The 68,589-nt window shown below is 45.3% G+C and overlaps 7 protein-coding genes, 2 long non-coding RNA genes, 1 other non-coding gene and 2 pseudogenes across 17 annotated transcripts in view; 7 read left to right on the forward strand and 5 right to left on the reverse strand.

Moving 5' to 3' along the window:
- The first annotated feature begins 990 nt into the window (after positions 1–990).
- On the forward strand, positions 991–2,871 carry LOC117865971 (xyloglucan endotransglucosylase protein 6). Of its 2 annotated transcripts, none has more exons than XM_034750254.2 (2): positions 991–1,412; positions 1,926–2,871. In XM_034750254.2, the coding sequence occupies exons 1-2, from the start codon at positions 1,103–1,105 to the stop codon at positions 2,612–2,614; spliced, it is 999 nt and encodes a 332-aa protein (XP_034606145.1). In that variant the 5' UTR covers positions 991–1,102; the 3' UTR covers positions 2,615–2,871. The 2 variants fall into 2 exon arrangements, with proteins under 2 accessions (XP_034606145.1, XP_034606146.1); XM_034750255.2 differs by having other exon boundaries at positions 993–1,408.
- A 2,652-nt stretch (positions 2,872–5,523) lies between these two features.
- On the forward strand, positions 5,524–7,495 carry LOC117863599 (receptor-like serine/threonine-protein kinase SD1-8). The gene is made up of 3 exons (XM_072295359.1): positions 5,524–5,605; positions 5,653–6,123; positions 7,335–7,495. Exons 1-3 carry the CDS (start codon positions 5,524–5,526, stop codon positions 7,493–7,495), a joined length of 714 nt encoding a protein of 237 aa, XP_072151460.1.
- Positions 7,496–8,915: 1,420 nt separating this feature from the next.
- On the forward strand, positions 8,916–9,141 carry LOC117866027 (small nucleolar RNA U3). Its single transcript, XR_004642727.1, has one exon. It is a non-coding gene; the product is annotated as a small nucleolar RNA U3 (small nucleolar RNA).
- An 8,961-nt stretch (positions 9,142–18,102) lies between these two features.
- On the forward strand, positions 18,103–20,963 carry LOC117863596 (uncharacterized). Its single transcript, XM_034747398.2, has 7 exons — positions 18,103–18,656; positions 18,782–19,286; positions 19,396–19,512; positions 19,695–19,760; positions 19,934–19,999; positions 20,156–20,212; positions 20,336–20,963. The coding sequence occupies exons 1-7, from the start codon at positions 18,298–18,300 to the stop codon at positions 20,483–20,485; spliced, it is 1,320 nt and encodes a 439-aa protein (XP_034603289.1). The 5' UTR covers positions 18,103–18,297; the 3' UTR covers positions 20,486–20,963.
- A 2,113-nt stretch (positions 20,964–23,076) lies between these two features.
- Positions 23,077–27,727, reverse strand: LOC117864860 (G-type lectin S-receptor-like serine/threonine-protein kinase At1g11330; annotated as a pseudogene).
- A 3,303-nt stretch (positions 27,728–31,030) lies between these two features.
- LOC117863601 (uncharacterized) lies at positions 31,031–41,087 on the forward strand. 3 transcript variants are annotated; one of them, XR_004642264.2, is made up of 5 exons: positions 31,031–31,355; positions 36,075–36,283; positions 36,402–36,645; positions 36,740–37,391; positions 40,513–41,087. It is a non-coding gene; the product is annotated as an uncharacterized lncRNA (long non-coding RNA). The 3 variants fall into 3 exon arrangements; XR_004642260.2 differs by having other exon boundaries at positions 31,032–31,355; positions 40,571–41,087; XR_004642261.2 differs by having other exon boundaries at positions 31,032–31,355; positions 36,750–37,391; positions 40,571–41,087.
- Positions 31,752–35,716, reverse strand: LOC117863593 (G-type lectin S-receptor-like serine/threonine-protein kinase B120). The gene is made up of 8 exons (XM_034747392.2): positions 35,537–35,716; positions 34,160–35,442; positions 33,417–33,515; positions 33,153–33,334; positions 32,864–33,074; positions 32,519–32,756; positions 32,273–32,423; positions 31,752–32,190 (listed from the first exon to the last, which is right to left on the reverse strand). The coding sequence occupies exons 1-8, from the start codon at positions 35,569–35,571 to the stop codon at positions 31,888–31,890; spliced, it is 2,502 nt and encodes an 833-aa protein (XP_034603283.1). The 5' UTR covers positions 35,572–35,716; the 3' UTR covers positions 31,752–31,887.
- On the reverse strand, positions 37,705–43,402 carry LOC117863592 (receptor-like serine/threonine-protein kinase SD1-7). Of its 3 annotated transcripts, none has more exons than XM_034747391.2 (7): positions 41,891–43,402; positions 39,466–39,564; positions 39,196–39,377; positions 38,896–39,106; positions 38,550–38,787; positions 38,299–38,449; positions 37,705–38,210 (listed from the first exon to the last, which is right to left on the reverse strand). In XM_034747391.2, the coding sequence occupies exons 1-7, from the start codon at positions 43,254–43,256 to the stop codon at positions 37,911–37,913; spliced, it is 2,547 nt and encodes an 848-aa protein (XP_034603282.1). In that variant the 5' UTR covers positions 43,257–43,402; the 3' UTR covers positions 37,705–37,910. The 3 variants fall into 3 exon arrangements, with proteins under 3 accessions (XP_034603282.1, XP_034603279.1, XP_034603281.1); XM_034747388.2 differs by having other exon boundaries at positions 39,196–39,383; XM_034747390.2 differs by having other exon boundaries at positions 39,196–39,380; positions 41,891–43,401.
- Positions 43,403–43,505: 103 nt separating this feature from the next.
- On the forward strand, positions 43,506–46,287 carry LOC117863602 (uncharacterized). The gene is made up of 3 exons (XR_004642265.2): positions 43,506–44,376; positions 45,829–45,857; positions 45,963–46,287. It is a non-coding gene; the product is annotated as an uncharacterized lncRNA (long non-coding RNA).
- LOC117863600 (G-type lectin S-receptor-like serine/threonine-protein kinase B120) lies at positions 44,472–48,782 on the reverse strand (annotated as a pseudogene).
- Positions 48,783–49,414: 632 nt separating this feature from the next.
- On the reverse strand, positions 49,415–57,246 carry LOC117863594 (cysteine-rich receptor-like protein kinase 8). Of its 3 annotated transcripts, none has more exons than XM_034747395.2 (9): positions 57,051–57,242; positions 56,329–56,899; positions 55,037–55,518; positions 51,157–51,255; positions 50,885–51,066; positions 50,596–50,806; positions 50,233–50,470; positions 49,984–50,134; positions 49,415–49,891 (listed from the first exon to the last, which is right to left on the reverse strand). In XM_034747395.2, exons 1-9 carry the CDS (start codon positions 57,127–57,129, stop codon positions 49,589–49,591), a joined length of 2,316 nt encoding a protein of 771 aa, XP_034603286.1. In that variant the 5' UTR covers positions 57,130–57,242; the 3' UTR covers positions 49,415–49,588. The 3 variants fall into 3 exon arrangements, 1 of the variants encoding a protein (XP_034603286.1); XR_004642259.2 differs by having other exon boundaries at positions 49,870–49,891; positions 49,984–50,102; positions 57,051–57,245; XR_004642258.2 differs by having other exon boundaries at positions 49,877–49,891; positions 49,984–50,090; positions 57,051–57,246.
- A 10,582-nt stretch (positions 57,247–67,828) lies between these two features.
- The window catches only part of LOC117864862 (G-type lectin S-receptor-like serine/threonine-protein kinase At4g27290), a 3,263-nt gene continuing 2,502 nt past the window's right edge, over positions 67,829–68,589 (forward strand). Inside the window, exon 1 of the mRNA XM_034748939.2 lies at positions 67,829–68,589. This exon is cut by the window's right edge and continues 613 nt beyond it. Within this exon, the coding sequence (XP_034604830.2) occupies positions 67,861–68,589 (729 nt within the window). The 5' untranslated portion in view covers positions 67,829–67,860.

Genomic DNA, 68,589 nt, shown 5'->3' on the forward strand with positions numbered 1-68,589 from the left:
CAGCCGTGTATTCACACCTCTCGTACAAGCGTACGTGGAGCGACTGCTACGAAGGCAGTACATGCTCCCGTCTAGCCATGAGAGCACTTGAGCCTGCAGCTGCTCCCTGTCTTCTGGGTACCCTGCCAGCTGCAGGCGTGCGGTAGACGAAAGCGGGGTATTTCCATCTTTAATTCTTGTTATTACTACCCTGCAAACCCTGTTCGTACGAGTGCCCGCTCGCTCTAGCACGGTAAAAACCTGCTGCTGTACTCTCTTTTTACCCTCATTCACTTCTCACTTTGGGGGTGTTTGGGAACACCCTATTAAACTTTAACACCTGTCACATCGGATGTTTGGATGCTAATTAGGAGTACTAAATATAAGCTAATTACAAAACTAATTGTACAGATGGAGTATAATTCGCGAGACGAATCTATTAAGCCTAATTAGTCCATGATTTGACAATGTGGTGCTACAGTAACCATTTGCTAATGATGGATTAATTAGGCTTAATAGATTCGTCTCGCGAATTAGTATAGGGGTTCTGCAGTTAGTTTTATAATTAGCTCATGTTTAGTCCTCCTAATTAGTATCCGAACATCCGATGTGACACTGTTAAAGTATAACACCTTGTATCCAAACAGCCCCTTTCTCTTTACCGTGTCACGTACCCCTCACGACCACGACGGAGCGATCCGAGTGCCAGCTGTTTCCAGCCAGGACCGCATCACTCATGCGAGCAGCGAGCGAGTAGTACCCGTAGCTTGCTGCAGCGGATGACCAGCAGCAGCAGCGGTTGCGTCCGGCCGGGTAGCTGCACCGAGAAAAGTGGGCCGAGCCGCAAAAGTTGCCACGCCGATGGGCCCTACCTGCTGCCGCACGCGGGCCCCCTATTTCGCAACGGCTACCTTGGTGGCCTCCGACGTGGCGTTCCTAGTCACGGGCGACTCTTCCACCGTAAGCCAACGCCTCCCCACTCCTCCGCTTGCCTATATAACGGCCGCCGAGGCCATGGCAATGGCTCATCTCGATCGCACAGCGGCAGCCTCCCTCGCTGCTGCAGAGCAGAACACACCCCGGTAACAGAGCAAGCGCGTGGGAAGAGTGTGCCTTCGGGGCAATGGCTTTGCGGAACGGAGGTCGTGGAGGCTGGGGCGCGGCGGCGTCGCTGGCCGTGGTGGTGGCGGCCGTTGCGGCAGTGCTGGGCGCCGGGGCTGCGGTTGCGGCGGCGGCCAAGTTCGACGACGTGGTGCAGCCGAGCTGGGCGAACGACCACATGGTGTACGACGGGGACCTCCTCAAGCTCCGGCTCGACGCCAACTCCGGCGGCGGGTTCGTGTCGAAGAACAAGTTCCTCTACGGCAAGGCCAGCGCCGACCTCAAGCTGGTGCCGGGGGACTCCGCCGGCGTCGTCACCGCTTTCTATGTGAGTGAGTGCAGGCCTTGCTTTCGCTTTGTTGCCCTGTACTAATGTCTGCTAGTGCTACTGAGCTTCAATGCTGCTGTTTTCCGTTGGGCATTAGTACTGCATTTGGCAACCCAGGCATTCATCTATGGCCTCTGCATTTCTTGCTGTTCTTAGCTGCATTTACGCATTTCTAAAAGACCAAATGCCTGCATTTGGAAAATGTCTCTCTGCCAAAATATTGAATAATAAAGTTATCGAAAGCCAATGCTGCGACATGCTTGCCATGTCTGTCAGGGGGATGCTGCCAAGAACTCATTTACAAAGACAACGGCACGTGACCAAGTGCAGAGAGAGCATCTAGTGTGATGCAGTGGCTTTTCTAAAGCAAAGATGATGCCACTTTTACAAATCTATCTCCCCATGAAGTAGATTTACTCTGTTACTGTGTTAGGCTGTTAGCACTCCTATGCACTTAGTATTAGCTTGTGAAACCTCTAGGTTTGTGAAGCTGAAATTGCGCTATTTGCTTTGGCAGTTGTCTTCGGGCGGGGACAAGCACAACGAGTTCGACTTCGAATTCCTGGGGAACACGAGCGGCGAGCCGTACCTGGTGCAGACGAACCTGTACATCGACGGCGTGGGCAACCGCGAGCAGCGCATCGACCTGTGGTTCGACCCCACCGCCGACTTCCACACCTACGCCGTGCTCTGGAACCCCAGCCAGGTGGTGTTCATGGTCGACGACACCCCCATCCGCGTCTACGAGAACACGTCCTCCCGCCACGTCCACGGCCACCACCGCCACGCCGCCAACACCAGCACCACCGACTCATCGCCGCCGCCGTTCCCGGGGCCGCAGCCGATGGCGGTGTACAGCTCGATCTGGAACGCGGACGACTGGGCGACGCAGGGCGGGCGCGTGAAGACGGACTGGTCGCACGCGCCGTTCGAGGCCACGTTCCGGGAGGTGCGCGTGGACGGCTGCGTGTGGGCGGCCAACGCCACCGACTGGGACGCCGGCGAGGTGTCCCGCTGCACCGGGTCGTCGTGGGGCAAGGAGGGCCGGTACTGGTGGAAGGAGAAGGAGATGTCGGAGCTGAGCGTGCACCAGAGCCACCAGCTCGTGTGGGCGCGCGCGCACCACCTCGTCTACGACTACTGCGTCGACACCGACCGCTTCCCCGTCCAGCCACCCGAGTGCGCCGGACGCTGATCGGAAGCTGATCTGATGGATCATATCATCTTCTTCGCTGGGATGTCGATCGATTATCATCGATGGGGTCATGGAACTGCTGGTTTCCTTTCACCTCTCTGGCTTCTTGCGCTTGGGAATGCAGCAATGGCTGTCTGTACTCTGTAGTGAGGCTTTGCATTGGCTGCCGTGTGTGGTGATTCTCCGGGTGGGTTGCGTCAGTGGAGGTGTCTTTTGTAAAAACATGTTGATGATGGGAATGAACGATGCTGCGGCGCTCTGTTCCAAAGATTTGTTCTCTTCTCTCTCGTGCCATCTCTTCAGCCCTTTGTGAACATTTACCCGCCTAAGTAACCATCTCGATTGCGCGACGAATAGAGTTGAAGTCGATGTGGTCCGTAGCAAGCTCATGTTTCACCACGATGAAAAGTCAGTCACGGCCGTCTCGATCGAGGCTCGTGCAGTACTTGAATCCACTTTTACTGCTGCTTTTGAATCGGGTGAGGTGGGAACCCTTTAATCATGAGTAAGTTCAGACTTCAGAGCTACACATACGTTCAGGACACAGTGCTCGTGGTCCACTGAATACTGATCGCGTCGAGCGCACGCTGCCTGCGAGCAGCGAGCCCCTCTGTGCAACTGCACCAGAGCAGCGGCAACAATGGCTTCAGAAATCTGGTATCCGCGTTGCCATTTCTCCGATCTTTCGGTTACAACTACAATACAACTTCCGGCGCTCTTGATTCTGCGCCGAGAAAACCAGTCGAATTCAATTCTCCCATGCCCAGATTGCGCGAAGCTCAATGTCGCCGTGCTCCCAAGACTCAAGGTCAGCACTAGACACTTTTCACAGTTTTCACTACCAGCGTTGTGGCCCTTCGCTTCGCTTCAACCACGCATTCGATGCGATCATGCAGGGTGTAACTAGAGAGTAGTAACTGTTGGCTAACTGCACACTCTGGTGGTCCATTGACCGATCGATCGATCGATCCATGGGCCAGTAGAGTCCAAGCGCACGCTGCTTGCGATGCGAGCAGCCAAAAGATCAACAAGGAAGCGACAATGGCAGCGAGCGAGCGAGGTCACAAGTCAAATAGGACGTGTCAGGTCAGGCCCCGGCTGGGTAGGGTACATCACGAGCCAGAGCGCCGGACCAGCCTTTTGCTTTTCTGCAATCCTGGATCGAGGCTCGTCTTGTCCTCCTTCCGCCAACTTGCATGCCATGCATGATGCAGAGGCTGTAGAGACTAGAGAGCACAGAGCACTAGAGTGCAGCATGTTCCTTTGCAGCGGTGGCCAGCTTCGACTTTGCACATCAACGATCCGGCGATAGAACGTTGCAGTTCATAATGGGACTGCGGAAGGATGTGGATTCACTGGATTGGCACGGTGCAAAAGAAAAAAAAAAGGTGACGCACGAGTCATGTGTTAGCACTGGTACAAAACGAAAACAAAAGTGGAAAATTGCACAACTTGAAGCGTTGCTGCTTATCAGCGAAATTACGAGCAGAAATGACCTGTTCTTTTTTTTTCTTTTTCTTTTTTGCTTCCCAACCTTTTCAGCAACCTAGCTAGTGTTCTGCAACGCTTCCAAATTAGACGCTGCTGGTAAAAAAAAAAGTTATCTGATTGTGCCTCTGCATGATTAAGAACATTCCTTAGTCTTTTTTAGATAAAGGATAGAAATCCGGTTTCTATATCCACGAGTGGATATATACGACCAAAAGGAGTGCTTAGACTCTAAAACATGATTAGAGTACTTAGATTTCAAATCTCAAACTGAGAACACAAGATAGAAAAAAGCTAGAAAGATTAAACTTCAAACTTCTTCTGCATACTTCCTTCACTCAAATCCTCACGAGCTTCTTGCACGGGGACAGGAGCACCCCCACCATGGCTAAACTTGAAGGAATGGATCCCATAGCAGCGACTCCAACAAGGATGTGACGTTGAGTCGTCACCGTCACTCATCCAGATAGCCGGAATAGGTTTTCACCTGGAAAATCCGAGAGAGGTGGGAGTCGCTTTGGCAACGCTTCTATGGAAGTAAACGCCGTCCGCAGACGTTGCCACTGCCGCAGGTTGAAGAACCCAGCACAGCTTTCGCCGACGACCTCCGTACCCCTACCTTCACGCCGTTGTAAGGCAGCCGCCCCATGTAGCCCCAAACCAGCAGCCGCCACGCGACCTTCACATCCATTAGTCTGACAGGCTCTTTTTTCTTTCTTATTTTTCTTTTTTTTTCTTCCCAACCTTTTCAGCAACCGTGTTCTGCAACGCTTCCAAATTAGACGCTGCTGGTAAAAAAAAAGAGTTATCTGATTGTGCCTCTGCATGATTAAGAACATTCGTTCTGTTTCCAGGGAACTTGTCAATGTCTGTGCTCACCTGTTTACGTGCTTCCCCTCGGTTTTGTTCCCCTTTCAACTTTAAGCAGTCCAACACCAGATTTCTCAGTGACAATGTATGATGATCGTTCTCGACTGAATTTCGGTAAGCTTTGTTCAGACTTCCGAGCAAGTGCCTTGGCTTGAAATTTACTCTGCCTCCATCTGTACCATTTCAAACCAAAAAAACAGTCATGTCTCCAATCTTTGTGGATAGTCGTGTAAGAATAAGGGATAATTCCATATGATTAAGATATTCTGATTGGGTCTCCGCATAATATAGAAACTGTTAATGTTCATTCTTGTTTGAGTGAGCATGTCAATGCCTGTACTCACGTGGCTCTCAATCGGTTTCTGCCTCTTTCATCAATTCAATGAAGCAGTCAAAGTCCAGACTTCTCAATGACAACGAAATGCTCTTCCTCGACCAGATTTCAATACGCGCTTACGTTTTATACGTTGTCTCGGCGGCGAGACCTACTTATCTTGCCCTGCCATCTCTCTCTGCAGTCCAGTCTATGGTTCCATGCAGCGTTTTTCCGCTCACGTCGGAGATGCAATCCTACTCCGACAAGTTCGCCTTCCAGGTGACGGTCAGTCCCAGCGAGGTCAGCTACAGCTACAGCATCAAGGCAGGCGGGCCCTTGACTCGACTCGTCCTGATGGACACGCCCTTGATCCAGCGCTTCATCTGGGATCCGAGACGCCATTGGTGGACGCCAAGTGCGGGCCATCTGGCCTGTGCAACCAGAGCGCCGCGGCCACGTCACCCTCGTTCTGCAGCTGTGTTCATCAAGGATTCAGCGCCGCCGTGTCGCCGCCGGACTGGAACATGGACGACACGTCGCGCGGGTGCCGGCGGAACGTGCCATTGGACTGCGGCGGCAGCAGGAGCTCGAGCACCGACTGGTTCGCCGCTCTGCCGGGAGTGAAGCTGCCCGACACGCTCAACTCGTCGCTGGACATGGGCATCACGCTGGATCAGTGCAGGGCGAGGTGCCTTGCCAACTGCTCCTGCGTGGCGTATGCCGCTGCGGATATCCAAGGAAGCGGTGACGGCAGCGGATGCCTCATGTGGCCAGAAAACCTCATTGATCTACAGTACCTAGGTGGATGGCAGACCCTGTACATAAGGCTGGCAAAGTCTGAATCAGGTATGCATGCAGAAGCAGCACAAATCTTTTATGATGTTGTTAGGCTATTGCTCTACATTTCTACTATTTTTTCATGAGAAAGAAATTACTGTTTTACGGTATGTTTACTCTACATTACAACTCTAGTATTAGTATGATGTTCTACTTTACTGGTGTGCGGAATTACTGATTTACGGTATGTTTACTCTACATTACAACTCCAGCACTCAAAAAGTAGGGACCGAGGAAAGAAAAACCGCACTCAGCAGGATCCCTACTCAGGTCCTCACTGTAGGAGGTTCAAGCCCCTTCTCCTACGGGTCTCCAGGGAGGCCCCTGCTCGGCGGTTTGTTCATTGGACCGTGCGCGCCTCCCCGTTCTCCTCTTCCTACACGGGCCCGAGCCCCGCACCAACCTGCCGCCTCCGACGCACCACGCCCGGTCAGCAAATCGAGCAGCACGCGGCGCAAATCGAGCAGAATGTGGTGCAATTCGAGGAAAGAGAGACAGACGAACCATGGACATGGGAGACCGCCGCTCGAATCGACGCCGCACTGAGGCCCGGCCACCTCCCCCGGCCCCGCCGCCCGAAGCCCCGCCGGCGTCCAAGCTCGGGCGGATCTGGCGATGCCGCCCGTAGGTCGATTCCCGCCTCATTTGAAGCACCCTAACGCTCTGTTTTGCAATCAAAACGTTCTGTTGGGAGTATGATTATCTATCTGTTTGCCTGCTACAATTGTTGCACCTTCTGGTCGAAAATGCATAAAACTCCCACCGAATTCTAATTGCTAACGACAGAACAGTGAACACAAGCAGACATTTGAAGGAACAATTAACCATTTCAAACGTGCGGTAATTACTACCTGCATGCAGGGCAAGTTACCCCGAGGACACCCGCTCCTCCAAGGAATAGCCGGGAGAACGATTGCCGTGAAGAGGCTTAGACGGAATAGTGATATTCCGGAGATAATCGTCAGCTATTTCACTAGAGAAATGCAACTGATTTCCGGACTGAAGCAGCACCAAAATGTCGTCCGGCTTCTTGCCTACTGCAACGAAGACAACGAGCAAATTCTGGCGTACGAGTACATGCACAGGAGGAGCTTGGATGCCTACATCTTCGGTACCCAACTACTGGCCAAATGCAGACAGTATCCCTTTATGAAAATAGTGCCATCTATCTCCTTGCCTGAAGCTCTGAATAATGCTCCTTGTATTCTTGAAACTGACAGGGAAACGTAAAGAACGCTCTCTGCTGGAATGGCGAAAGAGGCTGCAAATAATTCTTGGGATTGCGGAGGGCGTCAAACACCTGCACGAGGGAGAGGGATCGGCCGGCAACGTGATCCACAGGGATCTGAAGCCGGCCAATGTGCTGCTGGACGGTGGATGAAATGCCAAGGTGGCGGACTTCGGGACGGCAAAACTGCTCCTTGCCGGAGCAACAGGAACTCGGGCAAGGATCGGCACGCCGTAAGAAAATTGCTGTTTCTCTCCAATCAGGTTACTCTTCAGTATCCACTCCATCTTTTTTAATGGAAACTCACTCTGCTCATGATGAATTTTATCGTGCCAAATGGATATATGGCTCCAGAGTACGGGGGTGTTTGGATGTTTAGGACCTCCTAAAATGTATGTCACATCGAATATTCGGAGGCTAATTAGGAGGACTAAATATGAGCTAATTATGAAACTAATTACACAGATGGAGGCTAATTCACGAGACGAATCTATTAAGCCTAATTAATCCATCATTAGCACATGTTTACTGTAACATCACATTATCAAAACATGGACTAATTAGGCTTAAAAGATTCGTCTCGCAAATTAGCCTCCATATGTGCAATTGATTTTATAATTAATCTATATTTAATACTCCTAATTAGTATCTAAAGAACTAAAGAAACAAACACCCCCACGTCCAAAGTGACGGTGGCGAGACAACGTTGAAATGCGATGTCTACAGCTTCGGGGTCACATTGACGGAGACACTGAGTGGACGAAGGAACTCTGACAGACCGACGAGACTCGTCTCAGAAGTAAGTTAATATCACTGTTAGGGCAAGTGCGTCGGTATTATCTCGTATTGATACGTAATCTTAAAATGACTTAATGACAAACAACATGTACTCCTATCTGAGAAATTCAGTTACTAATAGACTGTCAACATTTCTTGCAGGCCTGGAGGTTGTGGGCCGACCGCAGCGTCACGGCCCTCCTTGATCCCGCGGTTACACCGGCACCTGCCAGGGCCGACTGCAACATTTCTACGCAGATGCATACAGGTCGGTCTCATTTGCGTCCAGCAGCAGCCGGACGACAGGCCAGCCATGTCCTCTACCGTCGAGATGCTAAGCAGCTCCAGCTCGGAGCTTGTCGAGCCCACGGCGCCGGTGGTCAGCTATAGAACTTTGGCTACGCTCCTGGAGGAGGCCGATATCTGCAGGTCGACAATGTTTGAAACAATCAACTTTACATGAGACTGAGAGGGACACACTAGCATTGTATTGCTGCTTATAACTAGGATGAAAGACTGAGCACCAGACATGAATGCACTGTCGCAAGGAAAACTCTGAACGACTGGAAATCAGGAAGATGTAAAAATCATGTAATGCCAGCCTCGAGCTGCTGATCAGCTGAAGAATTTCGTCGTGCACAACGGCCCATGAAGCCCACATAGGTAGGATAGCATACAGCAAAAACGGGCCGACGAGTAGTACCCAATATGCTGGCCACTGACAGAGATTAGGACCACCTCGTCTGCCATCACGCGCGTAAGCTAGCTTAAAAGTTCAACTCCGACGCATTACATCACGACCTTACTTGAACAGGATCTGTTCTATAGGATCGTACCGCTGCATCCTTGACTTATAAGGAGGTAAGCTCTTAAGCTTGGTTGATGACTCAATGACCTGTGTGCCAGAGCGTGATTAACGGCCAGGATTAGAGCTGTGATGCTCCATCTGCTCCTGTAGAGGATCGTTCCTGGTCAGGCCTTGCCCTACCCCGGGGTTGGCCCTCAGGTTGTCTTGACAGGCTCCTTTAATTTTTTGCTTATTTTACGTCTTGCAAATCTCTGTCGTTCTCATACGTCTTGCACATCAGTCATCTGTGGCAGAAAGCACTGCATTTCTGTAACACATACGTTATCCGCCAATCTATAGTTTTTTTACAGCAGCCATATGCAGCAGGTACAGATACGTTGCCATTCTGAAAAGCTTTGTATGCAGGAATCATGCGTATTGCGTACAGAAAGCACAAGCCTAATGTCTAATTCAGTTATTCAGAGCTAGTGCCAACGTATAATTGTCCTGAAAATTCTGCAATCCAACACCTAACTGAACATTGCCACACCACTTATCCAATCCATCCGGTTAGCCGCAGATTCCTGAAAGTCCTGAAGTGCCTTTTGCGATGAAATGAGTGTGCATGGCCATGGGCGGTGTGGCGGTGGGTGTTGCAGCGGGGACAAGGGCTCATGGAGCTGATGGAGCCATATGTCTCGCTGCAAAGCCTTTCGGTGGTAGCCCCCGGCTCCCGATCGATCGGGCCCTTTTCGTGATCTACTAATCCCCCCAAAAGCCGCCGTGCACATGGCGAGGAGGATGGCTCCCAGCCCCGGGCCAACTCGCCGTGTCTCCTGCCGGAGGATTCCTCTGACACCGGCGCCATGGCTCCAGATCCTTTCTTTGCTGCAGGTTGCAGTTGCAACACACGGTCTCCTCTGGAACAAGACTTGTGGTTGTAGGAAGATCTGATCTGATGAGCAGCCCTTTGACTATCTGAGGTGAATGATTGCAATTTAATAAGAGCATCCGGTCCAGACTTCAGAATCAGACCTAGTAACATGGTCATTCCCTGGAGACTTGGACTTGCCATGCATGATGCATGCATGGCCCGGCCCCGCCTGGTTGGTAGATGCATGTGCACCGCAGGCCACAAGTTCCTTGTCGCTGGAAAATGGCGGCAACACGGTTCAGGTCCAGGAGCAATTGGCGGCTTAGGACCTACACCTTCTCTCTTCTGACTTCACTTCTTTCACGATTTCTGTAGACTAGTACCAAAGCTCAGGCAGGAGTAATTGTTCTTCCCTGATGGCAATAACATCGTGCAAATATGAAGGGATGAGAATGACTATATTGTAATTATGCTCTTCTACGGTGCATAATACTACTACTTAATAGTATATAGTATAGAGAATGTCTAACTGTACAGTAATTATTATACTGTAAAAAGTGAGATTTCAAATGGAATGATCCTGTGGACTTTATACTAGTGTCAAAAAAAAATAATAGTAATGCTATTTATATTCTTTTACCATGACATCTTGTACTACCCATACCCGCTCTCGTGCCACGACTCGTCGTCCGAACTCGGAAGGGACAAGCAGGCCGATTGCTCTTTCTAAAGTTGTCACAGGCCGAATTAATCCTGATGCCTCTCATACTCATACATGTGGTTAGGTTCAAAGCGGGGGTGTGGTGCGTAGACAGAGAAGAAAGATCAGGCTTGGGTTCAGATCTATCTGTACCATACGAAAATCATCGATCAGTGTAGAAGAGGAGGATGCATGGAGCATTAGCATTTCTTTTTCTATTTTTGCCACCTCACTTCTTCAGTTCTCCCTGGATTGATCTTGCTGTTTTCTTCTGCTTCTTGTTGCCTTCGTTTCGTTCAGCTTTATAGTGAACCAGATGAGAGGCTTGACGAGTGACGACTGACGACGCTCATCACTTGCTCGGGCAGAATGCTTGATGGCGCGTCGTCCTGCTACACCTACCGAGCAACCACCGGTTCATTGTGTATTTACTGTGCTGTTACTTGCTATAGTACCACAATGAACTGAGTCATTGAAGCCAGTATAGCAGGAGGAGGCACTGTTGTTTGGCATTCCTCTGGACAGCCTGGTTGGTAGTCGGTAGATGCATGTGCATCTCAGGACCCAAGTTCCTTGTCTCTGGGAAATGGCGGCAACACGGTTCACGTTCAGGAGCAATTGACGGATCAGCTGGGACGTACGCACACCTTCTCTCTTCTGACTTTGCCTCCTTCCACGATCTCTGAACACTGCGCCAATCTTGGACGGAGCTGCACGGACGGACGCAGAGCGATGCGTTGTGTTGCCATCCTTTGTCAATGTGTACCTGAATCTCGATCGTGGAGTCAACCAGCGCTCATGATCCAACTGCATGCATGGCACGCACGCACGGGCTCGAACCGAACATGATCTCATCACCTGGGATCATCATTCCATGGATGATTCGTGTCGAAATCAAGATCCAACTACCGCCCTATGAATGAGATGCACGAATTTACCTAGCTAGCTAGCTAGCTCTATTCGTTGTGTATGAATGAACTCGATCGCATGATGGAAAGAAAGACGGCAGCTGTGACAGTCGAAAATGAGTCTCGAGTGTGTCTTCTTCTGTTCATATGCTGTTGCTGTTGCTAGTGCCTAATAATGAGGTAAGCACCACCATGGTCAGGCCAGTTGCATCATATACATTTGGTGATTTGGGGCGCTGGCAATACGCATCTTGTTGTAGGGACGTTCGACTGACATCATGCGGCGGCCATCACGCCGGTGACCGGAAGGCTCGCCGGAGTTGCTGCCATCATAGCCGGTGTCGGGGACAATTTCATTCAGCCCGACAGAACCTAGGACGATGATGCACAAAGGAAGCCTCGGATGATTCTCCTGAATGACTAATAAAATGAGACGATCCTGAACAAATAGCTGTATCGTTCAACCTTCATGTTACGATGATGCGGCTTACGCGTAACGCTCGCGTCAGCGAGGGAGAGAGAGAGAGAACGCACACAGGGAATTTGTGATGTAATCTACAGGTGACTCGGCAGCAGGAAATTCGAGGCAAAGCAGCAGCATAGTATATCCCATCCAAGGAAGCCAAAAAGGAAAAAGAAAAGGAAAACAAAATGCTACTAAAAAGGCGGGGGTCAAAAAGGGCTTGACCCGTGCACCCAGGCTGTGAATGCGATAGACACTGGCCCATCCGACCCGGCCCATCTTACCTAACACAACCACGACGCGCCGGGCCCGGTGGTCAGCCACCGGGCGAGCGAGGGGAGAATCTGTGGGCCTCTGGGCTGGCGTCAGAGCCCACCCGAACTGTTGGCATGTGCTAGCTGCCTAGCTTGGGGGTCGTCCATACCATGAACGAGTGACTACCATGTCGATCGACCGGGGAGTTTTCCGACGGTTCACACTCGCAACATCATTAAAGCGAAGCAGCAGGAGTAAACATACAGGCGCAGAGAATGAAGGAAAGGAAAAAGGCAACCTCGATTATTCAGAACCAGAAGATCGTTCTTGCTGGATTTTCGGTTGCATGAGCAGTATCTGGATTCTGGTACCGGCGTACTGGCATGCATGAATGTCCTTTCATTTGTTGGCATGGTACGTGCGGTGTATCGCAGACTGACTGGACTTATGGGTTGACTAGTAGGAGTATAAAAGCAGGCAGCTGTAGCATCAGGCGAGAGCGTATTCTACTTACGGCGGCTCATGTGAGCTAGCAAAGTGTGTTTCCAAGTGCTGGTGTTAATCTTGTAGCTAAGCAGAGCTGGAGATCGACGGCACACATGCGAGTAGATTCTCAAACTCCTTTTTGTGTGGCTGTCGGTTGACCTTTGGGTTGGACAGATCTCCCGGATCACTCCGGAGTCCTCCTAACCTAGCAAGCTACATGCATGTTAGGCAGGCGCACACACTCACACTCGCTGCAGTGCCATGATTTGTTTATTTTTTTGTACATGTATGCGCTGACAACACGAGTCGGGCGCTTGCAACCACCGCTAGGGTCCAGGCAGGCCGAGCTAGCCGGCCGGCACCTGTCGGGGAGAAACTCTGAAACAAAAAAAAGGTCAGCGCACGCTTTGATCCATTGCGACCCCGGAACAGCCAGGGAAACTGTTTAAAAAAAGGAGCCCGGCGTGCCGTGTCAACGCGGCGGAGCCTAATCGCCCGTCGTCGCGTAGCTAGCTAGGGCCTGATTCCGGCCAGCACGTCAAACACGTCCGCCCTCCCGTGCTTAGCTTTTTCCCCTGGCGCGATCGTTGTCGTCCTAACCCGACGCGACGCGACGCGACGCGACGCGATGCGATGCGATCGGGGTCAGCGGCGACCCCGTCTCGTCGGCGCGTTTGGTTTGCTTCGCTCGTTTCGGTTCGGCGCGTGCACGTGTTACACAGCACGGGACGAACTCTCTCGCGTGGGGCCGTCGTGTTGCCGCTGGTGTGGCTGCTTGCTGTGTGGCCTCAAGTGCCGCGCGCACTCGCGCCCCGGCCGTGGGCGTGCCGCCGTGTACGTGCGTCCCCCCCCGCGCACGCACGCCTGCGCCGCCGTGTCCTTCTTGTTCCGCGCGCGCACCACCAACCGGACCGGGATTATTCTCCGTCACGGCGGGGTGCCCTCGGCGGCACGGCAGGGAGCGCGCGCGGACAGGTTGCCGTCCACGGCGACGACTCCACCACCCACCACTGCACGCACCAAGTTCTAATCTTTTTTCTCGGCTACCCCCTGAGCACCTCGATCAGGAGCCGGCCTGTGTGTGTGTTAGTGGCTGGGCCAAGACGTGGACAAAAATTACCGCAGCTCAAGATAACTTTCTTTGCTCCGTAGAGTGGATTATTTTGATTGCACGCGACTAACAACGCCTCAGTGTAATAACCCTGATGATTACCTGATGGGGTCGATCGAGCGGGCTAATCCACCATCTATCCCACTGCGGCGCAACCAGCCAATCCCGTGACGAAAGGTCGTCGTCCCCAGGTGGCCAGGTTCTGCGAACAATTGCTATACTGCAACTAGCAGCAGCTCACGAATCCATGTCCGATCGATTCTGGCATGTATTCCGCTGCGTGCTGGCAGGGAATGAGTAAGAGTTTGACCTCCCCAGCCCCAGCCCAATGATTCCCTCGCTCGCCCCCGATCGGGATGGTCAAAGCTTTGTCGAGACGTGGCAGCGACGTCAAATTAGGACACGGGGGGGAGGGAGAGCATGCTGTGCAGGACTGTCCCTGTCCCGGCTTTTGACTCGGCCTCCGACTACGGCGCGGCCTACTGGATGCAGTGAGGAGAGTGATGCGGTGTGTGGTGTGGAAGGCCTGGCCGGGGACGCCGGGAGTGGGCGGCTAGCTTTTTCCGGGCACGCGTGCGACCCACCGGGCCCCGCGCTTTTGACGCATACGGACTCTCTCCCGCCTCCGCCACTCGCCTTCGCCGCCGTGCTCGCGACCGACCTCATAAGCATGACGTCAACGAGCCTTCGTCCCTTCCCTCGCCGGCCGGGTCGCCTGCTAGCCGTAGGCCGGCCGCCGTCTTTCTTCGATTCAGAGCAGAGTAGACTTTGCCAGCCAGCTAGCGGAATGTACGCCGAAAGACGATGAGACATGCATGCATCAACTAGCAGCTTCTACCTGCCAGTACAGTAGCACGTACGTATTTGTTACTCGCGTACTGCCAGTCACCGAACCTTCTGTACAAAATTTGCGTCAAAATTATCCGTCAAATCTTCTGCGCGTACGTGGACGGCCATGACCATGGCGTGTAGATTGCTAGGCACAGTAGACAGGAGGCAGGCGTATCTTGCTGGCTGGAGTATGCGAGGGCGAAAGAACACGAGAGGAATACCGAATACGTACAGATATACTACAGTGGTTGGTTGGTCTGGGACTCTGGAACGAAGGAATATAGGTTCACGCACAAAATTCCAAAAAGAAACGGGCAGATCATCGAATCATAACAGCCATGGCAAATCCTGCACGAGGGGTGCCTAACGCGATTTGAGCCCTGAGGGGGGTACGTTCTCCCATCACATCAGCTTTACCAAACGATACCGATATCTGTCGTCTGTAACTATAGTTTTTCACTTTTCAGAAGAAAAACTATAGTTTTTTTTCCTCAAAGTTCATCCAAAAGAAATATTTTTGCCATACATGCATGTGTAGTCCATTTTTGTTTTCGCATCTGTACCATTGGGATTGGGATTAAAAAATTGTCAATAATAATCAGGTGGGTAATTTTTAACGCCGAAAGCCTCTGACTTTTTTGAATTAGCATTATCTACCGACTCCCGTACATGTATACGCATGCATGCTCCCAGCTGCCTTATTAGTAATCTTACAACAAACCAAACTGCAAACAACACCCTTTAAAAAGAAAGAAGAAAACAGCTAGCATATCATCATTCGGAGACACTCAAATACAGAATGATTCAGCTAGCTACAACCAAACTAATATAACATCATGCTACAATGACAGGTGTGCTATAAAATATGCTAAAAATCTGCGGAGTCCAGGGGCTGGTACGTAATTTCGCGTCACGACGATAGCGATGTTAGGTTTATCTTCTAGTGGTCGGAAATGCTCATAACAGTAAAAGTAAATTAAAGGTGATGGGCGAAGATAAAAAAAACAATTATAGCTGAGAAAGTAATCCCCTAGAATTATATAGAATTCGATCGGAGGAGAATATGGCACACACGAACAAGACTTCTGGGTACAGGAAATTAGGTGCATCAGTACTACTACATGCTCCAGTTCAGTAACCCTTTTTTTGGTTAGGTGAAATTAATCATCAAACATTCCCTCTAATCGGTGTGATTTATTTGCTTACGTTGCTATCGCAAGACCTCCTTTCCGAAGTCAATGCCTGCTTTGAGATTGCTTAGAATTTATTCTCTAGTATTTTAACAATTTGCTTGTTTTTAATTTGTAAACAAAAAGCAACTGCATGCATTTTCACACGGACTCGACACGACATCTAGTATGTCCTGATTCTTATGTGTGAAAAACATGGGGAGCATAATTCAATTATTGAAGACCTATCTGGTTATATCAACTCCAATATAAATGGAAGAATCCCAAAAATCGGTGCCGCTGACCGGAGCATGCACAAGAATGGAGACAAAAAAAAATATGGAGAATGAGAATTTAAATTTTGTATAGCTAGATTTGACATGTTCATAGCAATGACATGGAATATTTTGTCTAATCTTCTTTGTTCAGCAAATGGCAATAATATACGCATTGCATAGTTATGACACGTAGCGTTTCAACAGAAAAGGAAAAAAAAAACAAACAAGCCATGTGCTCCGATCCCTATCGAGGCATATCACCAATTTGCTCACTATGTCTCACTTTGAACCACGTACATTGTAGTGATATTCCCTCTACAAGCACATATACTAAATATTTTGGACAGCAGCATGATCTTCAAAATATCTTTTGATGCCATTGTATAAAAACAATAATAATCTTTAATTTTAAAGGCAAATCTACCTATCTTATTTTTTTATGAGAGCTTGATACGTATATTTTGATAATAAATTCAATAAAAATTTTAAAGTGCTTGAAAATAGCATCGTGTAAATATTTTCTTTTAGAGTGAATCGCACAAGACAACATGCTGAAACCATGCTACCACTTTGTACCTGCACAGTGCACCAAGTTTTGGTCCAAGAATTCTCACTTTGCACCAGGTTTAAGCATTATTACACTGCACTGTGCTCCAAATTGTTTCTCAAAAGCATCACTAGAAATTGCCGTAATATATGATAGATGGAAAGAGAGATCACACCAACAAAAGATAAAGAAGGGGAAAATCAATCCAACAACATGACCACTGCACGAGCTATAGTACGACTCAGCACCAAGTTTAATTTAGTCACACATTCTCACTTTGCACCACATTTTATCCTTGAGTCCTAGATCCACATGTAGGCCATATGGATAGTCTTGAGTGTTGCACTGGGTTGACACAAGTGTACCTGAGAAAAAAAAGGGTTGACACAAGTGTAGCTGACGTGGTGGGGAGGGATGGGGTTCTGGTCATAGGTATGCTAAAATGGCGGCAATGAAGGTATTGTAAGTGAAAAAAAAATGTTGAGAAGCTATAACGCATCGAACAGAATATTCGACTAGGAGCAGCATAGTGCATCTTAGAGCTATGAGATCGGAGTTTATATTTCATCATGTAATCTTATTTATGTAAACGGTTCACTCATCTCTCTCCTTATATGATATGGCAGTGCTCCTACCCCTTTACGTTTCAAAAAAAAAGAATATTCGATTAAAATTGTGAAACGAGATAATCACACATCGCTCTGCGTTTCACATTTTGTAATTGAAAATTTGGCTCTCGCTGTCATCGTATTTTTTTTATTACGACGATCCACATTCCGAACATGGATTTTCCACTTGGCCTTGTGGGCACAAGATCGACCTTTTGCATTATAAGGGATATGTAGAAAGAATCGTGGGTTGGCGAGAGAATTAACAGTTGGATGAATGTCATGCAAATAAGATGAATAGTCAAGTCATATGGCCATACATGGATGCGGTGCAGCCTTTCCCTCCACATTCCCCAAAATACCAAGTTCATTTGTCATACTAAATCGCCTATGTGGTTGACATATATACGATCCCAAAGGGTCATTACCTCATCCAGTGCTAAGAGTTGGTGCAAAGTGTTAATTCTTCGCTAAAACCTACTGCAAGGCGCAATCAGTGCTTGAACCTGAGATGTGACAATATGGTTTCAAAACATTTTCTTCAACTTTCGGTAAAAAAAAACATTTTCTTCAACTCAACGTTTCATGGATGTCAAAAACCTTAAACCAAAAGGTGTTCATCTTTTTTTTCTAGATGAACCCTAACCCTAAGAAGCTCTACAAGGCAAACGAAGTAACACTACCTGCTAAACCAAAGCTAAGAATTATTTTTTCGATGCGTGTAGAGAATGAAGCATTGCTATGGGCGCGGTAGCAGTACTACTACTACTACTACACTTAGCTTAGGGTCGTTGAACTGCCGATGGATCATGATCAGTTGCACCAGAATTGCCTGACGCAATTCCGGAAGACCGCCTAACGACTGCGCCGGTTAAGCTCAGCAGCAGCTGCTCCGGTCAGAAAGCCAGCCGAAATTCTCCCTCCCTCCTTTGCAAACGGTTTATATATACACAACCCACACATCCCCATCCTTTCCACTACTCATCAGCTTGCTCAGCTCAGCTCAGCTTGCTTTCCCCTCCCTGCAGCTTGCCCAACCCAACAAGCTAAGCAAGCACTCACCACACACACACTCTCTCTATAGCTGGCTCGCTGCCCCTCCTACGGGCGCGCCAATACCATCCAAGAGACGGAGCAGGTCATCGATCCATCGACGACGACATGGGGGATCACGCCGAGATGTTGCATGCCGCTCCGGCCGTCGTGTACACCGGCGGCGGCGCCGGCGCCGCCCCTCATGGCGGCTGGTGGACCGCGGCATCGGTGCCCACGGCGACGTGCTCGACGGAGCTGGCCGGGTTTGGCACGTGGTCGTCCGCCCTGCAGGCTGCTACTAGCTACGATATGGCGGTCGAGGGGGCCAAGGCCAAGAGCGCCACCACGGCCTCGTCGGAGTCGCCGGGGAACAACAGCTCGGTGACCTTCCAAGAACCGACCGGCGTCGCCGATCCGGTCGGCATCAGCGCCGCCGTGCACCAGCAGCCTCTTGCTGGTTACGCCGATTGGACACATCCCTACATGTAAGTTTAATTTGCTGATTGATTGATTCTCTTCTAGACTCGATTAGCCACCATCTTGCTACACATCATATGATGATGTTCAAGCTACCGCTATCACATGGCGCTGAGATCTATATGCACAACAGGAGCAGTGGCGCTACTCTGCATGGGTTCCTGCAAGATGGTCACCAGGACATGAGCTCAAGAACCGAGCAGAGCCCCATGGACGCATCAACCTTGATGAACCCTTCATCGAATAACCTAGCCCTGCAAGTGCAAGGTCACCAACAAGAGCACCAGCTGCTGTCCAGCTTCGGATCCGACCTGCTCTTGTCGCCGACCACACCCTACGGGTTGCAATCTTCTCTGCTAAGAAGCCTCTTGGAGCCGGCAGCGAAGCCGGCTTTGCCGGGGTTCCAGCAGTATGATCAGTACGGCCAGCAGATTTGCCAGCAGGCGTCACCGGCAGCTGCGAGGTTCGCGCCGGGAGCTATCAGGGAGCCACTCCAGTTCACCAACGACGCGCCCTTCTGGAACTCGTCTGCTGCCGGGTTCGGCGTGCCGGCGGCGGCGGCGGTGCCTGACCAAGCTAGCGTACGTTCTGCTGTCAAGCCATCGCCGGCGCCGCGTGCAGCAACCCTTACATTAAAGGTCGGTACATCTAAAAGATGCAATTTTTTTTTATTTGAAGACAACGGCAACATTAGCTAGCGAGCTAGTTAACCTAGACGTAACAATTAACCTTTGTGATTATGTGCAGACTGTGTTGGAAGGAGTAGGAGAGTCTAGCTCAATCATCAGCAAGAAGAAGGCGAGCGGCGAGCCGGCGTTCAAGAAACCGAGGCTGGAGACGCCGTCGCCATTGCCAACCTTCAAGGTACGTCGAAAAACCTAGCTGCTCCATTTTACCCACGTACGCTAGGTCGCTAGCTGAACTCAACCTGGTTTCTTAAACTTCACCGCGCATTATTTGATGTTGTTTATATATGATGCCACAATTGCTTGAACACCCAGATGGATCTTTATTTGATAAAGCTGCATGTGTGCAATACATTTCAGGTTAGGAAGGAGAAGCTAGGGGACAGGATCACTGCACTCCAACAACTAGTCGCCCCTTTTGGAAAGGTGAGGGAGGCTCTTCATGACTAATGCTGACTATATTACAAACAAAGCTAGTGCTTGGAACTATGTTTCAACATCTCTTCCCTGCAAAAGAGCTGCTCCTTTCTCTGCTCCTTTCGAGATCTAGTTAACGCAAACACACACGAACTCAATCTTATTTCTCGATGCGCGTGCAGACGGATACTGCATCGGTGCTCCATGAGACCATCGAGTACATCAAGTTCCTCCACGACCAAGTTGGTGTAAGTGCGCGCGTCCAGCACCATGATTCCCCACCTTTTAATCATAGCACATCTGAAGCACCAGCTCGCATGTTTTCTCCACAAGAATCATCAGAACACAGGACACTGGCCGATCAGAGCTGCATTTGACATTGTGTTTGCTTCTTGTTTCTGCAGGTCCTTAGTGCTCCATACTTGAAGAACGGCCATCATCATCAATTGCCCCACTTGAAGGTACAGTCACTGTGCATATATGCTGCAGGCTTGCTCCTCCTTTTCATTGTGATAGATCATGGTACTTGCTGAACAATCTGTTCAAGTGTGCTGATCGCTTTGCATGCGTGCGTGTCGTTTCAGAGCTCAAGTCCCGAGAAGTCCAAGGACAGTCATGGCGAGATATCACTCAAGGGCAGGGGGCTGTGCCTGGTCCCTATATCCAGCACGTTCGCGGTGGCCAGCGAGGTGCCCGTCGACTTCTGGACTCCGTTTGGCGCCAACTTTAGGTAGAAGAAGCTCTGATCAGAAGTGTCGTTGAACGAATAGCCAGCAATCGCAAGATCGACCGGCCTGAAGATCGATGTTTCTTAATCTCGTCTACTAGTATATGATCATAATTCATAGCAATAGTACTAAGCAGCAGCAGCAGCTATGGCAGTGACAAAAGCACACTGAGCTAGCAGCTAGCTAGATGAACCTTTGGAATGAGTGCTTGAAGACTTGGATTCATTCTCCAGGTTCATCCATCAGAGAAGAATAATGGATCAGCTAATATATTTGAGAGGACACAAGTCTCTACGTACTGATCGTCATCAGCTTCTAATTATGATTGGTTGTTAGGTTTCATCATTGGGTAGTTGCGGAAGGATTTGTTAAAGATGTGTAATGGTTCTAGCTTAAACTAGTGATGATGACGATGGATCAAAGTGTGTAGCAGGTTTCTATTGATTGTACTACCAAATAAAAGTGGCATCTCTTTGATTGATCAGCCATCGCTTTTGGCTAGCTTCTCTTTTGAATCTAAACCACATGTTTTGATATTCTAAGTAGCGCCTTCAAGAATTTGTGCAGATGTGTCGTCTTTAGGTTAGATAAACATTGCCAGAATCTTTCAGCTTAAATTATTCCATGTCTGTAGTGGATATCAGCGCATGCATAGCTTTTGCATAGGCACATTCTGTTGCGGCATTTTATATTATCTGCAGTACTGGCGGTGGCCCCCCTGCCTAAGCTAATTCTCCACTAAATAAACAGTAAAAACGGCATTGTAGACTAATGTTTAATCCACATTTCCATAGACTGCCCCCCTGCTTTGTCAGTCAAGCTCCGCCAGTGATTATCTGGACACGTACTAAAGCATTTTAATTGTGAAAAGACTCTTATAATGCATCCAATGCCTTCTTGGGATTGCTACGTCAGAACTGTACTAAGGTGCTATCGATAAGCAAATTTTAAGAGAAATTTTAAAACGATACCAACGCATATAAGGGTTATTCCTTTGGGTAATTTGAACTCCGAAAAACTCCTCTAATACGTCAAATACTCGAATCATTGGATGAAAAATACTACATATATACTTGTAGTTGTAGTCTCCACAAAAGCAAGTCGATCCATGCTAGAGTTTCATACAAACTAGTGTTGCTATACTGATCATAGGATAAACCTAGCAAATATTTTGTGATAATTAAGAACTCACTATTGTTTCAGGATTCCTGTAAGTACCGGACTGCTCACTGCAGCCTTGCCCCTACTTCCCTTCTGTTACTGTGGCTGACTAGACTATATGTGGCTAGAGCTTTATTGGCAACATCAAATCTATGTGTGTGGATGAGTGTTAAAATGGAGTAGCGTTGTATCTTTAACTGAACTGTTCTTTTCTTGGAAGAAAATGAACCGAGTTTTCACTTGTCAGAGTTTAGCTCTGTTTTCACTTGCATGAAGCCTGAAAGGTACTAACATGCGGTTTGACGCTTTAAGCTAGTGAAATGGTAAACCCATAATGCAAGCATGCAAGGACAGTTCAACTCCACCTAGTCTTGAAGGAGACAAGTAAATTCAGTGCCTTTTTCTTAGTTCTAAGACGGCGTGATCAACATCAACACCTATAGAAGATATGTCTATTGAAAAGGAAAATTCTTTTGAGACCATCTTTTGAAAAATAATTTCTGATGAGATGGTGCACTAACAAATGGATTAGAAAGTTGCGAGCAATACACTTAACATCTCAGTCTAATCTTCGGATTGAGCCATTGAGGTTGACTAGCATGTCTGTTCTGTATGCACTCAGGCAGGGACCGGGAGTATTTCAAGTTCTGCCGTATCGTCTTGATGTAACATTCTTGAAATAATAAAGCTTCCCGTTTCCAAAAAAACACTTAACATCTCAGTGTTTGCATAGCAGACGAGCAGAGCATTAAAAAACACGTCTAAAATAAGCTCCGAACCTGCAAAGGAACCAGTGATTTTAGCAGCTAGCTACAAGGTGTTCATAGTATCACAGAACCAAAGTTTGGACTGCTATTTTTAAAATGGAAATATATTTTTCTGAATGAAAAAAAGCAGATACTTCAAATATAAAGACTGAAGACTTGAATGTGGTTTCTGAAACTTCAGTGGAAGTGTCTTTGCCTGAGTTGGGCTGGCAATTTTGAAAAGTAATCTCTCAAGATAAGAGGGATGAATTCTGCTGTAACAGGTTAAGGTCAATTGAAATAACCTTTTGACTTCTTGAAAACGAGAAGATTATGAAGAGACATATTTCTGATTTGACACATTTAGGCTGGGTTAGATCATTCCAAAAGTTCTGTACCTCAAGTTTGTGGGCACTTCCTGGTAGCACCGTAGCAGGCTAAGATTAAAAGAATTGTGAGCCCTACGAAGCTCACTTCTCTATAGTAAGATACACTGGCGTAAAAAGGATGATGATTGCTTGCAAATGCAGAGAGAACATGGAATTTGCCACCGGCTTTCTTGTGATAAAGGCTTCCAATTCAGACTCATTGACTGACAGACGAAGCCAAGAAGCAGGAAATTCTTACTGGGAAAGCAAATGCAGAGCAGTGACTAGTTAGTGATACACGTACACACATGACCTGGTAGCGTCTTCTATCTGACAAGCGGAAACTAGTGAAGTTTACAATCAGGATAATATTTTTATTAACACAAATCACCGATGGAAAATACAATATATTCAATAGAACACTTTTTGTGTACAAACATGAATGGCTAGTGTAATTGTACAATAGTACAGAACAAAGAAGTTTACACATTTAAGGAACAATGAAACTCATGTTATTCAGAGATCTTTCCATGACAGACACCTAACGCGCCACTACAGTTGTGATACTCATGTTATTCAGAGATCTTTCCATGTATTCATTTGATCTATCAGTACCGCCATTCCTGATTGTAAAATACAGAGGTTCCTTTGGGGCAGGAAGTTGGGTTGTTTCATTCTCCAGCATGAACACAATGGATGACATGAGTGGCCTCGTATTTGGATGGTCTTGGACGCACAAATGACCTAAGTGAATACACCGTATAACTTCCAGACGTGAACAACTCTCTGAAATCGACGAGTCCACGAATTCCCTTCCATTTCCGTCTCTCCATAAGCTCCATGCCTGAACCAATAAAATTAGATTCTGATCAAGTCACCAAAACTATGAGCAATGAGGTTCCTCATACTTACATAAGCAATGAGGTTTGGAAAGTTCATTATGAGGTGGGGTGAGCTGATCTTTAAGCCGCTTACAATCTCCAGTAGTAGAACACCAAAACTATAGGTGTCAGTGTTGACAGAGAATGAGCCTTCCTATGGTGTGCTGCCGGCGCCAAAGCTCTATCGACGCTTGTCGTGCCGTCGTCAGGAGGATAGTTGCTGCTACGATACTCTTTACTCAATGCTTCCTACCCTCCTAACTAGTGGTTGCTCTGTTGATTTTCAAATGTAACTCTAACATTTCATCTCTCTGTGTGCGTAACGTTTCTAAATATTTTTTTCCTTCTTAATACAAAGATACGCAGCTCTCCTGTGTATTCACGAAAAAAAATGAGCCTTCCATAGCATATTCAAGAGCCATGTAACCGCTGTTTGAAAAATTTGAGAAATAGATGGGATGTACAGTTTGAATTAGTTCAACTAAAGATATTTACCAGTTTGAACCTATAGCTTTGGTGCTCACCAGTAGAACACTAAAGTTATAGATGTCAGACTTGATAGAAAAGGAACCTTCTATTGCACTTTCAGGAGACATGTAACCACTATTTGAGCCATTTCAGAAAATAATGGGTTGCACAGCACCACGTTAATCATCAGCTGTGGATGAATTACTTACTATGTTCCAATAACTCGTGTTGTGTTTGCTTGTTGTTCGCTTCCATAAAAAATCCTGGCCATACCAATATCTGATATCTTGGAACACATGTCTGTGTCCAACAAGATATTGCTTGCTTTGAGATCTCTATGAATTATTGTTAGTCTTGAATCTTGGTGGAGATAAAGAAGCCCTCTTGCCACCCCTTTAATTATTTTGAACCGGGTTGGCCAATCAAACGAAGATTTTCTTGTGGCATCTTCGAAGTTTTTTGTGAAGAAGGACACTGTCAGCCTCCATGAATATATTTGAGTATTTGACATAAATTGTTTTGCAGTATGCGAACAGAAGTGAGAACATACCAAAAAGGAAAGCATCCAAGCTTTTGTTAGATAAAAATTCATAGATAAGTAACTTCTCATCTTCATGAACTAAGAAACCAAGAAGTCTAACTAAGTTTCTGTGCTGCAGTTTGGCAATCAGAATTACTTCATTTCTAAACTCCTGAATCCCTTGCACAGAACCATTTACTAAGCCTTTTGACAGCAACTTCCTTGCCACCTTCCCACATCCCTACAGGAGTGCAACATTGTGTGATTGAAACACACAAAACAAAAAAAATATTCTTCTACTGAACCACAAGGAACTTTTCATTACCTTATAAACTTTTCCAAAACCACCTTTCCCGAGCATTTTATAATCAGAGAAATTGTTTATTGCAGTGATGATGTCTTCAAAGCTAACCGATGGAAATTCTAGATTTTCGTTCCCAAGTTCGTTGGAAGGGTTCAAGCACAGTAGATTCTTCTGAACTTTCCTGCTTTGGTGTTTCACTAGCAGGAAGGAATACCACATATTAATATTATCTCTTACAAGTACCTAATCAACTCTATACTGTGAAAAGTAAAGCAATATCCTACCTCTTGCCTTCAATACAAGCCATATGCATGTGATTAGAAGAAGAAAAGTAGCCATAACCGGGACTACAATCTTTAGTACAGTGCCCTCCTTCTTGCTTACTGCACAAATATAATCCACAACGAGAATAATATCGTCTCAATCTATTACCACACATTTCAAGTGTCTTATTTACCACGAAAAACATTTCATTTTGACACCATCTAACATTACTGTCAACATTATACATATTGTTGCAATTACTTCATGTTCATGATCATTCGAGATTACTTGAAAATATGGTGGTTCTGAAAACAATAATCAAGATGGCAACATGAGCATTTAAACCTTTACTAGATTCATAATTGGCAAAGCCATTAAGCTCTGATGACCTGAATGACGAATGGCATGGTTCTGAAGAAGTATAAATACAGAATCAGAGAACATGAAAGCTTTCGCATGGATGATGGGCAGAACTCAGCTGGTGATGCTGAGCAGGACTGCAATAAGGTTGATCATAAATGCAATAACAAAAGTAAAAACTGCGGCTAGTTTGGTTAACGTTTTTAAAGCCTATGACTTGCACAAATTGTCACCACCGCAAGGGAGCACAATAGACACCCTGATAATTTGGCCCAATTGAGGTCAGTTGAGGCAGCATCAATAGGCAGAAAATACCACTACACCATGATTTAATTGTACCAGCATACTTAGTAAATTGTCTGTGAATATGTAAATATGTGCACGAGATAAGGTAAATACCTGGTGACCTGGGAACTCGGAGATACAGGTTCTCACCAAAAGTGCTACCAAACTTCTGTACATCGACAAGCTCCCCCATCCAAACCAAGCACCTTGTCTGGTCCAGCGTCGCACCCCATCCAAACCAAGCACCTTGTCTGGTCCAGCGTCGCATCAACATTTTTCAGGCTAGCATAAGCACACGCTGAGCACGAGCAGTTGTGACTGCACTCTGCAGTGCATTGGTCGAAGCTTCTGTTCTTGATGTACAAGAACTTGTCAGGAGTCTTCATGGTGGGCAAAGTCAAGAAACTATCTCCGCCGCCACATTTGAGCTCCTCCTTTCTCCGACATCCTTGGGAAAAACTAAGACCATTGGGCTCGTACCCATCGAGGCACTTGCATGTCGGAACATACTCAGTCCTATCACAGTAGCCAAATGAGCACAAAAGGCATACTGGTCACATGTTGAACTGGGGAATTTTTTCGAAGACTGTCCATGAGGACATGCTGCTGTTCCATCTTCGAAAAGTTAACATGCCCGTGTAATCCAGAGTTATGCGTATGCTCGGTGAGCCGTCAGAGACAGTTACTTTGATGTAGTACCCATCCCCTGTGTACTCTATTGTTTGGAACATCCTGAAGCTGGAGTTGCCCTGGAATGTGCCCAATACCATTTCACCAACCCATGCGGCTCTTCGCCAGTATGGCCTTATCCCATTCCAAATGACAATCTGGAGATCTGAGATCAAGTCGCCACCCATTGAGAAGATGCTGCTGGATGGGTCATTAGGCCCCTTCCAGGCAATAAAACGCTAGCTCAATGAGAAACTTACATTGGGAACCATGGTGTCGGTAGGGTAATAGAAGCTCTCCCATATGCCAGTGCCATTTGGTGACCGGACAACCAAGTTCCCGGAGTCGAGCAGGACTGCAGCAGTTTCACCGCCTCCTGCAGTGATGTTGTTTGTCGTCGTCCAGATAGTACGGCCTGTGGAGTCTAACAATACAAGGTCAGAACTGTTGGTAAAAATTAGCTTCCCAGGCACGTTGGTGGTGATTGGGTTGTCACGGTTGGCGATCCACACGTATGTGCGCTCGGGGATGTTGTTGTACCATATGCCGACATATGAGCTTGAACTGGAGTTTTTCAGGGAGAAGAAGCCAATAGCAAAGACGCCACTGTCTGAGATGAGCACGTTGCCAGGCAAGAGCGGCTTTGCATGTGTTAACCTGTCATCGGATTGGCATAAGCAAACCATGAACAGGAAGATGAAGACAGGGAAGTAAGCCATCCCCATTAGGCCTTGCTTGGCAAGTTGGTATACACGGTTATGGAGAACGCAGCAAGGAGATATCATAGCTAATACTGTCCCCTTAGATCGTTCAATTCAAAGGAGTAGAAAATGTGACAAGTGTGACTTTTCTGTCCCTCCAACTCAAATGCCGTTCTTGTCAATTGTCTTTTACATGGGATAGGAGGAATGATCCAGCTTAGTGGACAAAATATCAGAGTATAAGGATAGCGCCATCAGTTGTCATATGCTGAAGCTCAGATTCTAGGTGCATCACTTTGAGGATGAAGCAGTAAGTTTCAAACGCTAATTCTAGAGATAAGGGAAATAGCCATCAAGTTGGAGAAAATGGGACAAGTGCCCAGACTTTTCTCTTTTTTGAAAGTTACCCAGACTTTTCTGTGCCTCCAATTCAAATGCTGTTCTTGTCACTTGTCACTTGTCACTTGTCAAATTTACATAGGATACGAGGAATAATCCAGCTTAGTGGACAAAATTCCGGAGTACCCTATAGGATACTAGGATAGGGCCATCAGTTGGTTGGTGAAGCTCAGATTCCAGACGCATCACTCGAGAATGAGCTATAAGCTTCAAATGCTAATTCCAAAGACATAGGATAACGGCAATAACCCTCAAGTTGGAGGTTCGATAGCCGGAAATTGATGCTTAGTTGCTTATACTCGCCACCTCGCCGGAAATGCATAGGCCAAAGCCCAAAGCTGTGAACTAGCAGAAACACCAGTGGGTTATTCAGCGTCAAGACAATGAAATGCAGTATGCAGACCAAGAACAGCACTGAGGTACGGGCGATCGTGCGAGTGCCACATCAATCAATGATACTTGTAACTAGCTGGGAATGCATAGAAATCGAATGCATAGGAACTCCGGATTCGCACGGCGGCACGACAAGGCGAATTGACACCGAACTGCAACAAGTCAGATTCCAGGTTTTCACAGAAAAGGGAGATGCCAAGAAACTGGTTACCGTCAGGCGCGGATTCGCTCCTGCGCGCCAGAACAGCGGCACCAAACCACGGTCGCCCGGCGCGCCGCGACGCCACTGGCCACCGCCCGGCCCCGACGACGATTGAAGATGGCAATGGCGGAGGGAGGCGGATGCGGTAGGGGAGACTCGAGGGAAAGGAGGGGTGGAGATCGGAACGCGACGGCGAGGCGGCGCGGCAGTCGCCGGAGCCGCGCGGGGAGGGGAGCCCGTCAGCAGTCATGGCAGATGGACCGTTTCTGAAAATATTAGGGGATTTTGTATAAATAACCGGATCGATCCGATATAGGAGGTTTTTAGTAAATATTTGGATCGCGATCCGAGTTTTTTTCGTAAAGAATTGGGTCGCGATCCGTTCCAGGCGGCTTTCGGCAAAAACGTTGAATGCCGCCGGCGATGGCCGTCTCCGAGTGCCCATCTCATCTCAGGTGCTCGGGTCGCCTCCGCCGACGCCCCGCCAGCTAGGCTCCACCCTCAAACCATCCGCCGCACACTCGAACGAGGAGACGGCGGCCATGGAGGTGGAGGCATGGACTTCCACGCCGCGAGCTCCGGTCCAGGCGGCGCTGCGCGGCTCCGATCCGTCCACGACGCGGGAGCAGCATGGCGGCGGCCTCCGCGGGCGCCATCCCGGCCACGCCCAGCGCCGCCGCCGCGCCGCTGGCTCTCCGCTGTCGAGCCCGTTGGGCTTTGAAGGAAGTGGTATGCCTGGGCGGCGTCCGCACCGCTGCCGGTTGCGGAGGCGACGACCCGTCAGCTGAGGCGATGGGGGCGAAGCGGCGGAGGTTCGGGGCTGGGGCGGAGGAGTCGCAGCCGCGCCGCTGCCTGTGGAAGGAACTCAGGAAGAGAGTCAAGAGTCGTGGCCCTCCATACCGTCACGCCTCCACGGGCGCTTGCCGACGATCTCCCCACCGGTGATTCGACGCCGTGCTCGCCTCGGTCGCCATCCTGAGGCAAGTTACTGCTGCTAACTCTGAAACATTGTGGTGTCAACAATGCTGAATATAACTCTGAACATTGTAGTCAACAATGCTGAAGATAACTCTGAACATGTTGCGGTGGGCTTTGTCTGAACTTTGGGTTTAATTCATCTACTCTAAGAGATAACCAAACAAAGTGGAAGGCTCGTGCCACTATGACATATTGACAATGTATGCAGCTTAACTAGCGTTAATTGAGAAAAAATATGCTGACTTAGAGCAATCTAGGATTAGAAAAACTATTAAGAGGAATTTGGTACATTTCAGCAACTGAAGAATTGTAAGAAAAAACCGACCTCATGTATCATTTGCAGTTATTTCTTTTTCGCATACACTCAACTCGAATCTCTAGTGTTTTCGATGTAATAAGCTCACAGATAGACATGTAACCGCTGTGCAAATGATCTCACTGATAAGGTCTACATAGTTTAAAAGACTGCAGGCAGATATGAAGAATCAGGAGTTACGTACTATGTCCCAACAACCCGGTTTGTATTAGCTTGAAGCTGATTTGCACAGAATATCCTGGTGCACAAGGACTAGTCAGGTCTTCATGCTAGTTGCTAGGTCAAATACTCCTAGGTCAAGATTCAACAAACTATCTCTGTCAACACATTGCCGATCCTCCCTACTCCGATCTTCTGGAGGAATTACGACCATTGGGCTCAAATCCATCCAGATGGGGTTGCATACCGGAACGGTCGCAGGCCCGACTAGACAGTACATCCACGAATTGAAGAAGACGTGTTGCTTTTCCATCTTCGTACACTTACTAGTTACTACCATGCCATGTAATCCAGCGTTAAGCGCACACTAGGCCGGTGGTAGTAGATAATGTCATATTGTCATTTGAAGCTGGTGCTGACGATCGTCCGGTACTACAGGCTACAGCATGAAAATTGCTGTTGCGTTGCACTCTGGAACTGGAACATGTCAAATGCCAACCACCATTTCAGGTAGCTCTTCGCCAGAATGGCCACGTCCCTGACTCCCTGTGACCCTGTCCATCCAACTGAAGTACAGTTCTCGCCGGTTGACGGGTCATCCAGCTTCCAGGGCAAAACTTCTGATTAGGATCGCGGCAATGCTAATTCTGGAGACCAATGACGCTGAGTCTCTGATGCTGACACTCGAGAAAAATACTCCCTGGGAATGCTGGGCAGCTTCATCATTCAGCATCGCTTCCAGCACGCTGAGTGGGGACGGCAGACCAAGAACAAAGCGCTGAGCTACGGCTGATCATGCCAGTCCCACGTGGATCTACGATACAACGACACTTGCAGTTGCAGCTGGCCGGGAACGAACGCCGAACGGAGCCAAATGCGCAGGAAACTCCAGTACAGATTCGCACCGTACCACCGGACTGAAGAAAGAAAGGAAGTCAGAGGGTCCAAAGCATGGGTTGAGAAGTACACGGGCACTCGGGCATGGAAAAGGGAAGAACACCGAGAAACGGAACGGGTTACCCTCAGCGTCAGGTGGAGCTCCAAACTCCGTGAGATGATAGCTCGCCGCGACAGGGGCGGCGCAACGGCGTTGAGGAACCGGTGGTAGATGGCCCGCCAATTGCCAGGGGTTGGGACGGTTTCATAGCGGCCGGAGCTCGGAGGTCGCCGCCGCATTGCTGCTGCTGCTGGCGCCTGGTGGTAACGGCGCGGGAATGGGCGGCGGCGCTTTTCTTTGAAATTTGGAGTTAGATGGGCTGCCAGCACTTTGAGGCTGGCAGGCTGCAACCCAAAAATGGGCTGGTGGAACCGTGTGGGTCCGGACGGGCCGAATATGGGCCAGAAGCACTCGAGCCTATTCGGGCTGGAATACGTTGCGAGCTTGGTGGTCCGCGCCTCGGTCCCCTCTCCTTTTGGTCGGCGTCCGGCCGTCCGCCGATGCCGGCCTGCCGGGGCTGCGGAGGCGGCAGCCGCCAGTCGGCTGAGGCGGTGGGGGCGAACCGGCGAAAACGGCTGATGTCGTGGGCCCGGCCGGTGTCGAGTCGCAGCCGCGCCTCCATCTACGGGGAAGGAACTCAGTATTCAGGAAGAGAACAAGAGGCGCCGCCCTTCTTCCCGTCGTTGTACGCCTTCACGGGCCGTTGCCGCCGATCTCCCCATGGCTATACGGCGCCACGGTTGCCATCCTGATTCCTGAGGCCAGGTACTACTAGTCTACTTTTACCCTACTACTTTTGCCGGGAATCCGGTTAATTTCTACAGGCCACTCCTCAGATTTGATTCTAGTGTCCAACAGTACAATGCTGAAAACAACTCTGAACATGCTGCATTTTGTTTTGTCTCAACTTTGTTTTTTTTCCTTTTCTTTTCCTATTAACGGAAGAAATTGTGGGTTAGTTCCATTAGTCTTCACAGATAAACCAACAAGGTGCATCTCGTGACAAGTATGGCAATGTATGCAAGTTAACCAGCTTTACTGAAAAGTATTCTGATAAAAGACGAGGCATGCCGGTATAAAGATCATCAATTCTTCTTGTACCAGTCATAGTTCTTTCTTTTCTCACGTGCATTCAACTCGAGCTTAGCGTTTTTCATGTAGTAACAGTGCAGACAGAACCATCAGATATGCTGAAAACTTACCCATGTACAGTTAAGCAAAGATTTAATGATTGCAAAAATTGTTACACTATTCCAAATTGCTGAAATTCACCTAGAGTAAAAGTTGTCATGAACATTTAACGGCCTTCGAGCTCCGTGAAGCCCATATCGTTCGAGGAAAATGCCATGTTATCACCGTTTCTTCCAGGTTCAGCATCTCTGCGTGCAAAATACATAGGTTGCATTGGTATCGGGAGCTGTATGGTTTTGTTCTCCAGCATGGACACAACTGCTGACATTAGTGGCCTACAATCTGGACTGTCTTGAACACACAAAAGTCCAATGTGGATGAATCGTGAAACTTCGTCTAGGGGACAGTTCTCCTTAACAGACGAGTCCACCAAATTTTCTGTTTTTCCATCCTTCCATAGGTTCCATGCCTGAACACACAGAATTTTCTCAGTGAGCCATATTTTCAGCGAGTAGTTCCAGTACTGGATTCAGAGCATCCCTCATACTTACATAGACTATAAGATTAGGAAAATCAATGATAAGGTGTGGTGAGCTAATTTTTAATCCACTCACAACCTCTAATAGTAGAACACCAAAGCTGTAGGTGTCAGACTTGACTGAAAATGCACCTTCCATTGCATATTCAGGCGACATGTAACCACTGTAACAATGATTTCACCAATAAGGTCTATTGTAATGTGAATAAGTGCAACCAAAATTCGACGTAGAGAATTTGGTAGTGCAGTAGTTACTTACTATGTCCCAACAACCCGATTAGTATTTGCTTGGTGTTGATCGCTACAAAATATCCTAGCCATACCAAAATCTGATATCTTAGGGATCATCTCTTTATCTAACAAGATGTTGCTTGCTTTGAGATCTCTATGAATTATTGTTAGTCTTGAATCTTGATGGAGGTAAAGAATTCCTCTAGCTACCCCTTGGATTATCTTATGCCTTGATGGCCATTGAAGCATTGGCTTTCTTTCAGAGTCTGATAATAAGAGCATCAAATGAGGCATGCGGTAAGGCATATGTGAACATTGTATTTGTTTGATTCTAGAAATTTTCATAGTATAAAAAATGGGAAATAAAATGTACCAAAGAGGAAGTAATCCAAGCTTTTGTTAGATAAGTACTCATATACCAACAACTTCTCATCTTCATGAATACAGCAACCGAGAAGCTTAGCTAGGTTCCTGTGCTGTAATTTTGCAATCAAGACCACTTCATTTCTAAACTCTTCTGTGCCTTGTCCAGAACCCTTACCAAGTCTCTTGATGGCTACTTCTGTGGCATCTTGCAACACTCCCTACATGATTTCATCATTTATAATCAGAACAGTGTCCTAGACATTGTAATTATTAATACAAAGTAATTTAACTAGTACCTTGTACACTTTTCCAAAACCTCCCTTCCCAATCATATTGGACTCTGAGAAATTATCTGTTGCTACAACAATGTCTTCGAAGCTAATAAAAGGGAACTCTATATTTTTGTCCCCATCTTCATCTGTAGACCTCAAGTATTCTAGCATCCTTCTCTTTTGGATTTCCTTCTGTTTCCATTTACCTGTGGTAAAATGCCAATGGATTATTTTTCCTCAACAACAACATGTCAATGTTGCATTTGGAGAAGTTCTTGTTCTTTGTACCTCTGTATTTGTATATCCAGAGAAGGGCTGTGGTTGCAATTAACAGCAGGCATGCAATAATAGGGAGTAGAATCTTTGCTAAATTGCTCTTATTTTTAACTGCATGGAAATATATCCTGTTAGAATTTGTTGGATCAATCATTACTTTCAAGGTGTGATTATTTTCATGCATGCTAAACGTTGAACACCTAACTACCAATCAAACAGAGTCACAGAGAACCCTCCAACATTACTGATGGATATTTGACATGTTGAGGCTGCATTATATATGCTCATACACATATTTACTGCTAGAATAATCAGATTTGAATATGGCAATTGTGAGCCTAAGTAAATTGGTATCCATATCACAAGTAGTGTATTTAGTTAGAGATGATTGTGCTCATTTCAGTTTAGCTTTCATGCACCGTGGCTTTCATTTACTATTCTTATCAGTTGTTGCCCTTGTTCGTATTTTGTAACCAGTCTTCTAAAAGGCATTGAGGCCAAACCTCTGTATTACATACTTTTAATCTACACTGCTCCCACCATATTTTCGAAACAAAAGAAATACTACCAAAATTTATATGTTAACCGCATTAGCACAAGCACGGAGTGTGAGAGACGGACCAGATGGTTTGTTGTAGCTTATTTGAGGCCTAAGCTCATTAGGATTTGATGTCTTTTTAGAGTGGCCATGACACAGCTAAAAGCAGACATGTCATGTAGGAAAAACACTTTGGTGGTCAAAGAAATCCTCATACCTGGAGACCCTCCAAGTCGGAGATACAAGTTCGCAGGTGCAGTTGTGGCCATACCAGTGTCAATGAGAACCCCAGTCCAAACCAAGCACCTTGATGTATCGCCCATGGTGCCAGCATTACTCAAGTAGGCGTAAGCATATGCCAAGCAGGAGCAATTTCTGCTGCACTCAGCTTCGCATTGGTCGAAGCTTCTGTTCCTGATGTGCACAAACTTGTCAGGAATCTTCATTCCAGGCAAGGTCAAGAAATGGTTTTCCTGTCCACATTTCAGCGCTTCCTTTCTCCGGCATCCCCTTGAAAAGTTGACAGTGTCTACAGGCTCGAATCCATCAAGGCATTGACATGTTGGGGCAACCCCCGTGTGGTCGCAGTAACCAAATGGGCCGCATGAGGCGTAGAGATCACAACCGCTTGGGGGCTCAGAAACGACCGTCCATAATGATGTGATGTTGTTCCAGATCAGGAGACTCATTTTGCCGGTGTAGTCTAGCAAGACACGTGTGTATGGTGAGCTGTCAGAAGCTGTGTAACTATAGTAGAACTTGTCCCCTGTGTTGACTACCGTTTGGTACAAGAAATAGGCAGCATTTCTCTGGTATATGCTGCCGGACACTGAGAGATCACTAACTATAGCAGTGCGGTAGTATGGCAAAGTCCCATTCCAAATGAAGACCTGAAGGTTTGAGCGAGGATCGATGCTGCTGGAGATGTCCCCTGTAGATGGGTCATCAAGGCCCTTCCATGCAACGAGGCGGGTGGCCACATGTGCCCTATAGCTCAACAAGAATCTCATGGTTGGAAGGATGGTGTCGGTCGGGTGATCAAAGCTTTGCCATATGTCCGTGCCGTTTTGCAGTCGAAGGACAAAGTTCCCCGAGTTGAGCAGCACTGCAAAAGCTCCAGCACCTCCAATGTTAACATTGTTTGTGGTTGTCCAAAGAGTGTGTCCTTTTGAGTCGGACAACAACAGCTCTAAATTGTTGGTGATGGCAAGCCTCGCTGATGAAGGTGCGGTGATTGGGTTGTCACGATTTGCAACCCACACCACGGTGCGATTGGCGATGTTGTGGTACCAAATTCCAATGTATAAATTCTTACTGGAGTTGGCTGGGGAGAAGAAACCAAGAGCAAAGACCTCACCTTCAGAGATAAGCATGTCGCCAGGAGAGAGTGGCTTTCCTTGTGTCATTTGGTCGTTGCATTGGCAGAGAGAACTCAAGATCAAGAATAGGAAGGCAAGGACAGGAAGGGACGCCACATCCATCACCCCCTTCTTTGTTTGCCTGTGAAGTGTGAAGAAGGTAGCATGTATACATGTAATCGAATGTGACTCACTAGGATGGCAGAGTCAACGGATCAAAAGAGCAAGGACCTAACCAGAGTGCAGGGCAGACCAGACAAACGAATGGCATTCGAGTATTGTGGAAGAGGAACAGATTGGACCTCTGGCAGATGTGACTGCCAAACTTGGAGGCAGAGACAATCCACGGTACCCCGTTCACATTCTCAGTGGTTTGTTAAGACCAACTTTGGTGGCGAGCCGTGTGGTGAGATGGCCTTCCCCTTGGGACTATTTGGGAACGACTTTGTTGGTCTCAAGTCAGTCTCGTACGAGAAAGAAATGCTGTCAACCAATCCATTTTTTTTTAATTTGGAGGCTTGGCCATCTTTGTCCGCCTGTTCATTCTGGCCTCTAATGATCTTTTATTTAAACAATTTTGGTGGACTGAAAGTGCAAACCATTGGTACCAGGACCTATTTTACCCGTATGCAAGTTATTTGTCTTGATCCCGAATGTAATTTACTCTTGTAAAAGTATCTGTATGCTTTATTCGATGCACAAAGTTATATGGCTCTTAAAGCCCACTTAGAGAGATCATGAAGTGGCACACTAAGGGTACAAATGCTACTGCAGGTTAAACAGGCATGGCGTTGGACAAGGGACTGCACGGTACCTGGGGACCAGCCAAGGAGGTACCAGGCGTTAAGGAATCTCATTGTCATGGCCTTGGTTAGTCGTACAGAACTTAGGGATTGCGAGGGTAAACAGACGCTGAATCGGACACTTGAGATTGGATGTGTTGCTGATGGCTGCACCCAATCTCAACTTTTCAAAGCCGAGGGGTAGACAAGGATCTCTCCTAATAATTTGTAGCTTGATTCTCTTAAATTGATATATCTCCTCTCTTTGTATGGAGATTTTACTGCTACTAAATAAGATGTCTAATTCTATGTTTGGCAGACTAGACGAACTGTGCGAAGAGCAAGCAATAGATGGAGTCTCCGTTGGTGCCACAGTTTGGAGATCTCTCTCTCTCTCTGATCACAGCAGGGGCGGTCTGGCGGAGCCTAAGATTTAGGCCGTTCGATCATGCTGACACATACTTAAAAAAACATTCTGATAAAAATATTGGAGGGAGATGGTGCACAATGCTGACAGGAGTTGGCGGTGATGCAACTTGGAGAGAAGAAAGAGACACGAACACGTGAGTCCGTTGATGTGGAAGTGTGGAACGAATCAGCGAAACATTCTTCCTCTTCAATTCACAATGGTCAAGAAAGGTCTAACACCGTGTTTAGCATGTTGCAGGTTAAGGGGACCTCTGAAAATTAGTCGCATCCCATTCCAAAAAAGAAGGTTAGTCTCATTAGGCGGCGCCACCAGGAGAGATCAACTTGCTCATTTAGTTAAGCCGCTGGAGATTCTTCTCATTAGGAAGAAGAAGATTTGTGTGTATCAGATGCTAGTTGCATATATGATACCTCAAGAACAGAAGGATGGAAACGGGAAGGTAAGTAGATCATCCGTGTCCTGGCTCTTGCTCATGTATGTTCATTTGCCCGAATGAAGCGTGAAGAACATGGGGGATTTTCCTGCGTCCGTCAATTCAATATTGCTCTCGGTCTGCAAAGTCTGGCAGTACACGGTAAAGATGGGCCGAAAGTGCTCGGGCCCATTGGGCATGGGAAGGAACAAGTGCGTGGTACGCTGTCACTTTCCTTGGGCCTGAGAGCCCGCAATACACGTTACGACGAGGGCGGCCGCCGCCGCCCAATGGTGGTGGCGGCGGCGGCGGGGGCGAACCGGCGAGGTAGCATGCTGCGCCGCGAGCTATCGGAGGGAACTCTGGGAGTATCACCGCGCCTCTTCCCGTCGTTATACCGGGTACCTGCTGCCGAACTTCCCAGGGAGATTCGACCGTGCTCGCCACGGTCGCAATGCTGAGGCCAGGTACTGCTACTATTACCTCTCTATTCTAGTACTTGTGCAGATGAGCCGGTTCGTTTCTACCGGCTGGTACCCAGATTAGATTGAAAAAAGGTGTCAAACAATGCTGAAAACAACTCTGAAGATGTTTCGGTTTATTTTGTCTGAACTTTGGGGATTTTGTTCTTCTAGTCCACTGACATAAACAGACATGGTTGTCTTCGTGCCAACTACCACAATGTATGCAAGTTCACTAGCATTACTGAAAAATATGCTGACCCAGAGCAATCTTAGGATAAAGAAAAGTTCTTAACAACCTGGTACATAACAAAGCAACTGAAGATGAAAAAAGCATCACTCTGAAATGAGGCATGCCTATATAGACATCGTCAGTTTTTATGTACGGTGTTGTCCATGTGATAAGCTCATAGACAGAGGGAGCACATATGTCAAATGCACTTACTCAAATACAGTTAAGCAAAGATTTGGTACACTATTGCCAATTACTGAAATTCAAAGAGAGTAAATGTTGTTGTTTAACATCTATCGGCCTTCTAGCTCTGTGAAGCTCATGCCATTCAAGGACAATGATCTGTTGTAGTTTCTTCCAGGTTCAGCATCCCTACGCGCATAATACACAGGTCGCGTTGGTATTGGGAGCTGCGTGGTTTTGTTCTCCAGCATGGACACAATTGCTGACATGAGCGGTCTATCATCTGAACTGTCTTGAACACACAAAAGTCCTATGTGGATACACCGTGATACTTCATCTAATGGACAGTTCTCCTTAACAGATGAGTCCACCAAATCTTCTGTTTTACCATCCTTCCATAAGTTCCATGCCTAAAAAGGGAGAAATTTTTCTCATCAAGCTAATACATATTCATCAGGTACTTCTAGAAATGGATTGGGAGCATCACATAATACTCACATATACAATAAGGTTAGGAAAATCCGTGATAAGATGAGGTGAGCTGATCTTTAATCCACTCACAATCTCCAAAAGTAGAACACCAAAGCTGTAGGTGTCAGACTTGACCGAAAATGCACCTTCCATTGCATATTCACGGGACATGTAACCACTGTGCACATGAGTCACCAGTACATGAGGTTTGCATACTTTGAACAAGTGAAAAGCAGATAAATTCCATCTGAATAATATGTAGTGCAAGAGTTACTTACTATGTCCCGACAACCCTGTTAGTATTTGCTGGGTGCTGATCACCGCCGAATATCCTGGCCATACCAAAATCTGATATCTTTGGTATCATCTCTTTGTCTAACAAGATGTTACTTGCTTTGAGATCTCTATGAATAATTGTTAGTCTTGAATCTTGATGGAGGTAAAGAATTCCTCTAGCTATCCCTTGGATTATTTTATACCTTGTCTGCCACTGAAGCTTTGTCTTTCTTGCAGAGTCTAATAAGAATATTGTGAAAAAAGTCATACTGTGTAAGGCATGCATGTGCATATTTATTTTTGTAATTTAGTTCTTTTTAGAAAAAAAAAGCTTAAGATTCAATGTACCAAAGAGGTATTTATCCAAGCTTTTGTTGGGCAAGTATTCATAAACCAACAACTTCTCATCTTCATGAATACAACAACCGAGAAGCTTAACTAGGTTCTTGTGCTGCAATTTTGCAATCAAGACCACTTCATTTCTGAACTCCTCCGTGCCTTGTCCAGAGCCCTTGCTAAGTCTCTTGATGGCTACTTCCTTGGTACCATCCAAGAATCCCTGCTTGATTCCATCATTGCATAATCAGAGAACAATTAGTATAATACTTTTGTATCAGTGTAGATATCAAGTGAAACTTTTTCTAGTACCTTGTAAACTTTGCCAAAACCTCCCTTGCCAAGCATATTTGAATCAGAGAAATTGTCCGTTGCCACAACGAGGTCTTTGAAGCTAATATAAGGGAGTTCTACATTGTTGTTGCCATCTTCATCAGTAGACCTTAAGTATTCTAGCATTATTCTCTTTCGGGCTTCCTTCTTGTGCTGTTTGCCTGCTGCTAGAAACATAAATGCAACTTTTCTCTTACATTTACACAACAATGCTGCATTTTGGAAAATGTAGTCTTTTGTTTAGTGTACCTCTGTATTTGCATCTCCAAACAAGGGCTGCGCATGAGAGTAGCAGCACACATGCTATAACCGGGGGTAAAATCTTTTCTATATTGCTCTTATTTCGAACTGCACATGAAAATGTATCCCATTAGATTTGGTTGCATAAAGCAGTACCTGAATACTGTGAATTTACTTGCACAGGATAGTAGAATACCGTGACTGATCTGTGAATACTTCACTTCTAAAACTATTGATTTGTGAACACTTTTTTAGACAGTCTGTAAAAAATTAAAAAGCAACCTAGAATCCTAGATACGCACAAAACAGTTACACAGCTAGCATTACTATTGGCCTTTTGGTATTGTTGTCAGTTGTGATTGCCTCACACATGCTCGTAGACAGATTTACTGCTACGAGCATTAAAACTGAATTTTTGTGATTGTGAACGTAAATTACTTTTGTTATAGTGGCACTGGCACCTGCACAAACTACTCCCTCAGTTCAAGTATATAGGGCTTAGTGCGAACCCAGCTCACAGGCTCACAGTAGATAATTAGGGGTTGTTTAGTAAAATAAAGATTAACTTGGGCATTACCGTGTGGTGACATGGCATTCTCATTGGAAAGTTGGAACTTGGGAGGTATCAGGAGGCAGTGAGGCACCATCAAATTATAACCAGGATTGTACCCAAATTCTATGAATAATTAACTATTTCCCATCCATACGAGAAGAATGGCAGCTAAATTGACATCATGTGAGAGGCATAAATGGCCATCGCCATGCAGTGGCAAAAAAAAAAATCTTTCCATGGTACCTCTTTGTATCTCCCAAGTACCGTAAATTAACCATTTACGAGGGAAACAATGCCAATTGGGGAGTTTCCATTTTTAAACTTGGAGGCTTGGTCTCTTCCGGTCTGGCTTCTATTGATCACTCACTTTGAATCAATTTTCTGAGATGAACTTAGTATCATTATCCATTTTACCCGTATGCAAGCCCTTAATGTATGCAAGTCCTTTTGACCTGGAATGTTATTTACTCTTGTATAAATATATTATGGTTTATTTGATGCAGACATGTTTATTTGGAGATGTTATGAAGTGATGCACTAAGGGCACAAATGTTACTGCAGGAAAAAAGAACTCAGGTGGACACTGAATTGCAGTGTACCTGGGACTCGGCAACTCAGAGGTACAAGTTCATGAGGTATATAATCAGCACTAAGCAAGTCCACCTGTGCACTAAGCAAGCATGGTGTGCAGATTCCATGTCATTGCCTCCAGCTGGCAGATCAATCAGACGTGGTAAAAAAAGACCTCCGGTGAACAAAGATGCAAGTTTGATGGTGCGGAGTGTACCATCTGGAAAGAAGGACCTCCGGTGAACAAGGATGCAAGTTTGATGATGCAGTGTGTATCATTTGCAAGTTAAGTGATTCGAGTGAGAATTTGGTGCAAGTTTAATGGCTTGCAATGCATTTTACTCTTTGGAACTTACAAGTTGGTTAGTCCTCCATCCATTCTTAAATATAGCTTAGAGTATATGTATAGTTTATTTTTGAATTAATCATCTTGTCCTAAACATCATATATTATTCGAGGACGGAGAGGTAGTATTAGGTAATGAAGACAAATTTGTGCCGCTGTGAAATCTTCTCCCATGTGCAGTGGGGCTAATTGCATCATATTTTGTCGGTTTGGCACTTACGGTCATGACGAGGCCTCACATGAGCGAGAAATGGTGCCAAATCTTGTTTATGAAATTCTGAAGTAGAGGGTGTTTCTTTTCGAGTATAAGATAGCTTAATGGTCACACCAATTTAGTATAAGATTCAGTAAAAAAAATCCCTTGCGTATAAGACTAGTCATTGGAGCTGAGTTAGACGCCAAAGACCATGATGTCTTGGTTGGGTCCAAGATCATGATGTCTTGGTGGGGCAATTCAATCCAGGACTATATCTTCTTTTAGAATTAGTGTTTCAAACAACAGTGTAGAAAACGAGGTGGACATGGAGCTGCAAGAACCTGGCGCCATTTCCACAAACCAAGAAATCTACAGGCGATCTTAGAGTGTGTTTGGTTACATGCACCACATGATGCATGCATGGATGATCCTGGATGGGATGGTTCAACCAATTTACTTGTACCATATGGTTCACTCTAATTAGTAGAATAATGTATTAAGTGGGATGGCCTCATCCTGGATGAGTTAGTCCAATTCACCCAACCAAACAAAAGGATCATTATTATTTTGAATCATTTCATACATGAATCAAATGATACAACCAACCAAACACACCCTTATATTTCTTGTTGAGGGGTCTTTAATTGAAGACAGACAAATTACTATTTGCAAACATGTCATGCACTTTATGGTTAGCAAATGTATAAATGTTGCTCTGCTGTATTTAATTTGTAGTGATAGAAAAAAAAACAGTGAACGGGAGTGCATACCATGAGACCGGCCAGCAAGCCGAAGGTACAAGTTCTGACCAAAGATACCAACTTTCCCCGTGTCGATGAGATCCCCAGTCCAAACCAGGCACCTCGATGTGGAGGCCAAAGTTCCAGCACTGCTCATGCTGACATAAGCGTACGCCGTGCAAGAGCAGTTCTTGCTGCACTCCGCCGCGCACTGGTCGAAGCTTGTGTTCCCGATATGCAAGAACTTGCCGGGAACCTTCATCCCAGGCAAAGGCACGAAACGATCCTTCGTTCCACATCCCAGTGCCTCGTTTCTCCGGCATCCTCTAGACATGTCAAGGCCGTCGATGGGTTCGAACCCGTCGAGGCACTGGCAAGCTGGGACAGCCATCGTGTTGTCGCAGTAGCCGAACGAGCCACACGACGCGTAGAGGTCACAACTAGAGCTGGGGCGCTCGAAACCGGCTGTCCACGATGATGTGCTGTTGTTCCAGGCCCGGACCCTGACCTTGCCGGTGTACTCGAGCAAAAAGCGCGTGTACGATGAGCCGTCGGGGACCGTGTACATGTAGGACAACTCGTCCCCTGTAGCCGTCCTCTGGTACACGATGGAGGAAGAGGTGGTGCCGCCGCCCCCGAACAACGAGGTGTCGCCGAAAAAATTGATGCGCAAGTAGGGCCGGGTCCCATACCAGACGAAGAACTGAAGGTTTGAGCTGGGATCGATGCTAGCGGAGAAGGCCCCGGTGGATGGGTCAGCAGGGCCCTTCCAAGCAATGAAGCGCGTCGCCACATGTCCCTTGTAGCTGAGCAAAACCTTCATCGTTGGGAGCATTGTGTCCGTCGGGTGATCGAAGCTTTGCCACATGTCCGTGCCGTTCGCCGACCGGAGGATGAAGTTTCCAGAGCCGAGTAGCACGGCGACAGCTCCAGCACCTCCGGTGGTGGCGGTGGCGGTGCTGCTCCCCCTCGCCGTCGTCCATAGGGTGCGGCCCTCGTCGTCGGACAGGGCTAGCTCCTGGTTGTCGGTGATGGCGAGCTTCGCTGACGGAGTGGTGATTGGGCTGTCACGATTGGCGACCCACACAACGGTGTGATTGGGGATGTTGTGGTACCATATTCCGATGTATGAGCTCTTGTTGGAGTTGGTTGGGGAGAAGAAGCCAAGAGCAAAGACTCCATCCTTGGAGATGAGAAGGTCTCCAGGGGAGAGTGGCTTTGCCTGTGTGAGCTGGTCATTGGATTGGCAGGGCGAACTCAAGATCAGGAGGATGAGAACGGGAAGGTGAACCATGTCCATTAGGCCCTTCCCGTTAGTGTTTCCTGCCTCTTTAGCTGTAGAAATATAGAATAGTAGTTGTGCTGGAAGAATGGAGTTCGAATCAAAGACAAGCATGCAGTTCCATTTTTCATGCGAGTCATAATTCTTATGTCGTGAAGCATTTGGACAACTGGATGTCCAATGGAATAGACCCCTCAATTGTTTTGTGCAAAAGAAAATTCATGTCTGAATTTTCCTTGCTACTCCATAGAACGCGTCCCGCTATGGTGCCAGCTATGAATGTTTGGCTGCACACTATGTAATCTCTTTAGCGTGTACTCTTAGTTTAGTCTTTTTTTTCTTCTTTTCCTTTTTCCTTGTTGGTTCTCTTTCCAGACTGGTTTTTGTCCTTAATAGTTTCAATATATAATCAATAGGTGCTTACCCCTCCTGTTCTTTTCAAAAAATGGAGTTCCAACCAGTGGACTTAGGCCTGCAAAATCTGCCAGCGCTGACAGACAGCAAGGACAGGCCAAAGCGCCGTACATTAGCTGATAGCGCAACAATAATTCCATTGGTTATTGTTTATTTGTTTTGGTTTTTATAGGTGCATATGTACATAGAAAATCCTAAACGAGTAACTGTGAGAAAGAGAGGTATACTTTAGAGTTTGGACTATCTGTCTGACTCAAGGAGTCAAATCGAAATGTGGCTCTCACATAATAAAGACGAGGAGAAATAATGCAGGACGGAAAAGTCTGCAATAATCCAATCACGTCCCCGTCCGTGGAAACTGGAAAGATAGGGCGAGAATGAAACTTCAACGCACCACCTAATGCAATAATTCATATCCTGATAAACACTTCATCCTGATACTGTGATACTCGTAACGATTCAATTTGAAGCTCGAAACAAATCAACCTTGGAGCATGCATATGACCCTGTCATGCGCCATATATCCTTGCCAACGCGCGTGGCGTTGGAGATCCTGTCGTTCTGATTACCCACTTCCATCACTTGATAGCATGGATTACGAAACCCATATGCAATCGTCTTCACTTGATTACCAACCAGTTCGTGGTGTAATCGTCTTCACAATTTTATTATTGCTGAAAACACCTCCTGAGATGGATCCTTTCGTGGTGTGCTGCTGTCTCAGCGCAAGGTCTACTGGTGTCACTCATGGTAAAATTAACACCGATCTGTCCGCGGAGATTCGGCGCCATGCTCGCGATGGTCGCCGTTATGAGACCAGGTACTAGTACTGCTACTCTGGGTCTCTGTTCCATGTTTGCAATGAAATAATTCTACGGGTTGGTCGCCAGATTAGATTCTGTAAGTCTGCAGCAATGCCAAAACAACTCTGAACCTGTTACAGTTTGCCCCCTGAACTTGGTGTTGTGTTCTTCAAGTCTATATAGAAATAACCAAACAAGACAGACATAGTCCGAACTATTACAAAATATGCAAGTCAACCAGTAAAATGCTCACTGGGAGCTATCTCATGTCTTATGGGAAATAATTCATTCGAGAATCTAGAACATAACAAGGTACTGCAACAAAGAGATTGGATAGTCTTCTCTTATGAATATAATATCGAAACCTGTGAGCAACTGAAGATAAAAGCAGGCTTCATTATACTCTTATAAAAGGAATGCCTTACCTGAAATGGCGTGTAATCAATATAAATATCAAAACATTTGCAGTCAATGTTCCACACACCCTCAACCATTAGAATTCACTTATCAATGTACAGTTAAGCTGAGACTCTTACACTGTTGCAAGTTTACAAAACCTGCGTTGCGAAGAAGTAGTAATTGAACATCTAACGGCCTTCAAGAACCGTGAGACTCATGTCATTCAAGGACAGCACCCTATTGTAGCTGCTTCTTCCAGGTTCGGCGTCCCTGCTTGCAAAATACACAGGGTGCAGTGGTATTGGGAGTGGTGTGGTTTTACTTTCTAGCATGAGCACAACTGTTGACATGAGTGGCCTACAGTTCGGATTGTCTTGAGCGCACAAAAGTCCTATGTGGATGCATCGTGAAACTTCATCGAAGGAACAGTTCTCCTTAACAGATGGGTCCACCAAATCTTCTGTTTTCCCATCTTTCCATAAGTTCCATGCCTGAATAGAGATTTTTTTCCTGTGACCTAATATTCAGTTACTGGGTTGTGGTACTGGATTGAGAGCATCGCGAAAACTTACATAGACTATCAGATTAGGAAAATCCATGACAAGATGTGGTGAGCTGATCTTTAATCCACTCACAATCTCCAATAGTAGAACACCAAAGCTGTAGGTGTCAGACTTGACCGAAAATATACCTTCCATTGCATATTCAAGGGACATGAACCACTGTACAAACGAGACCAAACGAGTCATCAGTACATGAGGTCTGCATAATTTGAATAAGTGCAAGAAGATAAATTCCCTCTGAATAATTTGAGAATGCACGAGTTATTACTTACTATGTCCCTACAACCCTGTTAGTATTTGCATGGTGCTGATCACCACAGAATATTCTAGCCATACGGAAATCTGATATCTTAGGGCTCATCTCTTTATCCAATAAAATGTTGCTTGCTTTGAGATCTCTATGGATTATAGTGAATCTTGAGTCCTGATGGAGGTACATAATTCCTCTTGCTACCCCCTGGATTATCTTGAACCTTGTTGGCCACTGAAGCATTGCTTTTCTTGCAGAGTCTGATGGAACAAGGTATATCAGAAGGGTATGTGCAAATTTATTATTTAGAAAATTTTTGAAGTAGGATGTACCGAAGAGGAAGTAATCCAAGTACTCATAAACTAACAGCTTCTCATCTTCAAGAATACAGCAACCGAGCAGCTTAACTAGGTTCTTGTGCTGCAACTTCGAAATCAAGACTACTTCATTTCTAAACTCCTCGGTGCCTTGCCCAGAACCTTCGCTAAGTCTCTTGACGGCTACTTCCTTGGTTCCTTCCAACATTCCCTACAATTTAATCATTCAGAATCAGAAATATTTCCACTAATGTAATTTTCAATGTAAAACTTTTTACTAGTACCTTGTATACTTTGCCAAAACCTCCTTGCCCAAGCATATTGTGGGCAGAGAAATTGTCCGTTGCTGTGACAATGTTTTCAAAGCTAATAAATGGGAACTCTATATTCTTGTCCCCAGCTTCATCTGTAGAACTCATGTATTCTAGCATCGTTCTCTTTTGAACTTTCTTCTTTTGCAGTTTGCCTGAATAGAAACATCAATGGATTCCTTTTCTTTCCTTCATCACTTACACACATTAATATAGAATTTTTTTTAAAACGAGGGTTCTTTTCTATGTACCTCTGCTTTTACATATCCAGACAAGGGCTACCAATGCGAATAGCATAAGACATGCTATAACTGGGAGTAAAATCTTCAGCAAATTGCTCTTCTTTTGATCTGTACATGGAAGTGTATCCCGTTAGAATTCACTGCATCAAGGATTGCTTGCAGTTGTGTGAGTTTCCTTTGCAGGGGTTCTCTGACTGATCAGTGAATACTTTACCTCTAAAAAGATGGACCTGTGAATATTCAAGAACCTATTACGACTTACGATTGCCTCACGGACAGTACTGATTGGGTTTTTTTGATATCATGGCATTCAGTCAGTTTTTTTTTAAACGAACTATGTAGGAGAGTTGTCAATTATATTAAAAAGAAGATGAAACTCAGACTGAGCATAATACAACAAATGGAAAAAAAACAACACCAGCAAAATGGATTGGGACGTCATCTTTAATGCTCATACATAATTTGCTGCTGCAAACGAAAGTGAATCTGGTAGTTGTTAAACTTCTTGTTTTTCTTTGGGCTACTTCAGCACATGTTAGGAGATATGGTATGGTGTATGGTTTATTTGATGCCAAATCTTGTTTTGTTTTAAAATCCATTAAGGACTTGAACAAATTTGAAATAAATCCAGAATTGTTCGTCTTACTAGGATCTTACAAGTAGCCTTTGAGCGAGCACTACCTTCACATCCAGGAAAGAAGGATGAAGCGTACCAGGGGATTCACCTAGCCGGATGTACAAATTCTCTGCAAAGCTGGCCTTCTCCATGTCGATGAGATCCCCTGTCCAAACCAAACACCTCGATGTGTCGCCCATAGTGCCAGCATTGCTTAGGTTGGCGTAGGCATATGCCACACACGAGCAATTCCTTGTGCACTCGGATGCACATTGGTCGAAGCTTCTATTCCTAATGTGCAAGAACTTGTCAGGGACCTTCATATTAGGCATGGTTGTGAAATAGCTCTCCTTTCCACATTTTATCGCTTCCTTTCTCCGGCATCCTCTCGAGAAGTTGAGCTGGTCGACAACCTCGAAACCGTCAGGGCAGTGGCAAGTCGGGATTGCCTCTGTGTGGTCGCAATAGCCGAACGGGCCACAAGAGGCATAGAGATCACAATCAGCCGTCGGACGCTCAAAGATGACTGCCCATGACGATGCGGTGCTGCTCCAAATCAGCAACCTCAACTTGCCTGTGTAGTCTAATGAAATACGCGTGTAGGGTGAGCCAGGTGAGACTGTGTACTTATAGTATAGCTCGTCCCTTGTGTTGATCGTCTCTTCGTACATGACGATGGAGCTACCGTTGATCTGGTATGTGCCACCGAATACTGAAACACCATTAACAATAGAGAAACGGATGTACGGCAAAGTCCTGTTCCAAATGAACATCTGAAGGTTCAAGGTGGGATCCGTGCCGCAAGAGATATCACCGGTTGATGGATCATCAGGGCCCTTCCAAGCAAAGAAGCGTGTTGCCGCCGACTGTGCTTTGTAGCTCAGGAGAAGCCTCATGGTTGGAAGCGTTGTGTCGGTCGGGTGATCAAAGCTTTGCCATATGTCCCTGCCGTTTGGTAACCGAAGGACAAAGTTTCCGGAGTTGAGTATTACCGCAAAAAGCACCTTCCCTTGTGTTGTTCGTCTTCCAAATACTTCGGCCTTGGGAATCTGACAACACTAACTCTGAATTGTTGGTGATGGCGAGCTTCGCTGATGAAGGGGAGTTGATTGGGTTGTCACGGTTGGCGACCCACACCACGGTGGGTTCTGGGATACTGTTGTACCAAATTCCGATGTATAACTTGCGACTCGAATTGGTTGGGGAGAAGAAACCAAGAGCAAAGTCCCCGCCCTCTGAAACGAGCTTGTCTTTGAGGAAGAGTGGCTTTGCTTGTGTTAGCTGGTCGTTGGATTGGCAGAGAGAACTAAAGAATACGAGGATGAAGGTGGGAATATACACCATATCCATCATGAGGCCTCTGCTCCTCGTTGGCCGATGAACTACTATGAAGCAGTGTGAAGAACATGGCGTGTAGTATGTATATGAAGAATAAAAGTTGGACTGGAGACGTGTGGAACTGGTTTTTCTGTCTGACAAATCAAAACGTGGCTTTCATCAAGCGTAAGGATGATGGCGAACCTATACTAACAAGGATGTTCAGAGACTTAACAGATGAAGAAGGAGCTAGAGAACCTATACTAACAACGAACCAACGAGCAGGTCGGACTAGCATCAGTTTAGTGGTAGGTAACTCAAATGGTATCCGACGACTTTGTGCTCAAGAACGTGGTCCGGGAAGTCAAAGGTGGCTTCTTGGAAGATCCCAAGTCCAATATATGCGCACGGGATTCCAAGTCCAAATAGACTGGCAACACCTTCCTTTCAGATCTTCACAAACGCCTAGACAGCCAAGCCGGTGACCACATTGATCGTCTCCGACGACGACGACTTCGTTGGTCACACGTCGTGGCCGCACGGGCAGGGATCGGGCAACCGGCCAGGCGCGCCGCACTGGAACGGCTTACAGGTAGCAAGATTATGCTGACGCTGGATGCCGCAGAACACTGAATTCAGTAGGCCGTACAACGATTATTAGAACATCATCAGTAGGCTCCAAAAGCACGAGACATGGACCGCGCTGGATACGTTCTTGGATCCTTTGGTCTCTCTCGATCGGGTGCGCGCATCGCATTGTTCGGCCCCTGCCCCGGTGCCAACCAGGCCACGGTCAGGTCGGCGGTGGCAAAGTGGCAGTGTGGGCATGCTTTCTCGTGTGCTTTAATCAGCCGGAGGCTGGAACTGTAATACTAAGCAGTGCCGGGAGCCAGACAAGCAACAGCGCCTGAAGGCTGGAGCTGCCGTCACGCGCCTGTGCGCCTGTGCGGTGCGCGGCTACCCCGGCGAGCAACTGAAGAGAAAGGTGGACCGCCTCATTTGGAATTAAAATGCATTGTCTGGAATGAATACCATTGGTATCACTCACTACAATATCATTCACAAATTTTTATCCGTCCAATCAAATCCAGTGTTACACACATGATAAGCTCACAGCCACCTAACAAGAAGAAATTCACTTGTCCATACACAGTTTTGCAATGAATAATTCAGGTGGGGTTTGTGCTCTCCAGAGATGTAAAAGAAGCAAGCATCTAGCGGCCCTCTAGTGTAGTGAGGCTCATGTCATTTATGGACGGTTCTCTGTTATCACCGGACTTTCCAGGTTCGTAGTCCCCAAGTGCAAAATATACAGGTTGCTTCGGTGTTGGAAGTGAGGCCGTTTTGTTCTCTAGCATGAGCACAACCTCCGACATGAGTGGCCTGCAGTTCGGCCTGTCTTGAACACACAAGAGTGCTATGTGGATGCATCGTGAAACTTCATGGAGGGAGCAATCCTCCACTACAGATGAGTCTACCAAATCTTCTATTGTCCCATCTTTCCACAAGTTCCATGCCTGAACATTGACATAATTTCACAGTCAGCTCATATTTTGTTTCCTGTGTGTACTGTTGCCGTTCTGAATTCTGAGGATCTCCCAGTACTTACATATGCTATAAGGTTAGGAAAATCCATGATAAGATGTGGTGAGCTGATCTTTAAACCACTTACAATCTCCAACATTAGAACACCAAAGCTGTAGGTGTCAGACTTCACTGAAAACGTACCTTGCATCGCATATTCAGGAGACATGTAACCACTGTGCATGCAAATGATTTTACCAAAAGGATTGCATATTTTTGTAACTGTAAGGAAATCAAATCTATCTGAAAAGTTGGCAGTGCAGGAGTCACTTACTATGTTCCTACAACTCGGTTAGTATTTGCTTGGAGCTGGTCACCACAGAATATCCTAGCCATGCCAAAATCTGATATCTTTGGGCTCATCTCCTTATCTAACAAGATGTTGCTTGCTTTCAGATCTCTATGGATTATAGTTAACCTTGAGTCCTGATGGAGATACATCATTCCTCTAGCGACTCTCTGGATTATCTTGAACCTTGTCAGCCACTGAAGCACTGATTTTCTTGTAGCGTCTAATAAGAATAGCAGGAAACAAAGAATATCAGAAGGGTATGTGCACATTTACTTGTTGGATTTTTTTGAAAGAAACACTTATCAGTTTTTATTAACAATATGAAAATTTTGAAATAGGATGTACCAAAGAGGAAGTAATCTAAGCTTTTGTTGGGCAAGTACTCATAAACTAACAGCTTCTCATCTTCATGAATACAACAACCAATAAGCTTAACTAGGTTCCTGTGCTGCAACTTTGCAATCAAGACTACTTCATTTCTGAACTCCTCTGTCCCTTGCCCAGAACCCTTGCTAAGTCTCTTGACGGCTACTTCCTCGGTGCCTTCCAACATTCCCTACAATTTCATCATGCAGATATTCAGATTTTTTATTTCTGATAATATAGTTTTCCAGGTAAACCTTTTTACTAGTACCTTATATACTTTGCCGAAACCTCCTTGCCCAAGCATATTACAATCAGAGAAATTGTTCGTTGCTGTGACAATGTTTTCAAAGCTAATAAATGGGAACTCTATATTCTTATCCCCAGCTTCATCCGCATAATTCAAGTAGTCTAGCATTATTCTCTTCTGAACTTTCTTCTTTTGGCGTTGGCCTGGTGGTAGAAACTACAAACATCAATGGATTCCTTTTTTTCCTTTCCTCATCACACGGTAAAGGAGCATGAGGGTTCTTTTCTTTGTACCTCTTCTTTTACATGCGCAGACGAGGGCTCCGAATGCGACTAGCAGCAGACATGCTGTAATTGGGAGTAAAATCTTCAGCAAATTGCTCTTCTTTTGAACTGTACACGGAAATGTATCCTGTCAGATTTTTTTTTAAAAGAACAGGAGGGGCGCAGCCCCACTGATTAATATATTGAAAGGAAAAGGAGATTACAAAGAGTTCACGATTACAAATCAGAAAGGAAGGAAGTCTAAAAACGACTGAGCAAAACTAACAGAAAGAAGGGAAAGCAAAGAACAACTTTGTATTACAAGTCATCTAGCCATGCTTCCATCGAAGGCATAAAGCGTCTCTTGCAATTGTGTGAGTGTACCTTTTTTATGTAATGTGTGGGTTTACTACGCACAGGGTTCCATAACTGATCTATGAAATCTTTACCTCTTAAAGGTGGGCCTGTGAACATTCAGGAAACCTAATTATCACCCAAACAGATATCCCGTGGATATTACTGATTGGGCTTTTGATATCATGGTAAGATCAGTCTAGTTGTATCCAGTTAAACTTCTTTTTTTTTTTGCTACTTTGTTGGAGTCCAAACAAACACAAAGACATATGGTATACTGTTATGGCTTATTTGATGTCAAATAGTTATGTTTCAAAATTCATTTAGAGCCTGTTGTGATTTTAGGGCTTGTTGAGAAAGAGGATACTGGAAAAAAAATACTCATTGGGATTTTTTCTAAAACATTTTGGAGCATTCTCAAACTTACTAGCATCTCACAAACTTAGAGCGGCCCGTGTTGACTGATGATGTGGAATATTGACACACTGAGCACAAATGTCACTTCCTGGAAAAGAAATTAAGATGAGATGTACTGGAACGTGCATACCAGGAGATTCGCCAAGCCTGATGTACAAGTTCTCTGCAAAGCTGGCCTTCTCCGTGTCGATGAGATCTCCTGTCCAAACCAAACACCTCGATGTGTCGCCCGTAGTGCCAACATTGCTTAGGTTGGCGTAGGCATATGCCACACACGAGCAATTTCTCGTGCACTCGGATGCACACTCGTCGAAGCTTTTATTCCTAATGTGCAAAAATTTGTCAGGGACCTTCATATTAGGCATGGTCGTGAAATAGTTCTCCTTTCCACATCTTAGCGCTTCCTTTCGCTTGCATCCTCTGGAGAAGTTGAGACTGTCTAAGAGCTCGAACCCATCAGGGCACCGGCATTTTGGGGCAGCAGCCATGTCGCAGTAACCGAACGGGCCACACGAGGCATAGAGGTCACAGCCTCTGGGGCTATCAGAAGCAAGTGTCCAAGACAAGGTGGTGTTGTTCCAGCTCAGGAGGCTCAAGTTGCCTCTGTAGTCAAGCAAGATGCGTGTGTAAGGTGATCCATCAGAGACTGTGTAGGAGTAGTAGAACTCATCCCCCCTGTAGTACAGAAGCTGGGACATGACAGAGGTAGTGTTGCTCTGGTACGTGCCGCCGGATACTGACACTTCGTTAACAACATAGAGGCGCTTGTACGGCAGACTCCCCTTCCAGATGAAGATTTGAAGGTTCGAGCTGGGATCCATGCCTAAGGAGAAGTCCCCACTAGATGGATCATCAGGACCCTTCCAAGCAACGAGGCGTCCAACCACCTGTGGCTTGTAGCTCAGCAAGATCCTCGTGCTTGGAAGTATGGTGTCGGTGGGATGATCCATGCTTTGCCATATGTCTGTGCCGTTGAGCAACCGGAGCACAAAGTTACCTGTGTCGAGTAGAACCGCAACGGCTCCAGGACCTCCAGTGGTGGTGGTGTTCGCCGTCATCCAAAGAGTGCGGCCATCGGAGTCGAACAACACCAGCTCTTTTTTTTTTTAACGAACGGGCACGAGGCGGTGCCTATTTCATTGATAGAGTAGGAAAAAACAGAGAAAAACCCGACAGATCGGGGAGAAAATGAAATACAAAAGGAAAAGGCAAAAGGGGGCCAAAATGGGACTACTCGCGTGATAGAAGAATCGCTAGATCTTTGGCCCCCGCCAATAGCCAAGCTCAGGTCTCATCTTTGATTTTTCAACACCAGCTCTGAAGTATTGGTGACGGTGAGCTTCACCAATGAAGAGTTGGAGATTGGGCTGTCACGATTGGCGACCCACACGACGGTGCGCTCGGGGTCGGGGATGTTGTGGTACCAGATTCCAAGGTATAAACTCTTGCTGGAGTTGATTGGGGAGAAAAAGCCGAGAGCAGAGACTCGCCCCTCAGAGATGAGCATGTTGCCAGGGGAGAGTGAGGTTGCTTGTGTTAGCCGGTCGTTGGGCTTGGACTCGCAGAAAGAACTCAGGATCAAGAATAGGAGGAAGAAAACATGAAGGTTGGCCATGTCCATTAGCTTCTCTCCTGGTTATTGGTTGCCTCTGAAGTGTGAAGACAGTAGCATATAGCCAGTTCGACCGTGAGAAATAGATGCATACTTTGGAGTTTGGATTATCTTCCTGACTCAAGGCGTCAAATCAAAACGTGGCTCTCGCATGTTCAACACGCGGAGAAATGTAGGATGGGAAAGTCTGCAATAATTCACTCAATCCCGTCCCTGTGAGAATGAAACTTCAACGCACTACCTAATGCAATAATTCATAACGTGACAAGCAATTCGTCCTCATACTCATAACAATTCAATTTGAAGCTTGAAACAATTCAACCTTGGAGCATGCATGCATATGACCCGTCACGTGCCATCCTTGGTAACGTGACGTTGGAGGCCGTGTAGTTCTGATTACCCACTTCCATCACTTGAAAAGCAAGGATTTGAGTTTGACCCGTGCGCAAAATGGTTGGATTTCTATATTTTTGAAAGACCCATCACTACCTAATGAAAAAGGTGCTTGGCGCAATTTTTTTATTATTTTACGCCTTTGCAGAAATAAATAGGCGATCGAAAAATTTGCAGAAATGGACCTATATGCTGTCAGTTGAAACGACGGTAACGGCGCTACCGCAAGTTGAAATGGCGGTTGGAGGTTTGGATTGCGGTGGAGCAGTCTACCACCGTTTCAAACGGCGGTAGCCTATTACCACCACTTCATCCGACGGTAGCTGAAACAGCGGTAGGTAGCAGCGGCCTGGTTTACGTGTGTGTAGGCAGCTATAGCCGGTTGAAACGGTTTTTATTAGTTATTTTTCGTGTGATTTTGTCTAATATTTTTTAAAAATAAAATATCTTGTTACATTGGAAGCACTAAGTATTTTGAAATGTCACTTTTGGTTGCAATATGAAACTTCGTAATTTGAGAGAGGTAGAGAGATTCGAGGAAATAACTAAAAAAAAAATTAACTGCCGGGCATTAGATACATAGCTGTTTCTAGCGAGACTACAACAGATACAAATAAAATTCGTGCACAACATACGAACAACAACAATTCTTGAGTGAACAATTAATTATAGATTGCAGTGCATGTCGCTATATATCATATGTAGTTTGTAGGATTTGAACCTAGGGTGTAAAACTTTATTATAGTGATAAAAATGGAAAACACAAATGCTATCTTATTTCACATCCAAATAGAATTTCTATAGGTTTTTATAATTGGTTGAGCCCTAGATTTTTAGAAGCCACTTTAACCACCCCTGCTCTTAGGGCATCTCAGTCCTTACAGTTGAATGGGATTTTTCTTGAATAATCAAGATACTAGCTATGTTTGTCTCCATTTCAAATCAAATCTTCCAGCATAAGTTTGCTTTTGTTTGATTTAGAAATTTCAGGGAGAAATATACTGGACTGAACTAATGGTTGAGTCTTGTTTTCATTCATAAATTAATTGTAGTTTCAAGCGCCATGCATATATAACAATGACACCAATATTATTTTGAAAAATATCATTGGAAAATATAATGTAGAGGACTTACAGTCATCAGAGAATGTTATTGGATTGCTGTTTGGGATGATATTGTAGATCTCGATAGCGTTGATCATCGGCGGCAGCACAGACTTGGTGGTGGCGACGAGGATGATGTTGTATGTGCGATTGACAGCTTTGTATGCCGTTGGGTTATAGATGCATGAAGCAACCAGGAATGATGAGGTGTATGAGGGCCCCTGTTTTTCGCCGTTGAAGTATATGTCAAACTGTCGGAGCTGAGCATTCTGAAAGTCGGCGAAATGTATGAACCCCATGAAGGAGTAGGTCGTCTTGTATCGTGGACTCCCTAACCCGGTGGTGGTGAGCACCATGTCATTCCCGGTCGCCGAAACTGCTGTCTGGAGAATAGACAAGGGCTCGGCGAAGCTGGGGTCCGGCTGGATAGTCATCTCAGTCGACAAGTTCGCCCAATGCGGGTAATCTTCAGGCATTGGCCACCAAAAACGATCGTATTCATCGTATGGAAATCTAAACAAAAAATTCATGAAAAAAGACCATTCAAAGGTTGTTTGGTGACGCTATGGTGCACTTTCTAGTTATTATAATTTGAAGGTTTTTTTACGGTCTCATATATTCTAGATTTGCTTGGTTTTAGACTGAACCAACCAAACCGAATTTTGACGTGATCAAATTATTAGCGACATGAGGTTGCTTGGGTATGCCCCTATCAGTAATAAGAAAGGTTGCAAGTATATTGGTACTTATCATCGGTCGGTTTCAATAGGTTATGTTCAATTCTACGCAGAACTTTTTACGATACGGAGAAGACAGAACTTAGTGGCTGTCACCTCCTTATAAACTTGCTGTTGCCACCTTATAAACTCCTTAACCATTGTAGGAGACAACTTAAATTATTGAATGGTTTTTCTACCAAAATCATCTATGTGGCAATTCATGGGACCTCCTATTACGACAGCACTAGTGTACAAGTATGACATGTGGCCCTCATATGGTACCTAAATTTTCAATTAAATATAGCCATCATTGTTGAGAATTTATAAAAACTTGTGATCAAAATAAAGTACTCCCTATATCTCAAGATAAGTTGGTTTCTAATTTTATCTTAAGTTAAACATTCTTAAGTTTAACCAATTTTATAGAGAAGAGTAGCACACACCTACGATAGCAAATAACTATACTATGAAAATACATTTCATGATAAATATAATAATATTAATTCTATGTCATAAATGTCAATATAAAAAAAAGATTATTTTTTATATGTTTGCTTAATTTTAAGACAGTTTGGCTTAGAACAAAACTTAGAAATCAATTTACCGGGTAAATGACTTGCTTGCCCCCATCCCAGAACGACGTTGAAGGTTCATGGACAGTCCGGGTGTGACAGTAGGGTAGAGCCCTGCCGGGAGTGGCCTGAGCTCCACGACGGACACGAACGGCGTGCCTTGGTCGGTATCGACGAGGCACGCCGGCGTCCAGGCCGCCCACGCCACGAAGACTGCCTCGTACGCCACGTTCCATCCGACTTCGACGGTCTCCCAGTAGTCAGCCCCCAGGTACAGGTCGAACATGTACTCCTCCATGGACGACGACGAGCTGTTCCGGCCATCGTAGTTCCCGTATAAGGTCTCCATCCGGACTAGGTACTTGGCTCCGGCGACCGTGGGCAGCGAGTAGCAGTTTCGCTTCCCGCTTCCGGGCGGGAAGCTCTGCAGCGTGCCGTACCTTTTCCGATAAACGTCCCGGTACTCGGCGGCCACCACGTGGTTCTCGCCGGCGTCAACGTACGGGCCATCAGGGACGTAGTCGATACCGGTGATCGCGTCCCTGTAGCCGCTGCCGTCCAGGCCGCAGTCGATGCTGAGGAACCCTGCTGTCGTCGTCGTCCCTGCATGCATAATGCATATGCATATACGACACCAAATTATGAAACGGGAGAAACTTAATTTGGAGTCCTTTTTGAGCAAAAACGTAATAAGATCAATGAATTCAGGGGAATTTTTTTTTTCAAGGGCGGCATGCGATACATTATTTATAACCTGGCTCACCGACGACACGAACCACCGCTTGGGCGGTTAACATGAATAGCCTGGCAGCAAGAAGAACCAAGAAGGCCATTGATCGAGAGATCGCGGTGACGACGAGCACGGGCCGCGACCCTTGTTCTGCGATGGCTCCGCTGTATATATATATTGGTCTTCGAAAATAATATATTGGTCGCCGAAATAAATACCCGTGAAGAATCAATTACTCATTGAGACTAACAAACGCGTTTATTTGGTACTCCATCGATCCATTCTGTAATGTTTGTACATGCACGACTTGGGTGCATTGACCATTGACCAAGACTCACGGAGTGTTCGAGACATACCCTATGACTATTTATGGACTTTCCTGATCAGGAGCTTATTAATACTAACCAAGTAGGATTAGAATTTGGACGCTGCTAGCGCCTGATGGGAAACTTTCCATCGGACGCTCCGTTGCAACATCAAAATACAAGATCTGCAATATCGAAAGTACATAGTTGTAACATTGAAAAAATATGTCGTTCAGTTCTGGGATAGAAAATTCCCACCGCAACATGAACACTATGTTTCATGTAACATGAACACTATGTTTTATGCAACATTCACTGTGAAACATGCAAAAATAATAATTGCAACATCGATACTTAACTATTGCAATATATGTCGGAGCGTCCGATTCTTCTTCCCCGTCCGGACGCCTATGTCTTAGCATTACTGTTACAATTTATGTGCGATTAGAAACAGCTGGCACAGCGAGCTGAGGCTCGGTAAGGTTCATTGTCGTGGAACCTGGTGTGGTTTGAGTCCTCGACTCGGCACTTGTGCTCGCATTAATCCAAGATTTAACCGGTGCTATTTTTCAGTGGTAGGCGATGTACCCGTCACAACGAGGCGCCAGTAGTGACTTCGCCAATCTAGAAAATTTGTCGGCTCAGTCTATCTACAAAATTTGTCGGCTCAGTCTTTCGGAGATGCTCATAGGATTAACGTTGTGTGCGTGTATGTGATCGTCTGCGTCTGCACGTGTGATTCTTAAAAAAACAACAGCTAGCGCAAAAACTTTTACGCAAGGCAGGAATAATCAAAATGACGGTCAAGAATGAAGAAGTCTCCTAACAAACCAACTGAGGTCCTGTTCTTGGGCTTGTCTTTTACAGGAGTGGCTGCTTAAGGAGCGAACTAACAAAGTAAGAAGCGTGTGGACCAGAACGTGAACTGTGCGTGATGGCATAGCTTCATGAATTTCGACGTATTGGTGACTTGTGGATGTGCGGTTGCATCAGCTGTGTGCGTCGCCGAAAAGTCGTCTAGACCAATAGAAAGGCGCCACCGGACCGTAACAACCACGGGAGAAGACGTGGGACGATCGACGCGCAGCCAGTCAGCGCGCGCGTTCGCGGTCAAGCTAGCGTGGAAGAAGGATAATGGAATAAAAGCAAAGTGACAAACCGTACAAGCTTGGAAGCTCGTAGTAAAGACTTAGGAATCGGTGCTGTAGCCTTTAGAGGTGGAATTAAGCAAAATCCTCAACCTATAACTTTCCACTGCTATCCCTAGCATTTATACCGCTCATATTTGGAACCGATACTAATACTAGCATTAGTACCGGTTCCAACAGATACTGCCTGGCGCGTGCCTCATGGACCCCTTTAGTACCGGTTGGGGGCAACAACCGGTAATAAAGTGCCACCTACCCTCTAGTACCGTTGCTGGCAACAACCGGTACTAAAGGGGGCACCCTCTAGTACCGCTTGGTGCCCCAACCGCTTGGTGCCCCAAACTGGTGCTAGTGTGGTACCCCCCTCTAGTACCGATTGGGAGCAACAACCAGTACTAGAGGGCACCCCTTTAGTATAGGTTGTTGCCCCCAACCGGTACTAATTTTCTTTCTATAAATACCCTCCTTTTTTCTCCAACCCGAACCAGATCCTCCAGCTCGAGCTTCACCCTGTCCATGGCGAAATAGGGGGGAGGTTTTGCTGGATTTGTGATCATTTCTTGGGGATTTCACTCATTCAAGTGTTCTAAAGGTTAGAAACTTCATCCTCCCTTGATACATGGTTAGTATACTAAGTTTTATGCTTTATAGCTAGAGTAATTTGTGATGTTTAGAATAAGGTATAATGGGGAAAATTTTCATTTATATGAATGTGTTATTTAGAGCTCATAAGCTACAAATTTTTGGATGCTATTATTCATACCAGTCAAAGAAATTGATACGAGATTAGAGAAATAATTTCATAGTTCAGTACTTTTTAAATTTGAGGTAAATAAATTATGGCTAATATGAGCAAAATTATGGTACATAGAGATAATCACGTTGTCAAATTATAAGAAATAATGTTCATTTCTCGCTAATTTAAGAATTTGTCTATATTCTCTAGCTAATTAACCACAGCTCGAGCTTCACACTATCCATAGTGCCATAGGGGAGTTGCTGCCAGATTTGTGACCATTTCTTAGGGATTTCAATCATTGAAGTGTTCTAAAGGTTAGAAACTTCATACTCCGTTGATACATGTATAGTATACTTCAAAAACCATTTCACGTGTATATACTTAGAAAAATTAGATTAAGTATTTCGATTCATTTGCTTGTACTTCAAAAACCAATCTATGTGTATATACTTAGAAAAATTAGATTAAGTATTTCAATTCATTTGCTTATACTTCAAAAACCAATCCATGTGTATATACTGAGAAAAATTAGATTGAGTATTTCAATTCATTTGCTTCTACTTCAAAAACCAATCCATGTGTATATATTTAGAAAAATTAGATTAATTTTTTCAATTCATTTGCTTCTACTTCAAAAACCAATCCATGTGTAATATTTTGTAGATTGATCGACAATGGATGTACAACGCAGACAAATGTTCCATGGAGTACATTAATGGCTTGCATGGTTTTCTCAATCAGGCAGAATCCAACAAACCGCCGTCCGGTTTCATTTGTTGTCCATGCATAAATTACAAAAATGAGAAGGATTACTCATCCAGAAAGACTATTTACACCCACATATATAGTTCTGGATTCATGCCTAACTATTTTATTTGGACTAAGCATAGGGAAAGAGGAGCTATGATGGATGATGAAGAAGAAGAAGAAGATGACAACATTCCTGACTGGATTGAAGGAAATGCCTTTACAGATGCTCCAATGGGCGAGGCTGAAGAAGAAGAGATGGGTGAGGTAGAAGGTCCTCTCGATGATCTAGGTCAGGTGTTGCGAGATGCAAAGGAAGACTGCTTGAATGTGAAGGAGTCAAAATTGTTCGAGCGTATATTAGATGATCATAAGAAATTGTTATACCCAGATTGCAAACAGGGCACAAAAAATTGGGTACGACATTGGAAATGCTGCAATGGAAGGTAAAAAATGAAGTTTCTGACAAGGGTTAACGAAAATCATGAAGAACATGCTTCCCGAGGGGAACGAATTGCCATCCTCAACGTACGAAGCAAAAAAAATTGTCTGCCCTCTAATTTTGGAGGTACAAAAGATGCATGCATGTCTAATGACTGTATCCTCTATCGGGGCAAGAAATACGAGAAATTGGAGGCTTATCCTGTGTGCAAAGCGCTGCGTTATAAGATGAGGCGAGATGACTCCAGTGATGTTAAGGGGGAGGCCATCAAGAAGAAAGTTCCTACGAAGGTAATGTGGTATTTCCCTGTAGTACCATGGTTGAAGCGCTTGTTCAGAAATAAGGAGTTGATGCGTGGGCACAAAGAAGAACGTAAGCAAGATAAAATGATCAGACACCCCGCTGATGGGTCCTAGTGGAGAACAGTTGATAGAGAATTTCCCGAGTTTGAAAAGGATGCAAGGAACATACGGTTTGGTTTAATACAGATGGATTCAATCCATTCGGAGAGTTCAATAGTGGTCATAGCACTTGGTATGTGACCTTATGTATGTTCAACCTTCCGCCATGGTTGTGCATGAAGCGGAAGTTCATTATGATGCTGATAATTATCCAAGGCCCAAAACAACCTAGCAATGACATTGATGTTTACCTAAGACTGTTGGTTGATGAACTTCTACTGTTATGAAAGGAAGAAGGTGTATGTATGTGGGGTGAGGACAAAAAGGAGACTTCCATTTATCAGCTTTAGAGAGATTGTTTCTGCAACAAACAATTTTTCTGAGGACAATATGCTTGGACGAGGAGGCTTTGGGAAAGTTTATAAGGTACAAGGCAGCCACAACAAATTCTATAAAAAACCACCAGTGGTGCAGAAAATTTTGCAGAAAATTTTGCAGTGCTTGTTCAATTTAAGAATGACGAAACCATGCAGGGTATCTTGGCGGATAACAAACAAGTTGCAATCAAAAGGCTTGGTAAGGGTTCTAGACAAGGAGCAGAGGAATTCAGAAATGAAGTTGTTCTAATTGCCAAATTGCAACACAGCAACCTCGTCAGACTTCTTGGTTTCTGCATCCATGGAGATGAAAAGTTGCTGATTTACAAGTATTTACCGAACAAAAGCTTGGATTCCTTCATTTTTGGTAGGTTTGATCCTATGTTTTGATTACATTGAAAGAAAGCCTCCATAGTTACCACGTAAATGTTTCTGCTTACTCACAATATCTCCGTAGATGCTTCAAGTAAAAGACTTCTTGATTGGCCAACAAGGTTAAAGATAATCAAAGGAATATCTAGAGGACTTCTTTACCTCCACCAAGATTGAAGGTTGACAATAATTCACAGAGATCTTAAATCTAGCAACATACTGTTGGATTTGGATATGAGCCCTAAGATATCAGATTTCGGTATGGCAAGACTCTTTGGAGAAAACCAACAAGAAGCGAAGATTAGTCAAGTTGTCGGGACATAGTGAGTAGTCCATGCAATAATGCTTGAAATGAATATTTATTTTCCTTTACTTTTAAATTGTTTTTACTTAGTGCTAATAATGATTCTTATGCAGTGGTTACATGTCTCATGAATATGCATTGGACGGTGCCTTTTCAGTCAAGTCAGATACATATAGCTTTGGTGTCATACTCTTGGAGATTATAAGTGGTTTGAAGATCACTTCAACTCACTTCACGAGCTTCCCTAGCCTATTAGCTTATGTAAGTATGGTGGCATTCTTGAATTCTTTTTACAATTCAACATAAACGTATTGATATTCTATGAATTTGGTTGAAATCGCTCAGGCGTGGAGCTTATGGAAAGATGGTAAGGCAATTGATTTGGTGGACTCATCACTTGCTGAGTTCTGTTCACCAACTGAAGCTTTGCGATGCATCCACATAGGACTCTTGTGCGTGCAAGACAATCCAAACAGCAGGCCACTTATGTCATCAGTTGTGTCCATGCTGGAGAACGAAACCACACCAATTTCAGTCCCAAAACAGCCTCTGTACTTCTCACAATGGTATTTGGAAGCCCAAGGAGCAGGAGAAAATGCAAACAAGTCTACGAATAAGATGAGTGTCACAGCGTTGGGGGTACGGTAAATTGTTTGGTTACATACTACAGTTGACAGGCGCATTAGTAGCTCATGTGTTTAGAATAGTTACTTGGTTATTAGTGCACCTCCTTATTGCATCGAACTGTACTTGTTTAAACAAAAAAGAGGCATAAGACGATGTCTCGCGCGCGAAATTTGTTCTGCCTCCTGGTAGATCTTCTTTATTTGCTGTGTGAATTTGTTCTGAATCTTGTCTTGTGATTTTGCCATGGTAAACGAACCTATCAGTAGTTCTCGATCGGTTTATACCTGAAACTGATTGTGTGAAGCTGAGGTGAGGTCGAGCAGCATCCAACGTTGGGCCAGGTGGGCGTCACTTGAAGGCCTCTTGTGGAATTTTTTTTTAAAATGAGCCAGTCGGAGGGTTGCTGCTATATTAATAAAGAGTGAAGGTCTGATGGGCCGAAAACAAACGTATTATACAAGCTGTACACTCTCATCCCCAGAAACGGGGAGGCACTCTCATCCCCAGAAACGGGAGGCAAAACTCCGTTATAACTACTACAAAGATACAGATGCAGAAATTGAGAGGACTTAGCTCCCGCTGCGACCTATGTCGTGGATTGGTCTCCGTGGAATCTGAGCCAGACCACAAAACATTCGGAGCATACTTTTGCTAAAAAAATATAACGGTCCATAGGAACCCACTGCCGCATCACAGAACTATACAGAAGATGCTTTGCTTGTGTCAACTGGTAGTTGGATTGGTAATCAGAGCTCAGGAACACACGAGGTGAGGACTGAGGATGAGAACGGGCAAGTAGGCCATGCCCATCTTCGTATATATGGTCGATCTCTGTGACACTGAGAAATGAAGAAAGAAAGCACGTACGCTTGACGCCTTCTTCGATCATCGGATCCAAACCTAGCTGTCGTCAGACAACACATTGAAGATGGGACAGTAAAATGGAAAGCGGAGTACTGGTCACATCAGCGAGGACCAGGTCGCAGACCAGTTGGACGGCGTCAGAGCGAACGACTACGGAGGTGTTTGGAACACTCCTCCTAACTAACTTTAGGACATGTCACATCCAATGTTTGGATAATTAAATATAGTCTAATTACAAAACTAATCTGGAGTCTAATTCGTGAGACGAATCTATTAAGCCTAATTAGTCCATGATTTGACAATGTGGTGCTACAGTAACCATTGCTAATGATGGATTAATTAGGCTTAATAGATTCGTCTCGCGAATTAGTATAGGGGTTCGGCAGTTAGTTTTATAATTTGCTCATATTTAGTCCTTCTAATTAACGTCCCAACACCCGATGTGACCCTCCTAAAGTTTAGTACTTCGTATCCAAACATCCCGACGTCGCGTCTCCATCAGCGCCATCAATGGACGTTAGAATTAGGTGGGCCCACGGCCCACGGGAGGGAGATATAGAAAAAAGAGCCTATTCGCTTCAGCTTATTCAACTGGTTTATCAGCCACCAAACAGTATTTTCCTCTCACAGCAAATCAGCCGTTTCAGCTTTTCAACTAACTTGTAAGCTGAAGCGACCAAAGATGGCAGCAGCGTGCGGACTCACGGGGGCCGCGCGGGCAAGCAAGCTGCGCTAGGACGTCAGGTCTTCGTGGAACTAGCAGGTGAGGCAGCCAGCGCCAGTGCCAACGGCAACGAGCCCGCACTGCGGAGGCGGCGATCCGCTCAATGGTACAGTAAATCTGGTAATGGTTCGGGAACCAGAAACCCACACCGATCTCCGATCATATGAATCATCAGCGTACTTTAGAAACCAAATACAATCTCATCCGTTTACTGCTCTGCCCAAACCAATTCAAATCACTTAGCTTTTCCACTCAACAAACCAACAATTCGTGAACTGCCGTGCAATGTCTACCTAGCACGGCAGGAGCCAGGTGGTTATTGGTTAAAATTTATTTTTTTATTTTATAAAAAATATATAATAAAGGGTAGGTATATCAGAGCCGTTGGATCTCAATCTCCTTTTTAATTTCGACTATGACCGGTTGATTACTAGATTTCGACCGGAAAGATATATGTAGGTCCTCGCCAATGATCTGATGGGGTATTTGGTTCCACGGACTAAAATTTAGTCCATGTCATATCGAATATTTACATACTAATTAGGAGGACTAAACATGAGCTAATTATAAAACCAATTGCACAAATGGAGGCTAATTCGCGAGACGAATCTATTAAGCCTAATTAGTCCATGATTTAATAATGTGATGCTACAGTAAATCTTACTATTACTAATTGGAGGTTCCTTTTGAAGCATCCAGGTGAAGCCACCTAGGATCCTAGGTGGACTCTCTATAAAAAGAGAGAAATCCTGTTTTAAAAAAGCAAAACATCTGACCATCAATCGGTAAACTCAAATCATCATAGCCACTGGATCTATTATATTTTCTAAAAAATTACCCACCTATGCCATTATGAAAATAGCCTAGAGTAACCCCCTAAATCTATATCTAAATTACCCACCTACCATTATATAAAATAAATTAAAGTAACCCCCTAGTATTCATCAAAATTACCCACTTATGCTATTATAAATAATATTTAAAATAACCCCTAAATTTGCAACTAAATTTCCAACCACTAATATTCCAAAATAACTTAAAATAACCCCTTAAATTTGCATATATATTACCCACATATGCTATTATAAAAAATAACATGAGGTAACCCTACATTTGAATCCAAATCACCTTAATTAAAAATATACACCAATATATGATTTTAAATCGTTTATTTCATACACTATTTGTATTCTATTGAGAATATAGATTTCTATGTTAAAATTATAGCTCAAACTTATGGTCCATTAAACAAATTCAAGCGCATACCAGTGATGCAAAGTGAAAAATTAAAGATTGTAAATGTGGATGAAAACGTTATAGAGTAATTACTAAATAAAATCTATCACAATTAGATGAAGATTATAGGTATGTATCTATATAAGTACTGTGTTCGAATATTTAACAAATGAGAGGTAGCTCTAGGTAATAGTTTTGTAGCAAATGCGGCCTCATTTTTTTTTCCATTGGAGACTCCGCATTAGTTATCACGAGACTTACTAGAAAAAAAAGATAAATCATAGAAATTCTCACAATAATAAGAAACATCAAACATGAATCTTGTAAACTCTAATAATCATAATCATTGGTTTATATTTCCAAAAGGTTACCTACCACTATCATTATGAAAATATTCTAAAATAAACCCTAAACCTATGTCAAAATTACCGAGTCTAATATAAAAAATAATCTAAAATAACCTTATAATCGTCATTCAATTTACTCATGCATATCATTATGAAGCATAACTTAAAATGATATTCTAAGTTTGTATCTAGGTTACCCATGTATGTCATTATTAAAAATAACATAAAGTAAACACATAAATTTTAATCTAATTATCTTCATGTGCATCATACATAAATGTCAAAAGGTAAACTAATATATGATTCTAAATTACATATTTATGTCATGGTTAATGTATATACGCATGATGAGTGTCTCCATATAGACTATTTATACATGTATGTGAGGAAGTGATGAAAAATTACTGATTTTTATGCTAAACACAATGTATGGAGGTGCGATACAAAATGAAAAGAATGTAAATGTGGATGAAAAAGTGTATAGAGTAATTACTAATTAAAAATCAATCACAATTGAACAAAGATAAGTACATATCTATATGAGTATTATGTTGAAATATTGAAAAAAAATGAGAGAGTAGTAGGTAACCAATTTTGATTGTTAGCTAGAAGTTTAATTTATAAATAATTTTTAAATACAATAGATTTTAATTAGCCCATGCTGGAGCACGGGTCGATGGACTAGTATGTGCTAATCATGAATTAATTAGGCTTAATAAATTCATCTCACGAATTAGCCTCCATCTACATAATTGGTTTTGTAATTAGTTTATGTTTAATACTCCTAATTAGTATCTAAATATTCGATATGATAGGGACTAAACTTTAGTTCGTTGAACCCAACACCCCCTGAGTTACTCCGTTCCAAACTTGAAATGTTTTGACTCTCCAAAAAAGTTGAAATGACTTATAATTTGAAACGGAGGGAGTATCTATCAATGTTTGGTGCTCAGAATTGATATCATCACGTGGCCTTAACAGCATCTGATGCAGTGGTAGTACGTAGTACCTGATGATGAGTCGGCAAGCGGAGATATATATAGGCCCTCGCCAATGATGAACCGCTGCAAGCAAGCCCGTCGAGTCGGCCCCGCTTATTATGATACCGGTTGTGTCCCGTGAAGCTACCATCCGTTTGATTTCGACAGAAATAATGCCTTGGTTATTTCTTTGTATCTTTGCAAGTATTTTTCTGGACGACGGTAAACGTTTAGATATATGGAGAGATCTTAGATGACCGACTAGACGGTTTAAAAAACGTTGTGTGCTATGACAATGAGTATAATTAAACAGCTATATATTTTGCAAGAAAATTCCGGGATATGTCTTCCAGAGGTAAATATAGTCTTCCATTCTGCTGTCAAATTCATTGGTTGATGAACACTTTTTTTAAAAATCAATTCACTATTCATTATTCATCAGTCAATATTGAATAACTACCATATCACCCTCTGGTTGACTCTACTTCATTTCTCCTGCCATCACCTAAAAGGTTGTTTCTAGATGTGCGCAGAGAGGACTGCTCGTGTTTAGGTCAAATTGAAGTGTGACATTTACACCATTTTGACCACCGTTGACCATTTAAACCGTCTAGCGCTTAATTCATTGTTTAGGCTCTAAACTACACGCCGACCAGTTGTTTAGCATTTAAAAGGGTCCAGATAAGCGTTGATCTGTGTGTCTTTAGGCAATCAATTTCTTCGCTTATTAGTTATTAGGGAGAAAAAAAAGGTTAATATGGATGTGACATGTGTTCCCATTGACTGACTCGTAAGCGTTCACGTATCAACCGTGAACTCAGTCAATCAGTCTTAGGCTAGATTACGGTTCAAAGATAGTAGGGGAAAAGATTATTATGGGATCACAAATAATCTTAAATAATCTACCCAAGGGTAGGACTTGGGTAGCTTATTTCAAATTATTTGTGGTCCTAACGTGATCCCAATACGATCTTTTACTATACTATCCTTGATTCATAATCAACTTATATAATCTGGGTGGATTATAATCTCAAACCAATGGAGCCTTAGACATTTGCTCCTCGTCCACTGGACCCGTGAGAGAGAACAAGACCTTCAGAAGATAGACTCGGCGTGCCATGGAGATGTGACTGTTTTAGTATGTGTTAATGTGGTAAACATGTGTGACCAATGGTGAGCGCCAACGTTTTTGTATATGTAGCGGCCTCAGATGAGACCCTGATGATGAGATGTTTCTTGTGCAAGGACAAATCGTCGGCTATGGCGGCAACAACAACCAAGTTCCCCAACCTTCCCTTGCTGATCTTCCCCATCCTGCTTTTTTCCCACATAGCCTCCAGTGCGGGCATTGTGTCTAAGACGCTCAACAACGGGGCCAACATCACCGATGGTGAGACGCTGGTCTCGCCCGGTGGCTCATTCACTCTGGGTTTCTTCTCCCCGTCCGGTGTGCCAACCAAGAGATACCTCGGGATCTGGTTCACCGCGTCCGGTGCGGCCTCTGTCTACTGGGTGGCCAACCGTGACACCCCACTCAACAACAACTCCGGCGTACTGGTGGTCACCGCCGGCGGGATCCTTCGCCTTCTCGACGGCTCTGGCCAGACCGCCTGGTCCTCAAACACGACCGGGACCTCTGCCTCTACGGTGGCGCAGCTGCTCGATTCCGGCAACCTGGTCGTGCGCGAGAACAGCAGCGGCGGCCGCGTCCTCTGGCAGTCGTTCGACGACCCGTCCAACACCATGCTCGCCGGCATGAAATTCGGAAAGAACCTGAAGACCGGCGCGGAGTGGTCCCTCACGTCGTGGCGATCGGCCAACGACCCGGCGACGGGGGGCTACCGTCGGGTCATGGACACCAAGAGCCTGCCGGACATCGTCACCTGGCAAGGCAGCGTCAAGAAATACCGCTCGGGCCCGTGGAACGGCCGCTGGTTCAGCGGCGTCCCG

Source organism: Setaria viridis, chromosome 7 (assembly GCF_005286985.2).
Source record: "Setaria viridis chromosome 7, Setaria_viridis_v4.0, whole genome shotgun sequence".
NCBI lineage: Eukaryota > Viridiplantae > Streptophyta > Magnoliopsida > Poales > Poaceae > Setaria > Setaria viridis.

Excerpts from the sequence above, each read along its gene's own strand:
- LOC117863596 (XM_034747398.2), top strand. The coding sequence starts at position 18,298 with ATGGGGGATCACGCCGAGATGTTGCATGCCGCTCCGGCCGTCGTGTAC. Across the intron at positions 19,287-19,395 it reads CAGCAACCCTTACATTAAAG|ACTGTGTTGGAAGGAGTAGG; the intron begins GTCGGTACATCT and ends GATTATGTGCAG. Across the intron at positions 19,761-19,933 it reads TAGTCGCCCCTTTTGGAAAG|ACGGATACTGCATCGGTGCT; the intron begins GTGAGGGAGGCT and ends ATGCGCGTGCAG.
- LOC117863599 (XM_072295359.1), top strand. The coding sequence starts at position 5,524 with ATGCAATCCTACTCCGACAAGTTCGCCTTCCAGGTGACGGTCAGTCCC. Across the intron at positions 5,606-5,652 it reads CAGCTACAGCATCAAGGCAG|CGCTTCATCTGGGATCCGAG; the intron begins GCGGGCCCTTGA and ends CCCTTGATCCAG. Across the intron at positions 6,124-7,334 it reads GCTGGCAAAGTCTGAATCAG|GGAAACGTAAAGAACGCTCT; the intron begins GTATGCATGCAG and ends TGAAACTGACAG.
- LOC117865971 (XM_034750254.2), top strand. The coding sequence starts at position 1,103 with ATGGCTTTGCGGAACGGAGGTCGTGGAGGCTGGGGCGCGGCGGCGTCG. Across the intron at positions 1,413-1,925 it reads CGTCACCGCTTTCTATGTGA|TTGTCTTCGGGCGGGGACAA; the intron begins GTGAGTGCAGGC and ends TTGCTTTGGCAG.
- LOC117863592 (XM_034747388.2), bottom strand. The coding sequence starts at position 43,256 with ATGCTTGTCTTTGATTCGAACTCCATTCTTCCAGCACAACTACTATTC. Across the intron at positions 39,565-41,890 it reads GCTTGCTGGCCGGTCTCATG|TTCGAAATAAGAGCAATATA; the intron begins GTATGCACTCCC and ends TTTCATGTGCAG. Across the intron at positions 39,107-39,195 it reads GTTTTGGCAAAGTTTACAAG|GGATTCTTGGATGGTACCAA; the intron begins GTACTAGAAAAA and ends GGAATCAAGCAG.
- LOC117863594 (XM_034747395.2), bottom strand. The coding sequence starts at position 57,129 with ATGGCCTTCTTGGTTCTTCTTGCTGCCAGGCTATTCATGTTAACCGCC. Across the intron at positions 56,900-57,050 it reads TCGTGTCGTCGGTGAGCCAG|GGACGACGACGACAGCAGGG; the intron begins GTTATAAATAAT and ends TTATGCATGCAG. Across the intron at positions 50,807-50,884 it reads GTTTCGGCAAAGTATATAAG|GGAATGTTGGAAGGCACCGA; the intron begins GTACTAGTAAAA and ends ATGAAATTGTAG.
- LOC117863593 (XM_034747392.2), bottom strand. The coding sequence starts at position 35,571 with ATGCCATTCGTTTGTCTGGTCTGCCCTGCACTCTG. Across the intron at positions 33,335-33,416 it reads CTGGATATACAAATACAGAG|GTAAATGGAAACAGAAGGAA; the intron begins GTACAAAGAACA and ends ATTTTACCACAG. Across the intron at positions 33,075-33,152 it reads GTTTTGGAAAAGTGTACAAG|GGAGTGTTGCAAGATGCCAC; the intron begins GTACTAGTTAAA and ends GAAATCATGTAG.